The sequence below is a fragment of the Hyalella azteca genome, unplaced genomic scaffold, assembly GCF_000764305.2.
Source record: "Hyalella azteca isolate HAZT.00-mixed unplaced genomic scaffold, Hazt_2.0.2 contig12153, whole genome shotgun sequence".
NCBI classification, from domain to species: Eukaryota; Metazoa; Arthropoda; class Malacostraca; order Amphipoda; family Hyalellidae; genus Hyalella; species Hyalella azteca.
Window position 1 is genome coordinate 71,733 of NW_025942117.1, and position 63,756 is coordinate 135,488.

The 63,756-nt window shown below is 38.8% G+C and overlaps 4 protein-coding genes across 9 annotated transcripts in view; 3 read left to right on the forward strand and 1 right to left on the reverse strand.

Moving 5' to 3' along the window:
* LOC108681245 (replication factor C subunit 1) overlaps nucleotides 1-2,189 on the forward strand; it is a 20,285-nt gene extending 18,096 nt beyond the window's left edge. Inside the window, exons 15-18 of the mRNA XM_018170263.2 lie at nucleotides 126-271; nucleotides 726-936; nucleotides 1,253-1,423; nucleotides 1,695-2,189. Of these exons, the coding sequence (XP_018025752.1) occupies nucleotides 126-271; nucleotides 726-936; nucleotides 1,253-1,423; nucleotides 1,695-1,787 (621 nt within the window). The 3' untranslated portion in view covers nucleotides 1,788-2,189. The remainder of the gene's footprint in view (nucleotides 1-125; nucleotides 272-725; nucleotides 937-1,252; nucleotides 1,424-1,694) is intronic.
* Nucleotides 2,190-3,306: 1,117 nt separating this feature from the next.
* On the forward strand, nucleotides 3,307-7,642 carry LOC108681240 (protein ARV1). The gene is made up of 6 exons (XM_047883153.1): nucleotides 3,307-3,648; nucleotides 4,199-4,321; nucleotides 5,078-5,231; nucleotides 6,249-6,306; nucleotides 6,926-7,074; nucleotides 7,513-7,642. The coding sequence occupies exons 1-6, from the start codon at nucleotides 3,562-3,564 to the stop codon at nucleotides 7,614-7,616; spliced, it is 675 nt and encodes a 224-aa protein (XP_047739109.1). The 5' UTR covers nucleotides 3,307-3,561; the 3' UTR covers nucleotides 7,617-7,642.
* A 17,317-nt stretch (nucleotides 7,643-24,959) lies between these two features.
* On the forward strand, nucleotides 24,960-50,649 carry LOC108681242 (mucin-6). 6 transcript variants are annotated; one of them, XM_018170257.2, is made up of 3 exons: nucleotides 24,960-25,136; nucleotides 43,359-48,191; nucleotides 49,041-49,178. In XM_018170257.2, exons 1-3 carry the CDS (start codon nucleotides 25,129-25,131, stop codon nucleotides 49,099-49,101), a joined length of 4,902 nt encoding a protein of 1,633 aa, XP_018025746.1. In that variant the 5' UTR covers nucleotides 24,960-25,128; the 3' UTR covers nucleotides 49,102-49,178. The 6 variants fall into 6 exon arrangements, with proteins under 6 accessions (XP_018025746.1, XP_018025747.1, XP_047739108.1 ...); XM_018170258.2 differs by having other exon boundaries at nucleotides 49,044-49,178; XM_047883152.1 differs by having other exon boundaries at nucleotides 24,962-25,136; nucleotides 43,359-48,848.
* A 306-nt stretch (nucleotides 50,650-50,955) lies between these two features.
* On the reverse strand, nucleotides 50,956-59,618 carry LOC108681243 (pre-mRNA-splicing regulator WTAP). Its single transcript, XM_018170261.2, has 5 exons — nucleotides 59,106-59,618; nucleotides 58,526-58,653; nucleotides 57,146-57,309; nucleotides 54,512-54,666; nucleotides 50,956-53,594 (listed from the first exon to the last, which is right to left on the reverse strand). Exons 1-5 carry the CDS (start codon nucleotides 59,548-59,550, stop codon nucleotides 52,810-52,812), a joined length of 1,677 nt encoding a protein of 558 aa, XP_018025750.1. The 5' UTR covers nucleotides 59,551-59,618; the 3' UTR covers nucleotides 50,956-52,809.
* Between the last annotated feature and the right edge of the window lie 4,138 nt (nucleotides 59,619-63,756).

A 63,756-nucleotide genomic window follows, 5' to 3' on the forward strand; every position in this document is an offset into this window, starting at 1 on the left:
TTTAAAACTTTGATGTGGAACTAAATTCATCCATTTGTATGTTCTTCATTACGAGTTCGTTTACAAATGAAGTATTGCTCTAATGCGCGTAGAATTCATTTCCATTTGTGGTCTCTATTCTGCAGGCAATATTCAGCTGCGTGTTGCCTGGCGAGGCGATGTCCGGTCATCTGTCAGGGGAGATCCAGTTCCCCGCGTGGCTCGGCAACAACAGCAAGAAGAACAAAATGGACAGACTCTCACAGGAGCTGCTCTCGCACATGCGACTCAAGTGAGTGCAAGTGGCACACGGAACTGACTCCTTCTCAACTTTGATTGCTAAGATAGACAACTTACTTTGACGAATGATTTCTGTGTTTCATGCCTATTTAAATAAAAAAAAAATACTTCCGAAATTTTCCGAAAGCCTCTGAGGATCTTTAAACTCAACTTATTCTTTTAAGTCCTAAAAGAATAAGTTCTTTTGAACTTTTTGGGTTACCCCATGCTAATTGGCAGGTAATGAATTTTAGACACAGAAAGTCAATATTTTACGAAGCAGTTATTAATGATAAAACAAAATTAACAACAAACATAACAATTCTAATTTTTAAACTTTTCGACCCTGTTAGTTTGCAATTATTGCCTGCTAATTTGCTTTATTTTTTTTATTGGTACTGCAAGATGTAACTAAAGAATAAAAAATCTGTAATTGCGTATCGTCCAACTCTTACTTTATTCCATAGGATCTCAGGCAATAAGACGGACGTTGCCCTGGAGTACAGCCGCTCAGTGCTGGGTTTGGTTTTGCGCCCTCTGCTGACCGGCCTGGAGGGAGTCACCGAAGCGGTGGAAGCCATGAACGCTTATGGCCTGGCTAGAGAAGACTTGGATAGTGTCACTGAGGTCGCACAATGGTCTGGCAAGCAGGATCTCTTTTCGAAGATCGACAGTAAGGTCTGTAACAGGGTTCTAGCAGTTCATGGTTTATTTCTTTTGAACTCGGGAAATTTTGGCTGAGAATGAGTAAATTGTACTAAATAACTGAAAGTTGTTTAGATATTTTAAAATATTCAACAGCAATGTTGCTGAAATGATGTTTCTTCGAGCTTCATGCCATATCAGAATTCCATCGAGCGAGATATATGATGTTCTAGTATTTTTTAATCATTACCTACTGGCATCATTAAGGCTAAAAAATCATGCGTACACGATTGTCATTTTATGTATTTTATGTGTTGCACAATTTTTTCTAACTGCCGATGCGTTGAAGGTGAAAGCGGCGTTCACGCGCGCCCTGAACAAGACCGCTGTCGTCGCACGCCCGACGAGCAGAAAGAAGCGCAGCGCGCAGGAGGACGAGGCTTACGGCGATGACGATGAGGACCATGTCTCTGAAGACGAAGAAGATGACGATGACATCACCACCGATGCTCTCATCAAGGTGAATTATCGAGCAACCTATCGTTGACGCCGTTCAAACCCCGTAGAATTTTACGTTTTTAATGTAGAATTTTGATTGATATTGGTAGTTTGTCTGATTTTACATTATAACATTTTTAGGTTTATCGTTTGCGAATGTAAAGAAACAATATTTTATCATTTTAACTGTAAGGTGAGTGATTTGTTTCAGCCCCATATAAAGTAAGTGACCTGCTATGCATCATTAATGAGTACTACAGGGAAGAAATGATTCTTATAAATTACCTTTCCAGATCAAGAAGCCTGCCGCGGCAGCCTCATCTTCCAAGAAAGCTGCTGCTACCTCTTCTGCTTCTGGCAAAGGACGTGGCAAGGGGAAAAAATGAGCCAATTTTTCTTTAACTATCATGAACTTGTTATTCTGATTTGTGTCTTCCTGTATGGTACTAATCTGTGTTAGTTTCTGTGTGACCCTGACGGTGCCCATGTATTCTTAAATATCTGAGATGTTCTGACTATCTTTAGTTAACGATAACTCCACGCTGATGAATATTTGGACATTTTTGTGTTCAAATTATACCAGTTCCCTACTGAATGTTTTTGCAGTTTAAAACAATTGCGCTTTCCGAATTTCGCTTTATCCTTCTTCTCTTTGAGGATAATATTAAATTGTGGCGTTTTTGACTTAGGAATAATAATACAATTATGTATCGATATTTCTATAAAATCAATTATGTTTCCTTGTGCATAATTGTGGAACGATTGATCTGTACTGTATTTTGCATGAACGTTATTTGAGCTTCTGTTACCTACCTCGTATGTTCTTTTTCTTAAGTAGACAGCTTTTTGCCAACTTTACTCAATATAAACGAGAAAAGTTCAGTTACATTTAAGCCAAGCATATAGCGCTTGTTGTTCAACGGTGTTATTTTGTGCTTCCATGAGCCAAATGTTAATTTTTACACTGTGCTCCGAGGAGCCCTATGCAGTGCTCTCAAGTTAGTTCATATTTTCTGGAATGTTTTGAAACATACAAATATGTGCGGCGAGAAATCTTCGTATAATATTTCATTATCCTTCTATTGACTTCATAAGATTTTTGCATCCAGTATTCGAATGTATGAGAGCAACTAAAGGTGGTCCACTACTAACAGCGACTGGTATTCATCTGCATCCACAACCTAAAAATCGGGATTTTCAGCTTACCTGCTCTGAACCATCGTCTTCACTAAACCCAGAAGAACTAGTGGGTCATGTTGTCTAAATTACGACTCATTCTGGCTCACAGAAAGAGCAGAGAAAACGTGTATCACCGATGCTTACTTTTGTTGGGCCAAACTGGATGAAGATTACCCACGCAAGCTCTCTTAAACAGTGTATCGCTATTTGAATATGGTCCCACTTATTTATTTAAGTGTAGTGCTCTTTTTCAGCCTCAGGGGGGAATGGCGGGAGAAACACCGTCGTTCTGGGGAGTGGCTACGGCCCCCAGGCATCCCCAGTAGCTAATTACATCGCTTAAAAACTGCACCTTCCCTTTCAAAACTTCATTGTTGAAATTTCGTATCCCAAACTTTTTGCATGTAATTAGTGGAAAGACTGAAGCTACTAACCGAATTAAATGTCTAACAACGCAAATTGACAACGATTAACCCTCTACCGCCGTATGTCACTCTCCGGGAAAATAACTTTCAACTTGAGTTATACGTAAACTATTGAGTGTAGCAACTCGAGGACGTTGCACATTTTTAAGTTTACAATTTTCATCGTAAATTACGGTAACTTACTGAATTGTTAACGATGAATTACTGTTTTACTGTGAATTACTGTGTACTGTTTTGAATTGTTAACGATGAAATACTGTGAAATTTAAATATCCTTTCATTCTTCCCAATGTCAGAGCATCCAATAATCTTGTCGATTCATATCGTTTAAAAGCAATTTGGTGAATTAGAAACTTTTAAACCTATCATTGATCTGGATAATTGTTATGATACCTGAAATCAATAATCGATCTCAAAAAGTGCAAGCAATATTTTCCTTGCATCATTAAAACCTATCCTAAGCCCTCACAACAAAATATCTAAATGCGCCGAAAACGTTACTGCCCTTGGAATAACGTACGATTCTCTCCAAGTTCACATTAAACAACCTGACGCCATGGCTTACCGCTGCATCCAGTGCCTCACTGAGGCCCCCTCTCTTTACAAGATGGCTGCAGACCAGTACATCAAACTCACTGAATGCGTGAGTCTTGCGTATTTAATCCTGAAGGTTTATTTTTGGTGAAAATGAGCTCAAAACGAACTGATAATAGGCTGCAGATTGTATATTTGCTATGTTATAGTTATATTTAAAAATAATATCTAACTTTCCTACGTAGTTCATCTTCATAACGTAAAGAGTTTAAACAACTTGGAGGTAGACCACTGGTATGTGAACATTCTACCTCTACTCAAGGCAAGTCGTCTCGAAGAAAAAAAAAATCAATCCATTGGCTATTGCCGGTAAAATCTCAAGCTGTTATCCTCGTAAATCATGTTAAGAACAAGGTGAATTGTTTGACTAACCTTTCACGGCAGGACTCCAAGTCACGTAGCACGTCTTTAAACTATTTGGTTAGGTGTGAGTGCATTGCCCCTCCTGATAAAGGCGACTTGAGAAAGAATTGAGTGATTGGCCCAATTTTTGATAGATCAGTTTCTAAGCTGGATGCACGACAATCGCTGGCTCTCTAACCCGCCAGAAGCATTTTATTGCATTACACAACACAAGCCAGGTACTCATTTATCAACAGGTTAAGTGTGGCGGTGTGGTGGATCGCTATGTGGAGTGTGAGGCCAGCGTGGTGATGGTAGACATGTTGCTGCTCGACGACTCAGCCTACCGACACGCGCTGCATAACTCTGACTTCGCTACCGTGAGGCTGTCATGCTCATCGTTGCTAGGCAATCGAAGTAGAAATGAGACTATAAAGATTAGAAAAGAAAAACTTGTTGATGAAATTGAACATGAAACTAAAATTATTATTAGGTTGGAGAAAGGATGGTAGCAGAGAATTGTTGGTGAAGCCATCTAGGCTCCCGATCGATAAAATGCGAGATTGAGGATAGTTTTATGATCATATGAATGTGTCGAATGCTTGAGAAATACTGACACAGAGGGAAAGTTTTTTAATGTTTACCCATAGGAGCAGTAACCTGCTTAAAAGTATACAAGTAATGGTAGAAGTAAATTGGATATCATTCATGACCTGTATCCTATCGTTTGACCAGATTTTACTTCGATCTTTCTTTAAACGCTGGTTCTCTTCTTTTAGAACACTTTCACTCCTTATGGTCTCTCAGACCCTCTCGGTTGGTTCAATGAATTTCGAACATTTTTTTAATGTACGTAATCTGTAAAATGCGTATCTATTTAGTTTCATAATTCCAGCCTCCAAATACTGGATCCTACCTGCAGCTCTCATAACAAGTTCCTACATTTTTCGCCCTTGGAATACTGGGAGTCTTAATTCCTTATATAATGCATACCAGGATTTTATGCTGATTATAACACGTTATCAAGAAAGTCGCCTTTGATTATTTTTTTTTAGTTCTGCATGTATATAACTCAGAGAATACTTTTTACTTGATAATAATCTCCAATTAATTCAAGAGTCGTCTCTGTGACGTAGAGTGCCGGAGGCCTGCTGAAAGCCCTGGCCTGCGTGGCGCTGAGCGGTGGATACTACAACTGGGCAACCGTATGCCCACAATCACAGCCTGCGCGCTGCGACTCATACAGACAGGAGACCGTCTTCTACCTCATGTGTCTCCTCGCTGCCTCACGTACGATCTCGCAATCGCTGCTTGTTAATTTTAATTAGAACACTTAAGAAATAGGCCCATGGCCTGTTGCCGATTCTTGTACTTTTCGTGACTTGATTCACAAGGGATCCGGCCTTTGGAACCCGATATTTCCATAACTGACGATTGATTGAGATAGCTGCTGGACTTATTGCATGGTCCGTAAGTTGCTAGGCATTTCAATACTGAACATAAGGAATTTAAAAGCAAAGAAAACGCCAAGAAAATTCACCATATCGATATTGAAAACGTATCGGAGTCCAGCTCCATCATCAGTTCGACTAAACTAAAAATGAATAAAATCACTTTAAAAGTCAAAATTCAAAGACAGACATAAAACCTAAACAAGACCTAACATGTTATCGAAATAAACAGGACTAGTTATGAACAACTTAGTCCTAGGGGTACGACAAGAATATAAAATCCTAGCGATTTACTATTTCCAGATTATATGAGCTAAAGGCATTATTGAGACATGGTTTTCGTTTAAAGATATGTAGAGACTCCAAAATTCTCAAATCCGAGCAGCCAGAAGTGGAACCGAGTATCCTGAAATCACTCTCAGATACAGCCACGTCGCACTGTTCAGCATGGAGGCGCACGGAAGAATGAGGAGGCTTGGCGAGAGGCAAGTTAGAACGATAGCTCCTGCCACGGTGTTCAGAAACCCGGCGTTTTCTTTGCGTTTTCTTTGCTTTTAAATTCCTTGTGAACTTGCGATATAAGCAGACTAATGATATAAGTACTTAAATACTGAACATATGCTGCTGCAAAGCTAAGCTTCGTCTTGCCCGCTTATAACATGAATTTAATTTAATTTAACTCAATTGGAAATGTGTATCATTATGTCATAAACTGGGTGCATGAAGTTTATTCAATTTCATATTTTTGTCCAGCTTATTCTGCTCACAACGCATAGTGAATAGCTACAAATTTGGAGAACCTATCATCCAAATGGAAATTTAACTTGTTTAATCAATAATTTTTATCTCTCACCAGAGTTGTTGATACACATTCTGTTCATCTACTTCTACTGTCGCTGTCGCAACGCCATGAGGTGAGTACATGTACTTCCTAATCTTACCGTATCTACAGATACCGAATTCATTAATTATATTATGTTGATTTTTCATATATCCCCTTCTCTTAGTGAAAAGTGCTCTTAAATTATTTCAGTGGCTGAATTCACGGGTGAAGTTTTCCTTCTTTTTCGAACTTAGTCGCCCGTTAAAGAAAAGTGTTGTTAGATAATCCCAGTTTAATCGGCACAGAAATTGTACTTAGTAACCTAATTAGGTGCGTATCAGAATCACTATATTCGTCCTAAAATTCAGCCTTGATCGATCGTTTCTTTACTTGATATATCGTGACAGCCTGCTGTTCCGTCCCGTTCTATACTTTTTCTGATTCTATGAGATGAAATTTTCATTCAAATTTCCCACCCAGTTATTTATTTATGTATTTATTTTTTATTATAGTCTGAGTTTTCAAAACACTTGCATTTTTCATGTCAGATTTTCCCCTTTATTTACTTTCTTAATTGTTATATTGAAATGTCCCCCTGTGATAAACTTTTTTGAGTGTATATGCTGTATTATTTATGTGCAGCTTGCGTGATATCTTCATATTTTCTACATAAATAAGGACTGAAAATAAAATAATGTACGTCTCGGCAGCTTGAAGGATTGCAGTAGGTGTGCAGTGATCGGGCAGTTTAGCACAGCACTGCACGTGCCAGCGACAGTGTGGCAGTTGTCGCAGTGGCCGCTATACTGCGCCCTCGCTGCTCTCTACACTGCACTCACTGCTACACTCGCGCTCTCGGGTATTAAGTCGAATTTTTCAGTTACACATTAGCTTTAATAAATCTTCAACGGACTCACGGATTGTTTTCCTCATGCAACCTAATTCTAGATATCTTAGCACTTTACTTTCTCGTCCACCTTGTTTCTTAGTTTTTTTTTTTCAAGGGAACACATCTCAGTGAACGGGCAATTTTCGAAAAAAAAAGAAAGATTCAGCAATCGCAAATTAAGGCAATTCCGACATTGCATCCCTCTCTTCTCAGATCGATTTTCTGGGGAAATTTCAATATTTGATTATATTTCATCATTTTTTCAGATTGATCTTCAAAATCATTCACAGAAATTATCTAAATTACATTTGATAATCACAGAATCGAGTCTTCACTATAAGTACTTCTTAATCTTACCGTAATGAAGAAGTGTCGTACGTCGGTAAGATTTCGGTGCTGTCGTGGCAGGGCTGACCGGGCGCGGCAGAGCTGAGGCGGGCGCCGTGGTCGCCGCGTCTGCCCTCACCAGCGCCCTCGTGTCCAGCGCCGTGCTCGCCCTCGTCTGCTCGTGACGCCCTTCATACCGAGGGCGTCTCCCCTCACCTGCGCCGTGCTCGCCCTCGTCTGCTCGTGGCGCCCCTCATACCGAGGGCGTCTCCCCTCACCTGCGCCGTGCTCGCCCTCGTCTGCTCGTGGACGCCCCTCATACCGAGGGCGTCTCCCCTCACCTGCGCCGTGCTCGCCCTCGTCTGCTCGTGGCGCCCCTCATACCGAGGGCGTCTCCCCTCACCTGCGCCGTGCTCGCCCTCGTCTGCTCGTGGACGCCCCTCATACCGAGGGCGTCTCCCCTCACCTGCGCCTCGCCCTCGTCTGCTCGTGACGCCCCTCATACCGAGGGCGTCTGCCCTCACCTGCGCCGTGCTCACCCTCGTCCACTCTTGGACGCCCCTCATACCGAGGGCGTCTGCCCGCACCAGCGCCCTCGTGTCCAGCGCGGTGCTCGCCCATGGTTGGGTTGTTAAATTCATTGGTTGGATTGGTAAAATTACCTCTGAAAAAAATTCATGCATGGTTGGGTTGATGATATTACCTTTGAAAATTCATGCATGGTTGGGTTGGTGACATTACCTCTGCAACGAACCTAGCTGGAAAAAATTAGTGGCTCAAAGTTGCTCATGCACTATACGCTCCACTTTGATATCGCAGCTTCCATCCTCTTTCTCTCCTTTCCATCATCCGAATAAGATTGAGTACCAAAATATCTTGTGTAATTAATTTTATCGAATAACTAAATTCAATGACGTACATCGCGCTATTGTATATACGATGCTAGTTACTCAAAGAATGCAATGTTATCGAAGACAGGATAGTCCTTTTACAGGAATATCCGCCGGTCTGGTCTATTTCCAACCTTGTACAGCTAAAAATCTCCATGTCGGGACGATTGCCAGCCCTGCAATGGCAGCCAGGAAAGACAGAACGGATATTATTTACGTGCCACCTCGGCGGCTGCGCATAAAACGCCTCGATTTTCCTGCATAATGTGCCTCGCGCGTCGCGCTCCCTTTATGCCGTTGTAATATTCTTATTTCTGACCTCTTGAGATGTGCTTGTGTGAATTCATGATGTTTTCCTAACCTCATTTACAAAAGTGTCTCTGATCGGAACTATGGCTCATCGGTACAGTAAAATAGATGTATGTTTTGTGTCTATTGTTAGTGAAAATTTTTATGTTCACTGATCTCCTCAAATGATCGTATATGAAATCATGACATTTGGTTAGCACTCTTTACAAAAGTGTCTTTGATGGTGCTTATTCGATACGTAAATTTAGTAGGTATTTATGCGGTGTTCATCGTTTGAAAGAAAACTGATACGTATTCACAATTTTTGAAAGCGCTTTGCTACAAATTTATTCTATTATCTGCATCATCTTGAACTGTAATCTTTCATGTCATTTCAAGATTTGTATTGCAAGCTGTTACAGTATGATGAAAAATATTCAGCTTGTTCACTATAATTGTAAGCGTTACGTTTATCGTTCACATACTGACAAATCGGTATTGATTACTGGCTAGTGTGGAATTTATTCCTTTTCAATGTCGTTATTTTTTTGTACTCTATTCAAGTCTATTCCATCGAGGAAGAAACTTGCGGTCATGTTCTACTCACTATCCGGCTATTTAATCGAAATAAATGTTATTTTTTGTATACTTTAATGTTAATAAAATGTTCATGATCGGCTGTGAATGTGCTCATTTTTTTCACCGTTTTTTCTTTTCTTGTTCAGCTAAGCCATGGAACAGCTGCGAAGGCGGAAATTTTCACGACAAATGATGAGAAACTAAAAAATTGCACTGAGGCATATATTTCTGCCAAGTTCTCACTGGTGATTAGTTGCCCGTTTCTGGAGCTTCGAGCAAATTGTTTTGAGCCTAAGATAAGATCATGGTAGAGCGTTGAGAATATGAAACAACACAGAGAACAACTCGGCAACTCAAAGCAGCATCATAAAAACACGTGGTTGGCAGTAGACGAAAATGTTCCTATAATCATTGGTGGATAATGTTGATAATTGGCAGTGATGCAAATCTGCGACAGGGCTACGGGCCGGACGACTGTCACACGATCTTAACTAAATACGTTCCAGCTGATATCCAATGAACTCTCGCAGGTATTACTCATACTCAATTGCATTTATTTTTACACTACCTTCATGATCAGCAATAATAAACTGTTGAATATTACAATGATCTTCAAGACCCCATGTCTAATTAGTACTTTTTTCGTCTATGATCAATTATCAGAATTCGTTCGTGAGCTTCCTTATTTATCTTAAAAATCCTCAGAATTTATTAAATGAAAATTTATCATAAAGGTTTGTCCTTGGCCATTAAATATTTGACTCGTTTATTTCATCCAACATGTCATAGCTTTCTTCGATACTAGTGTTAAGGAGCACTAGCGATAAATAATTTGTTTATTCATTTATTTGCGTCTTGTTTTTCCAGCCTTAATTTTCGAGGGAACTTTACTATACTCAACTCAACTCAGTCGTATGTTTCTCCGTCCTTTTTCTGTATTTTTCTCCGTTCAAGAGATCTAGTTCGTGCATTTAATAATGGCTGGACAGAAAATAAAAAAGATAGTCGAAAAGCCCTCAACCGCCTCTAGAGAAAAATCCTTATCGAACCCGGTGGAAGTCTAGTAGCTTCTTCAAACTATCGCCAGTCATGAAAAGATCCGGTCAAATGACACGAGTTTAGATTCTATGAACAAGGCACGAAATGAAAAGAATCGGCGACAGGCCACATCAGGCCTACACTTCAGAGCCGACATCACTATGTTATGTTATGTATAATTGAATTCGCATTTTTTTGCATTTTCTAATTATAACCGCAGTTTTTGCTCAATGTAAACGCTGTCAAATCGGTAAGTTTTAATATGCTTCTCATGTTTCCTAACGCAATTCAAATCCTGAAACGTGTTATTCTTCATAACAGGTCCCGAAAGAGGATCGTCTTCTGTGCAGCAGTGACGGCGGCCGCATGCGTGGTGGCCTCCGTATGTCATGTCATCATCATTAAGCTCCGTAGCTTTGCTACGGATTCGGCAGCTAGTTTTTACAGTGATTCATATCCCGCTTTGATTTCTTCCGGCAATAATTATGAATACTCTAGAAAAAATATGGGAAATATGAAAATATGTACAAACCATATATTTTTAAACGACTTTAATAACGCGAGGTCCCTCACTAAAAAGCGAATTAAATACTTTCATGGAAGAATCTCGGGGCCTTTCAGCAAAAAATCTGACATTAGGAATAAAAAGTCGATTACCGTGCCATTTTTTCTTGAAAATTCACATAATGGATCTGAGAATCGCTCGTGCGCATCATTTTTCTCTGTAAACTCGTTTAACCAAAATAATGATATGTATGTTAATGAAGAAAAATGTTTAGTACCTCGTATCCAACGTTGGAAAGAAGGCGAACCAATTTCTTTATTCGATGTTTCGTTCTTTGATGTTTCGAACCACCCGTTGCCATTGTTTCTAATGTCGAAAACAAAACCTATAAAAGTACAATCAGAACAATCTAGTAAAAAACTTCACCATTTGTTTATATCTAAATTTATAGATCGGCTGAATGGTAATCATTCGGATATGAATTCATTCGGGAAGAATGAGGTCATTTCATCTCACGAGATTGGCCTTATTCGATCTTGGTTCAAGTCTCAGCTGCGTGAACTGCATCGCGATGTTGAGGACTTTGATCATCTTAAAATAATGAACTGCATGTCGGTTCGTCATCAGCGGACTGGTCGTAAACTGGTGCTGAACTTTGTAGGAGATTCGCAAGTTCGTAACTTAATGGAGGACATCGTGGCAAGAACCTCTGCGTACATGAAGTACGTTGCAATCGAGCCCCGAGGGTTCGATATATCGAAACACTTCTATGGGAGAAAGGTGAAACATAATGTAAGATTGTCTGGCGAACACATAGACTTGAATTTCTATTGGGTTACATCGTTGTCTCGGAAGAGAATGAAAACGTCTAAGAGGAATTATATCTGGAATGATCTTCGGAAACTTTCGGAACATGGCAATGCAATTCTCTTCGAAGATCAAATGCAACAAATAACGAAATCTAGTGAATTCAATCACTGTTCAGCAGACGGTGAGGAGAACAAAGAATTATTTTGTGTACAAACCAAAAAAATTGACACGCTATCTCCAAGTACTGTAGACAAATTCCATGATTATACAGACCAACTAAACGATTGCCGGATGAGTGAAGCAATTCAGAGTGGGCACGATTCAAACTCATTAGACATTGAAGAACTTCTTCATCTTTGGATCGACGCTTATACTGATGGGTCTGCTCCAGACATAGTTATCCTCGACACTGGTCTTTGGGCTCTAAAGTGCAATTCCGAAATTGACGCCATAGATGAAGTGATTCACTCTGTTAAAACCATCCGCCGTTTGCTGGTTAAATTGTCCAGCATAAGTCTTGTGATTTGGCGACCGAACGGGCCAGTTAAAGAATGGTTGGCTAGAGGTGCGGTCCCAAACGCTGCTCTAAATCTAATGAACCAAATTTGCTGGCTGATTCTTAGAGACTCGGGAGTTCAGTTCTGGGACACAGCGCTTCTTGCTCACATTTTAGAGGTCGCTCTTTGTCAGATGCGGCATAAATCGTTCGTTGAGAACCCTGTGCTGGATGATCATATTTGTGGTGACTACATGCACGCTAGTAAACGTATCACAGAGCCTCTCATGACGGACATGATACTGAGTTATGTATGCGACGCTATCTTAAACGGCTCGCTACCCCTTCCTTGCTGAACCTTATGCCTCAAAATGAGGTTGCGTGTGATCGTTTCAATGTAATATTTACTTATGCAATTTCTTACTGTTTTCAAATTTAATAATGCATTGGCTGATTTTTGAGACGTAGCAGCTTTAGAAGAATAATTGTGTTACTAGATGTTCACACCGTATATATTCCCCTTTACAAACACGTCGCTTTAACAGGAATTGGTGACTTTGTATTCATTTTACTAATAAATGTTGCAGTCACAGTCACTACCGCTGCAGTGTTGCATGATGTATTCACGTTGAGCTTCTATGTTACGAAGCCAACATTTTGTGTCCAATTCTGTTCGAGACTTTCATCTCTCATTATGTGCATTGCTCTCTCTCTGCTCCTCTGTTCTCCATTACAGAAATGACTGCGTTGTTATCTTACTAGTTACCGAGTTACGACGCTAAAGATATTAAAGAATATCGACCCCGAAAATTCGCTGCAATCGCTTGTTCTCTTGTCTCCGGAGAGGTCTGAACTAACGACCTTCTGTCGAGCGTGATTCGCTGGTCACGACACCGGCAGAAATAAAGGCGCGTTACTGGAGCCAATTCTCTTACGTCCGCCCCGACACTTCAACTCTTCGAGGTAATCTCCGACATGGGCGGGATGCGTCGCTTTCTTGGGAAAATGATACTGGACCAGCATGCACTGCACTTGTGTTGGTACCGTACGTAGTGCACTTGGTGGTTTTGTGTGCAACGCAGTCTGTGTATTCGTTTGGTATTTGTATAATTTAAAATCGATCTCAAATTCTAAACCTACTAAACGAAGGTTTTTTGCATTAGTAAAAATTGTTCAGCTCTTTCTTGTATTTATAATTCATATATGAATTTCTTATCATTTTGCCATAAAATTTGTTGAATTATTCAGCAATAGAAAAAAATTTAGTCAACCGTTGAAAACTATAACAAAATTTTAGTCAACCGTTGAAAACTATAAAATGTCATTTGTGCAGCCCATATAATTGGCCGTACATTATTTGCCTACGTTGCAATTTTACTGTTATTATCCAGCGGTTACAGTACCTGATCTATCTTTTTGTAATTCCCGTGCATAAACATGATTATCATAATTTTCGTAGTTAGCTTTTAGAATTTGAACTATTATGAAGTAAGATATCTATATTCTTACGTTTTCATTCACGATTACAATGGGATTTAATAATTTACTTACATATAATTGTGCCCGCAGTCTTGTACATACAACAAACAAATTTAGAAACCTCCCTAGTGAAATGTTTTTTTTTTTACTTCTTAAAATTTTATTGTATTTTTTTAGAACTTGTTGATTTATTCGTGTACTTTGTTCCTAACTGTTTAAAGTTAAATAATTAATTTGAGAAAAAAGAGAGATTCAGGTCACGGTTTCCTCGTGTTGTACAAAGCCTCGCTGGCCCGGCACAGCAACCTTGACTCATTCAAGCTCCTTCCCTTGGCAGAGACTTGAGGAACTTTTTCTGAGATCTGCACAGCAAATTACCTTAAACTTAATTGTCCTCATCCACTCGTGGCTTTTTCTGCGTGAGGAGATCAAAGTCGTGGGTCGGGAGCTACGACCTCGATCGAGCTGCACAATAATTAGCAGCTAACAAAACAATTGCTATTAAGACATGAGACTTGCAGAGGTTACTGAATAGAAAGACATGGGCGCGGCTTGCTGCGAGCTGTTGACTTGTACCGTCGTGACCATGTGTTGCAGGCAAAAATTGACTCCAGGCATCGTTGAAGTTCAGACATCATCGGAGTTCAGCCATCATCGGAGTTAAGTCGTCAAACAGTTCAGTCATCATCGGAGTTCACAGTTCAGTCATCATCGGAGTTCAGTCATCATCGGAGTTAAGTCGTCACACAGTTCACCCATCATCGGAGTTAAGTCGTCACACAGTTCACCCATCATCGGAGTTAAGTCGTCACACAGTTCAGTCATCATTGGAGTTATGTCGTCACACAGTTCAGTCATCATCGGAGTTCAGCCATCATCGGAGTTAAGTCGTCACACAGTTCAGTCATCATCGGAGTTCAGCCATCATCGGAGTTAAGTCGTCACACAGTTCAGTCATCATCGGAGTTCAGTCATCATTGGAGTCAGTCGTCATCGGAGTTCACAGTTCAGCCATTATCGAAATTCAGTCATCATTGAATTTCGATCATCTTCGAAGTTCAGACATCTTCGAAGTTCAGTCATCATCAGAGTTCATCCATCATCGGAGTTCATTCATCATCGGAGTTCATTCATCATCAAATTTCAGGCATCATCGGAGTTCAGTTATCATTTCAGTTAACATATTGATCTCGGCGCTGAAGTGTAGGTCTGATGTGGCCTGTCGGCGACAGGCCACATCCTAACACCTGTCCTAGGCCACGACAGGCCACATCCTAAACCTAAAACCAAAGCCATGGAGCCAAATTCACGTGCCAGATGAATCCTATAGCCCAATTCGACCAATGTAATCCTCTCAATAAAATGCTAAGGTCGAGTTACGTCATCGGCAACTTTTCCGCCCTCCCGACGCGACGCGTGAGGTTGAGTGGGTGGGTGTGAACGCAAGGGCAAAGAGCGATATATGCTTTTACTTTCAAGACGCATAGCCAATCCGGTGTGATGCTCCCACATCATCGTGTTCGTGTGCTTTCCTGAATTAAAATTCCTATAATCACCCACGAACGACTTTCTAACGGAGCTAACCTAAAGCTTAGAATGTGAGTGCTTGCTTACATAATCTCAACGTCTGAATATTGCTTCAGGTTCAGGTAACTCCAAGTATATGGTAAAAGCGTCCCGGGGATTAAATTCTATCTTCAAAAAATTTTTGAGGCTAAATAATCTAATTAATATAAATCGTTTACATTAGTGTAAATGTGCATGTTACTCCCCTCTCATAGATGAGGATTTTTTCAACGACCACAAAGCCTTATATTATTGCCGACATTTATGAAACACAATTTAAAAAAGCATGACCTTAGTAAGCAATGTATTCATATTTAAAAAAATTATAATTATCAATTGAATTAAAAGATAACAAACGTTAGTTTGTTATCTGTTTCAGGCGAAGTTTACAATCTAATGATGTTCAACAATGGTGTCGTGTTTCGGAAACTTTTGACTAACGTGCGTGTCCGGAATGAATGAGTCATGTGTATGGAATTTGATCGTATCAATGAGCATGCTAGATGGATGCGTGAGAGTTGAAAATTCAGGAACTAGTTGAGGTCGATGGATTTGCTTACTATAATCAAATTTTATGAGCAAAAACGATGCATTCTTGATATCACAGTAAAATGGAGCATGAGTAAGTCAATAAGTATTCCTTGTAGTGCTACAATCGTTCAAGACACGTCTACAATTGGTATAAAATTGGAGACCCAGTTTTCGAATTTTGTCTCGTTCGTTTCTCACTGCTGCGTGTGAGACGCATTGCGCATTACCTTCCATGCAGGTTCTAATAACAGGTCGCTTACGGCAAAAACTTGGCACTCTACGTTTATACTTATGAGCTGGTCGCCGATCGTTGATCTGATGCCCTAATTACATAACCGCGTGCAGTGTCGTCAACATCAGTTAACATCAGCACCGACGGCACCTTACACAGTTCCGCAATGCTCGTGTTTATTTTTCGACATTACAATTTTATTACCAGTAATCAGATTTGTAGTTTTCGCCACTCGTCATTTTGTGACGGTTTCGATCAGGCCGCTACTCTGTGAGGCTAAGTGTACCTATGTAAATAATATTTGATCTAGGTACTATTAAGAAGTGGTAATCGATATACTGTATCACCACTTCTTAACTTGACGGCAAAGCTATAACCTTTTAAGGTTTAACCATTGTATACAAAGCCCCATCAAACATCCTGAAAACATCATACATCATGATTAATTCAACAAGTAACTTTATTTAGAGCAGTATAAACGGTGTTAGTGTTTTTGTATTGGTTGGTTTGTAACGAGTTAAAAAAAGAATTGAGCTACAAGCAGATTTAATCAAATGCAAAAAAAAAAAAACATTGAAACCAGAATAAAAGCTTTGTAAAAAAATTCGTTCCGTAGCAAACGAAGATCCTGGTATAAAAAATTCATTATATTCGACAGGAGAAAATTGCAGAGTTGATGTGATAAAGAATACAAAAAACAGGTTTGAGGCACAGTTCGTACATCAGGTGGCATAAAGGCATTATACATTTTCTAATAAATTGATTGAAAATTTAATTGACTTTTACTTCAAAAGTTCCTCCGTTTATGAACAAAAATCTAATTTTCAAGGTAGGAACACTCCTTCAAAAGTACACATATTGCATCAGTTCATGAACCTGTGGTCCTGCTCGTACATTTTGTGCAAGTGCTTGCTAGTCTGTACTCGCAAGCTCGGGCGTATATTTCTCAAATTTCTCAAGTCTTTAAACCAATTATACAAAAAAAATATTAATTTTCTACACGGCGCCAGAAAGTGGTCAACTAGACAAGAAACTCCAACCACTTTCCCTGCTGTGGCTTACTTCAGAAATTAAAACTAGCTTCAGAAATTAAAAAGATTTGTATAATTGAAACGTATAAAACTGCTCACTAATGCGTGTATAACTATGAGAACTGTAGATCCTCGTGCATTTTAAAGATAAATAGTAACACCTTTAATACTTATAATGAATTGCACACAGCAAATTTTCTGAATAGCCTTTCATCGTGATCTCGTAATCAAACGCACTTAGGCTCATCATTGTGTGCGAGTTGCTCGTTCGTTCTCGAGGTGTCTGCAAGCAGCACGAAGTCTCCAGTCTTTGCTCGATGGATGCTGTAAAAGTAAAGTGACTTGCTGCTAACAGAGTTGCATCTTACGGCAAGACGCAAAGCCTTCGAGCTTTCTATCACTGGAAAAAACTTATAACTTTTTGTCCGTTTTTCATTGGCCTCCTTATGTTCATCAACCTCAGTCTTCCGGCCGCAGCCACGCGGTCTTCGATAGCCTTGTAGGAAAATAACTTAGACATTCCTGAATGACACAGTCCCGATATATTAAATGACCGATTCAAGAATCTTGTTTGAAAATTAAATTAATCCACTTTTTGCCTATCGGATATTAGTAACTACGTCCCAGAACCTGAGAATAGATGAGTTACCCAATACACTCGCCTTCAGAATACTAATAAATTACATAAATACCTACAAATACCGAATTTTGTGCATTAATTTTCCGCTATTTAGTTGTTTAGCTTTACTTCAGTGTGAATTTTATCTGCAAACGTCGCTGAACCGCAAAAGGGAAGGAAGGGCAGTCATTTTACTTTCGCTCCACAAGACGCATTCCAACGCTTCGAAAACGCCCTTAAATTGAAGCGAAGCAAATCCTTGTCATATATACAATTAATACAACGCAAATATATCTACTGTCAACCCACTTCAATTATAGAGTGAATAAAATAATAGCGCATACATAACCAAAAAAGGAATGCATAATTCGTTCCAATAATGTAGTTAACAGTTATAATATTCTGCCATATGTATATCAGACATCTCATTTGAATTAACAGTATATCGCGTCGTGATACTTTGACGACAAATGAAATCGATATGAGCGGTTTCTCTTCTCAGGCAGAACAACATAAAGAATTTGACTATATTCTGTAAAAAAGTTTTTACCTAAGTTATACTATTGGTAAAAGAGAATAGAGTAGAAGTAACTGCTCTTAACAAAGAACTCAAAGAATTTTATTAAAATCAAAAATAAAGCAACATATGCCTAACAATTTAGCACCTAGAAGTCATATACGAATTATCGATGCATCTTTATCAGAAATAATTGTTATCGTCATGGATGTTATCAATGCATCGTTATCACCAATAATAGTTATACCGTCATAGATTTTATCGATGCACCGCTTTCACTAATGATAAATATCATCATGAAAATTATCGATGCATCTTTATCACGAATAAAACAAATCATTAAAATTCCTAATTCGTGTTGACAAGTTGCTCCGTATAATTTAGCATGCGTCAATGTTAGCAAAAGTTATTGAAGAGCAAAAGGTCCACATGTAGCGGCCAAGTGAAAGCGAGCGCCCAGCGTTCTCAGAGAAAGCGACTTTTGGGCGAATGTGCGCCCTAGCGTTTAAACACGCCTCCCAAAACGCTCCACTTATTGTTCTCGCACACATAAATTTGCATTGCATTCAATTCACTGTGGTTTGTTGCATTGTATTTGCCTGCCTCACAACTAAAGTCAACAATTATCGAGTCAATAAAATTTAAAGGCATTAGGGCTTTGACGTATCGTCGAAATATCAAAATATATTGAAACATAATTTCCAAACTTTTACTTTCTCGTGGTTGGGGAGTTTAATATCAGCACTGCAAATTATTAAAATTCTATCCCTTTTTTGGCAGACACATTTTAGAAACTTTAACGCTTTCTGTGAGAAATTTGCTGCGTGCTCCTTCATTGATATTTATTCTACTAATGTCCTCTAGCAAGAATATTTCATTAAAACAATCACTTTTCTCTAGTTGACAATTACTTGAGCTGCAAAATGCAACATGACAGTTGAAGGCAACATATAAGCTCCGAAGCCAAGACTGAGGGTAACGAGGGACGACCAGATTATTCCTCGCCTCAAACAAAGGGGAACCAACAAAGCTCTGATCCTGTCATCACGACAGCTCTTGATGCTCGTGTATGCCAATACGTACCATGTGAAATAAAACTAAATATACCTATGATTATAAGAATTTATTTTACCCTCGGATAAAATGGGAGAAGCTTTGTAACTTTCTTCCTTGATGAATTCTATGGTGAATATTCGTGTAATATGTACTTCATGGTCGTTCAAATTTCAATGAAATAGATTGAGCGTTCCCATTTTCTCCGTGTGATAGAAATATGATGTAAATTTAGTTCTACGAATTGAGATTTACAACCAGATTAAAATGTAAGTAATAATCGATAACTTTTAAGCTTAATTTCCCGTGAAATTAAGATTAGACATAAAATCATCGTTTTAAACGGACACCACACACATGATGAATACATTTCACTGCTAACTGCACTTCGTATTGATCTTCACGCACCGCGTACGCTTCTTTCTTCCAGCGCAGAATGTTTCACTCTAAAAATTCCTCACATCCATGCTTACTCTCGCTAGCAGATTTTTCTCAGGAACTATGCGAAGAAAGCGAACGTTTGCTTTAAAACCTGTTTGTGATACATCGTTTCTCACCCCAGTGACTCTGATTTACGCATTCCACATCGATTGAATGTGTTAGTTTAAGATAGAGCAACTTTTTTAGTGTTTTTCGAAGAATTTCAGGTATGATTTTTGCATTATGACTTCCGTGCTTCGGAACGGAAAATGTGGCATGCGCATTAAATTCCACATTCCGCATTTTCTGTCGAATTTAAAAACGCATCTCAGAAGTGATGGAAGTTCAAAAATTTTTGCCGAAGCTTTTGGTTTTATCGAAATAATATCATGCAAAAACAGCAGAAAAATATTTATGATTGAATTTGCTTGAAATAAATTCATAAGAAAATTATTAAAAATTAGCAGAAAAATTAGTAGCATGTATTAATAACGTGTGTAAATATAGTGAAAGAATTCAGGAATGCATTAATAATGTATGAAAATTCACGGAAATCATAATAAGAGAAGGAAGATGTTTTAAAAAATACTTTCGGAAAATACTTTGGAAGATGCCTAAAAAACCCCACATGTTAAATGCAATAAATGAATATTGTGAAACTAATATAATAAAATAGAAATAATAATTATATAATTAATTTCATACGCTAAGATTTTCACGGGAAATTCAATTAAAATGCGCCAAACAAGAATAGATATCAATCAGAAACTGCATACCAAAACAAAAAAGCTTGCCGGTCCTGTTCCGAGTTTCATTAAAAGATTCAAGGAAAAAGCAGAGAGATCAAGTGACAGCGTCCGGCTTAGAGGTCGCGGACTGCGGCAGCTCAATTGCCGAGCCACTCCGCAGGGCCTAGCGACCTTGTCATTCGTCATTCAGTTTCGCGATTTAGACCCTCACAATTAGCTTACAGGCCACATTCAGTACTCACAATCAACTCAACTAATGTATAATGAATGCATTCCTTACTCCTGGTTGAATATTTAATAGCTTTTATTATCCACCATAACTTGGCGTAGCTCTCAATTATAACTGTTACTGGTATTCTCATTTACTTGCTAAATTAAGAATGGAAAAAAAGATAAATCAAAAAATCAAGAGGGAAAATCCTTATGCGCAAATATCATTTTTTCCTGCTGATAGGGATGATTGATAAATTAATGTTACGAACGTAGCTCGCGAATCGGCCGGTCGCCGGCGTGACTGCGAAAGTTTCCCTCTCGCCACCGGAACGAACAACGAACGGTCAGTTGGAAAGCGTTTATTTCCGTTTCCAATGTTTTATGATTAATAACATTGAGAATATAAATTAATGAATCAGAGCAAGAAACCTCAATAAGACGACGTCGTGTAAATGTTTTATTAATATTCCGTGGGAAGCAATGAAGCTTTTTCTACACGTGAGATAACTTGCTTATAATTAAGCGCGGGATAACGCATTACTTTACAAATAATGAGTATATAACTACAAATTAACAATGATAATAAAATAACATATAATATACAGCATCGATAACAACCTTATAACAATACGAGGGATGATAACCTTATTACTACACTTGATAGTACACGCTTGTTGCTTTCATAATTTTTAACTTTATGATTTTCCTTGTTAAATCGGCTCAAAGAGGCAATTTGTGAGACTTGATGAAGAATTAATACTATATCTTCTTTATTATTCTTTGATTTCTAATGAAATAGGTTATCTAATCCATTTAGAATGCAACTCAAGCCAGGCCACAATAAATTTAAAACATTCGACTGAATATTTCTTAACTCACCAAAGCAACATTTTCGCTCATTATACGTCAGAATATATGTTTAATTGCGTTACATAAGGCAATATAACGTTTATGATTTCAAACATTTATTTCAGTGATATCAATGAAAAACGAATGTACAGTGATAATTATCGCTATCGAAAATCCGGCTTATTTGTACACTATAGTTAATTCTGTTAAAGTTAAATTGAAGAACCTGCAGAAATGAATTTGATTGAAATTTGACTATTAATTTATGGACTTGAAATATCTAGTTCAATATTCATCATGCAGTGAGAGCACAGCAATAATCATTCGTAAATCTCATTATCCTGTTGCAGACCAAATTCCAAATCATATTGGCTGCCACTGCATCCGAAAATTTGCTTGGATGTTGAATATCTGCGCACGCCCAAGCCTTTGGTATTTTTTCTTTCCCGAAAAGTCGTACTAATTCCTCGCATTCATTGTACTCTCTGAGGTACACAGGAGTTGGTGTATCCCAAATCCAAACCCCAGACCCACGAAGTACGACCCATCCAATCTGTGCCATGAGGTCGAGAGCGTTGTTGGGTAGAGGTTTTCTCGCTAAATATTTTTTCAAAATTGTCTGGGTTCTCAGCAATATGAGGGAATTTTTAGACAGGCGCTCAAAAATCGGCCTGAATTCAGTAAAATCGTTAATGATTTTAGACAATGAGTGTAGTTGAGACCTGAATGTAAGACTCCACATTCCTTCGTCAAAGTAAATCAAGTCAGGTACATCATTTGCTGATCTTTCATAGAACCAATTCTGAAGCACTTCTCTGGCACCTTGCTGCGTGGAATCAGCCAGATTCTTAGCTACGGATTTCCCAAGTTCTACAGCCCAATGTAGACGCATTTCCAAACCTTTTCCGAGCACAGGAAACGAAAATTTTAGTTTGTCATCCAAAAATTGTGTGTTGAGATCTACTCCAGATCCTCCAGCAGCCGTAAGATTTAAATGAACTCGAAGGTTCATCACAATTTGCTCCATCAAACTTCGCACCAACGAATCGCCTACAAAAGCCATACGCAGATTTCGTCCTGTTAGCTTGAGTCTGGTTTCCAAACAATTAGCAATTTCTTTGGCTTCGTAGACGTGTACTTTACAGGGCACGTAAGGTAAAGAAATGTTCAATTTATTCACAGTTTGATTAAAGTTATTTGTGTAAAATCTCTCGATATAATAAGAAAGTTTATGTAAAGAGTCCGTCATGGAAACTGGTTCACCATTTCTCGCTTTTTTTAAGTTCTCAACAATTTGGTTTTGATCACTAGTGAGTTTCGGTTCTAACAAATGACTGCAGCCATCTATAGTAAAAAGTGATCTGCACTTGCAATCCTTATCAGTTAGCGATGATAGCTGCCTTATATGTTCACTACCGGCGTCTGTAGGAAGTCTCTGTCGTCTGTAAATGAATATAAACACGAGAAGCACGACCAGAGCTAAAGTTTGTATAGCTCCACTTGAAATTTTCCTGCAAAAAATAACTCCTATTAGAAAACTTTGTTTTGAACACTGTAGAGAAATCGACTGTTATTCTCAGAAGATAAACACTTCAATTACTTTCGAGTGTACAGAGTAAAAGAAAGGAATTATGAAAAAGAATTAATCAAAAATTTCAGGCGACATAGTTCATATTTACAAATTTCTAAACCGAGCTCTCACCGTAACATATTTCAGGGAACCATGCGTGAGGGTTTATCGCAGACTTTCACGATGCCCACATCTCAGCGTTTTTTAACTAAAATTGTTTGGTGCAATTCAGTTATTCATTCAAATTAATCGATAAAATTCTTTATGTTTGAATCATTTCTCTAATGAAGATTTACGACAATATAAATCGAGATTTAAAACATGGATGTAAGACTGAAAGGGAAGCAAACCATTGACGATGCTGCCGCGCCACGTCTCTGGGACGAGCCTGAAACACTGCATCGAGGAAAACCATTCGAGCGGCAGGAAAACCGGGCAATAATTAGTGTAAAAAACTCAAACTAATTTGTTTTTTATTCTCTGTTGTTAAAGGCTGACTGTACATACGTATGTCTACACTAGAGCTGGAATTTTTATTTCTTCGTGTATCAGTACGGGTACTCGGGAAGTTAGTTCTAAAAATAATCAATTTGCTCAAGTTTCAGATAATAGGTTCCACTCAAATTTATGTCATCAAGTGAAAGAGGTTGTGCGGTACAACGGTGACCATATTCCCAACAATACGGCAATCTTATTGTCGCTCCAAGCTCTCCCGTATTTCAAACAACGACCAAATCTTAGTACATTAGAGAACTGGTAAGCAATTTATGGACTTCAGGGCGTCGGTAAAGCGTCTTAGCGTTATGTCAGAACTAACCCTTCTTCAACAACAATAATTACGAAAACGGCGCATTTCTCAATTTCGCTATCTCCTTGCAGTTCACTTTCGCGGCTAGGGCGGCAACTCTTCTTCCATGCACCCGGAAACGGACGATGTAACAACACAACTTTGGTAACGAAGACGCCGCGCTGTGGCTTGCCGTTACCGCGACCCCTTTGTCAACTACTCCGATCTACTGACCCCACGCAAACGCTTGTGTTGTGCCGGTGGCAGTTACATAGCACCATGAATATTTTAGCTTAGGTTCGAAATAAATGACTTAATTAGTTAAATCTATATCACTATATGATCTACCTGGAAATCAGTAAATTCCCATTAGTAGTTACTTGTGTTCTAATTAATGGCTACTGACGCAGATTAATAGAATATGACAAGTGTAGGAACTAAAAGTCTACTTCGAATCTACTATGGTTTAAAACAAAGCGAAATATTCCTTCAAAAATGACTAAAGCTGCTTTTAATGATGACAATGTTACCTGTATTGTCGATCTTATGACCTCAACGACCTTATTAATTCTGTGTCTTATATTACCTCAATCTATTCATCTTCATTATCCTAAGTTAAAGATCTAATCAACAACACAATATTTAACAAAATTTCTGATAATTTATACACCGGAACATCGCTTACCATCACGGTTATCCCTGCACGCGTTAAGGCCACGCATGCTCCCGCTCTCTTGTGGTCAAAAGACACTTTTGGTCCACCGCGCACACCGGCCCGCTGTGGTCGCCGCGCAGAGAAGGGGGCACCCGCATCTGCACTCTCACTGCCGCTGCGGCAGCGAGCAAGTGAGGGTGTGCCAGGCTCTGCTCTGGTCGATTTGAGGACGTTCGGTTACAAGCGTTTCATGTGATGCTTCTCATTAGACATTGCCCTGTGTTCTTACAAAGCAATCTATTATTATATACTTTATGCTAAATTATTGTGAATAGTTTGCATTGATACACTTTTAGGATGAGTTGGAAATCCTCAAAATGAATATTTATCCAATTGTATTTATCTGTAAATGCCCAAACAAATATGCCCTGATATATTTTTCATTAATAAAACTGATTTCATATCAATTAAAATGAAAAAAAATCAAGTGAATATTTTCGGTTTTTACCTTTAATTTTTAATTAGGTAATTTTGTTTACCAATATTTCATGCTAGTTCGCATGTGAAATGTCACTTCCTAATTTTGAACTAGTTGAATTCCCAACTTGCTCCTGACTTCTTTTCAACTTCTTCCAACTCTAATTTATATTTTTTTAAGGGAACTAAACCCACAAGCATATTTGTGATATAGGTCACAAAGCGACAGCCATAGCGAGCAGAAGTGATCATCTCGTGCATTTAGTTGCTTCTGGACTTTGACTTTTTGGTTTGTCTTGAGACGAGGAAATGTCAGAGTGCTGAGTGCCAAAACTCCAGCGACATGAAGTGGTAAGTAAAATATTCTAAATGATTCATATTGTCAATCCAATTTGGACATTCAAATCAGTTAGATATTCAATGAGTTGGAAAACACTTTAATATTCTCGAATAATAGGATAAATATCTATTAAGTTCTCACACACTTGAGGTATCTTTCTCAGTGCAAATCAAGGGTCACTGTCAGCGTATTATTTCTAATGTAAATATCACAACGTGATACGTGATCACATAAAAATTATCTTTGATTATGAATTTACTTATGTAAGTTGTGTGTGAGCTTCACTTGTCTGCTGGTGCGAAAACCATGCGAATTCATCGCAAAGTGCGCCCGAAAAGCGGTCAGTGTTGCTTGCTTGCTTTGTATCCATGATACGGCGGTGCGTGAGGTACGGCATGGAACGCTGACGCGAGTAAAGGCTGCTTTCGGCTCATGAAAGAGCGAGGTCACTTGGAAAATAAGCGACTATTATGTTAAATAATCTAAATTGGGTGTAGCTAAAGATTTAGTCAAGTTCCGAATTTGGGCTTAAAAAGAAAAATATATTTTATATAAATAATTCAATAAAAGAATATTATAGTAATGAAAAGAATAAATTTTCTTTTCGTTACTATAATTCGATGTTAAACCAAGATGCCCACGAGTTTCAATTCTAAAATTCAGAGTAGTTTAAAAATATATTATTTTGTTTATCGACGTAGTTTTACGCGAATTGTAATGGGCAGTAAACTTATTAAACTTCATGAATAAAAATTTCCCGAATCATGCAAAGAGAACTTGCTTCACCAAATTCAAGGTTGATCCAGCTGCGATAAATACCAGTTATATATATCATCTCTGGCGCCAACTACCTCAAGGTGTGTCCATTTTCAGCCTTGGAAACCTGATGTAATTCTGTTTACGGAGTTGGGTGGAGTCCGATACTGACCGCGTACATTAAGCAACAAACGATTCTCAACTTAATTCGGCAATCACCTTCAGTTAAGTGTTACCGATGATAGATCCCTCCGACAACGGTGTATCAATTACGTGATTATTATCGGAGACACTGATTGCCGACCGTCATTATTGCACGCAACGGCTCGCTGCTCGATGTCTCCTGCCAAAGTCAAGCAAATTTTGCACTGTCAACCGATTTATCATCGATTTTATAACTTATACGCTATTATTTTTCAGGAAGTGCAATATTTGCAGTTCACATAGTAAATTTATTCGATTTTGACCCCGTAATTTCGACCCCTCGATAACAATTCGCACGCATCAAATGACGCGCGCTGTTCTCTACTAGCGGTTTGTCCCAATATAATATCTCACGTTTTTTGTTTTAAATTTCAATGTTGGCAATCGAGTTCGTTGTCAATCGAGTGTATTCTGAACAACTGACTCGATGAGGAGTCGGTGGCAGCTAGGCAGCGGCGTGACTGAGAAGGCTTTACATCAGTGCCACTATTAGGTGGTGGAGCGAGAGTGGTTAGGTTGCTTCACGCCCATTGTATGCAGCGAGCATCACTTCATCTCAAGCGACAAGTTCGCTAGTGACTGACGTGCTCTTGACTTCTATTCCCACTCACACAGATGGGACCTTAAACTCCAGCTTTCCTTTGTCGTCGAAAAAGATTCAGCAAGATATACTCTTCGAAGACTTATATTCTCTCAGTGACGCCTTCAAGGTGTTTCGATATCGTTTTCCTGAACTGCTCAATGCCAAATAGTAGAGAGAAATAAAATTGCTAAAATACGATAGTGTTCACACTCATTAACTGAAATGAAGTGTGTTTGGAGTTTCCACTTAACAGAATTTATTTGAATTTCAGAGATAATTTCACCGCGATGTTGAAGACCTATACCTTTTGGAAGACAATGCATATGTTTCTAAGCTAAATTTTTTTCAATTGAAGCTCTACGAACGTCCAATAGTTCGTGAATATCAAGACCCGACACAATAATTCGATTTCAAAATCTGTTGCAAGCACAGCGACGTGCCGCAACGCATCAGTTCCGCTCAGGGGCGGAAAATGCGGCTAAATAAACACGTAGGAAGGCGTCAGTCACGAGACTGCGTCATATTTGTAATTTACTACATCTTAGTTATTGTTACAGACCATTAAGCCTTATTTATATACACGATTTCTGACGAAATCGAGAACACATTTTCTTCGCAATTTTGTCTGCATTGATGCCACACAATTCCAATAGCTCTAACTTTTTACTAAGCCAGTGTAACATGACGGAGAAATGTTAAAAAATTCCCCTATTAAAATACTTTGTGCATCATTATATTCTTGATATTCAATTCAAATCGAATATATTCGCTCTCACCATTAAATTTTTTGTTTCCAGCTACATACTCCAATATCTGATTTTTACTTTATGCTGGCATTCATAATTATTTTTATTCTTACTCATTTTTCGGACTGCGTCCGAAAAATACTTACTCACTGCGTCCTCCCCATTGTTCCTTAACTCAAAATCCAATGGCACATCCAAAATCCAAGGAATTTTCACAATATTACAAGAACGTTCAAGTAATGCACCAATAACTCGGAATTTGGTAATTTTCAGAATCTATTTACCTCGTAAATTAATGTTTAAGTAAATTTCGTGAAGTTTAATTGTGCATTGTGTTGCTGAAATTTATTTGCTAGCGGATCATTGTTCAATCGAAACGCCTTTGAATTTTTGATCAAGTCACGTCCATAAAGTAAGATGCGTCATTTCATTATCCACAAGATCTCATAACGTGAGTAACTTGATCGTGCTCGGTCTCTGCTTTATACTCTTCATTGTTATGCAGAAATTGCAAAGCATCGAACAAAGAAGAGTTACTCCATACATCGCGTCCTAGCGAATCACGTTAGTGAAAAAGTGAATATTACAAAATTGTAATATTCACAAAATTGCCGTTGTAGAAACCTAAGCTTTATTTGACGTTTTACGGTGATGAAAAGTGCAGTCTTCTTCGTTAGCGACGGCATCATGTGCGGCGGTGGATGATGTAATATGTCGCAATGTTTTGTGGCGATGCTGGAAAATTCGTTACAAGAACAACTTTCTGTGAATCCTTCTGAATAAGGTTAGTATCGCACAAAATTATATCACAATAATGTCTTCCCGAAATTCCTGCACATATTTCCCGCATTACTTTATCAAATAAAATAGTTTAGATAAATCGTGCCAAAAATAATTTTCAAAATGAAAAAGTATGCTATGAAAGGATACATTTTTTCAACCCAGAATCAACAACATTTAATAATAGCGTGTATCGGTCTTTTTTCATTTGAGGTCACTCACCCCTTCCCTATTTGAAAACGATTTTAACACACATGGGCGTGATTATTAAATTCCAAGTACGTTGTTTCACAACGTCCAAGATCTTTCCGCTCTCTTGAAGAATTACCGTTCCATTTGTAACCTGTTTTGAAGAAAGACGTAACATTTTTCATCGATACCGCTTCGAGTATAGCGGAGAATTGAGCAAGCTCCATGCTTTCATAGCACTTTAGTCAGCCCATAGCTTGCGTTGCAACACATCGCTTCCGACGAGCGATGAAACACTCACGTGTACTCGGAAGAACCTCGATCAGGTGGCAGTTCTCAGTCTTCTCACTATAATCTATGGCTATAGTGAGAGGAAACATTTTTTTTTGAAACACAGTACGTAACATTTTCAGGTATTCCCGTGAACCGCAAAGGCATGAGAGAATTTTCAAGAATTTAGCCTGAGACATAAACCAAGAGTGAGCGAGAATTGGTGTAACCACTGACGAGGCATATAGTGGAAGAGCAAGCGAACCTCATTAACATTTCTCGAAACACTGAAGCATATTCAGCTATTTCCGTGAACCGAAAGGACCTAAGTGAACCTCCAAGTCTTTAGTCCGAGACCGAAACCAAGAGTAAGGGGTGTGACTAGGCAAAGCGTTTCAGCTTTGGACGGACGGCTACACAGTGCAAACAATAGCGACACGCATTCTTTGCACTCAATTCGTCGCGCTTGAAAAAGCGTGAAATGAACGAGTTCCGTCAGTGGCGTGACGTGCTCACGATCAACGGCCGACTCAAGGTCAGCCACTCAGGTTCTGAACCATCAATGTTAATGAGTGCTTGTAAAGAATTCAACGCCTGAAATTCAGGATACCATCATATTTAGTATTGAATTTAAATAATTTTCTTTATCGCATTATTGATAACAGTTGATAGTAAGTTGTTGCCGAGGCGATTTATTGCACACGTGTTTTCAACTAATTGACTGAATTGTTGTAAACTGGTATTGAAACACATTTTTTTTAGTTTAAAGTCAAAATATTTGAAAAGTCATTTACATTCAGATGTTTGGAACAGGTTCCCTAGTTGTAACACCGATAGTTCATTTACGATGACATTCATTACTACATTTATTTTAACAAAATTTAAAAATAAATTAAAGCTTACATACGTTATCACAATTAACGCTCAAGTGACAGCGCTGACAAGATGAACGTTTGAGAAACTCCCGTTATGTTGATCCCCGGGACGCAAAAATAGAAGAGAAACATCTAGTTCCAAGCAAATATTTGAACAAAATTATTCCAAAATCTATTAAAATTATTATTTTTTCCTTAAAGCAACGCCTTAAGTCGATTGTAGTCCTTCAACTGACATTCCAGGTGCAAGGAACATGCTCGATTAATCATCATTAATCCTGTTATTATTCTACAGATCTCCTCTCTTTCTTCCTGATCACGGGAATTAATGACGTGGAGAATGTTATGACGAACAACATCGGCGAAGTAGAATTTCTTGGGAGGTCACGGCTCAAATCAGTTGCAAGGAAACACATTACAATACAACAAGTAATGATTCGCTTTCCCCTTAGGTTCCCTTATAAACCCCTTTTAAGGAAAGAAACTACAATATGCTGCTTCAATTTTTGGATTATTTTCCTCATTTACACCTCAATTTAGACCTCATAACAAACAACGGTTTATAAACACAACGCATTCCTTCACCACTCGCGAATTGTATAAACTTTTTTATAATAGTAAAATTGATCGAACGATCTTAAACAGCCCCTGGGACATGACATAAACCACTCATGGATCGGGCTATCATTTCCGTCGTTTGAATTTCCTTGTTTGGCAAGAATCAAAATATTCGCGATAAACATCTATAAGTGAAAGGCTTCTGCATTACGTCAGCGTCTAAACTCCGTGTTTAGCTTTACATGGCGACGTATTTCCTATTTATAGGTTTACACAGCATCGTCTTTTGGTTGACACGGTGCCATCTTTCGGTTCACACTGCATCTTATTTCATACGGAGTCGTATTTAGGATCACACGGCGCCGTACGTATTCAAGTTAACACGCAACCTTACATGTATTTAGGTTCACACGTCACCTAATCTAGGTTCACACGACATCGCATTTAGGTTCTCACGAGGTTGCTCTTGGCCATCACGACAGCACTTCACGGCCACTGCATCACATCAACCTCGCTCCTGCTAATTCACTTGCATAATTGTCAAGTAGAAATCTTAATTTAGCTTCTGTCTTCTCTCTTGAAATGCGATAAAGCACAAGGTTTAGGTCAATAATTACAGTGCAAAGGCTCAGGAGATTTCTCCGACACAGTGATGGTAATATTTGGTGACAATTTTAAATAAATACATCACTCGCTTTGAGTGTGTTTGTTCGAAGGTAGAAAGTCGTTGAAAAGTTACAGAGGAATGCATCTTCAGGAATGTAAGGGTAATTTTAAAACCTTGATGTTATCTCATGAATGGTATTACAAAACATGCATCAATTTATTGCACTCCCTCCGAAGAATTTGGCTGCATGAGATCTTATATAAAAGTTGCCGTGTGGTGATCAGTAATACATTTTCTAGGGGCTTTATGAAGACAGCCGATGAATAGCCTTATAAGTCGCGGTTTTTTAAACTGAATTTGTTCGAGATGTTACAGAAGCATAAGGAACTTCTACGCTCAGTGGAGAACAATCCTTCGCAGAGAGCCTACTTCTCAGGCTCAATTTAATATGATATTAAAGGTGTGTATTCATATTATTTGCTTATGACAATAAGGAATTTTGAAATGACAGGAGGAAAATTTATAACACTTTTATGCTAATTTCCACTTAACTGAAGCAAAAATACTTATGTTCATCCGACTAAAGTCACGCCGGTTTCCTCAAGGTGTTTCCTGCTAAATTAATCAATTTTTAAACCAGATGTATGATATCGACAAAGTGAGGGTCATAATAAATGTTTTCTACCTAGAAACAGGAATAGAACACCTAGAAAATTTCTGTAGAACATAAACCTTACCTCGGACAGAAATATAGACACAGAAGTGTTTGTGCCGTCCACCTTTGTGCCGTGTCTGTACGTAAAGCGAATGGACCGTGTCGGGAAACGCGTTACTAACTGTAACGTTCTTCGCTTTCGCGAGCTGCCGTCGCTCTATGGTTGCGACTCGCGGGAGCAGTCACGGAAAAAATGTATTTTGTACTAACAGAATATAGGAGTCTAGAGTAGAAATAGCTAACTGCATTTTTCCGTTTTTGTTACTATAGGCTGATTTTTAATGAGGTCTTAAAATGCTGCTGTTGATATGGAGGCGATACAAAAAGAAAATACAAAATACATATATGACTATCGAACAAACTTAAAAATAACACACATTTTATGCATAGGTTCTTGAGTGAATCTAAAATTGTATTTTCAAGTGCAAATAATGCGTACAGTCTTCAGCAAGACCAATCGCTACTTGCAGGAAGCGTGTATCGCCTCCCATTAAAAGTTTCAGAAGATCGTTTAATCATTCTTAACCTTGCAACGGTATTTCTGATACAAAGATTAAAGGAAACTTCAAGGAAATACATGTATTTTTTAAAGAAATGATGAACAGTGATGCAGAGCTGCGTGGCCGTGTGATGGATCGTGACCTTCAGAAGATGGGAACGCCTTCGAACCAATGGCACATTTTCGCGGAGATATCTACGTTATTTCTTAATTGTTGATCAATCATTTACCATTAATTCCCTTGATATTGATGATATATAACAGGAGCTGTTAGTGCAACAGCACTTGATCATCCACTTATAATCTGAAATTTGCAGCTTTCAATTAGTTTAGCTGTCGAATCATTGACAAATAATTAATTGCAGAAAGCATTTGAGGATATCAGCGCACGACAAGGGTGGTTGGATTCTCTGGGAAACTCCAAGCCGCATAGCAAATCATATAGACTGTACGCTTCACTGAAACGTAGGTATAAATCTTTGAAACTATTCATGACTAATGTTCCACTCGCAGTTATTTATTGTGTTAAGTATTACCAAGATAAGGATTTGAATTTTAGAAATTTTACAAAATCGACACTTGCAATCATCAAAAACACGAGCTTTATTAGTTTCTACGATCTTCATTTTACCAATGGAGGTTATGGAAAGATCTTTACTTCCAAAAAATACAGTCAAAGCAAAATATTTTTCATTTTAATAAAATAATTCTACATCTTAGTGCCATTGTTCCAACCCTCAGATGAATCAGTTAAGCAATGCAGGAGGACAAATAATATATTAAATCATCGACTAAATATAGTGCGTGTGAGATAATGTCGTATATTATATACGGCTGAAGGCTCCACCGCGTCCATATCGTCAGGTGTAGTCAGGGCGTCCACCGCTGGTAACGCCTCTGAAAGTGAGAGTGTAACCAACCTCCTGCACATGCTACACTCCCATGAACTCCAGTTCAATGTAGGAATGCAAATTTGTAAGTTCTCGTGTATTTCCTTTTCACTCCCAAATCGCATCAATTTATTGTTTTTAGCGCATTTTCTCATTTATGGAAAAAAGGCGCTATTGTGCTCGTCATGTATGTCTGTCTGTCCGTGACTTCACGGAGGAGCGGACGAGAAAATGCGCTCTCTGTCACTTACTGCAGTGAGTACTGATCGAATTTTTTTTATATTTCAAGTTAATAAAGTTACCTGAAAACCGTGCTGGAAGCTAGGGCGTGCAAAAAAAATTATCTACTTTGCCGGTACTTGCATAAGTGGGGATAGATTGTTGGTAAAGAGACTGGGTCAACTTTCAACACCGAGAGTAGCCACGTTAGTTTTAAAAGAAACCCTTAAAGAAACATAAAATTCTCTTACACAAGTCTGGGGCTGCGACACGGCTCCGTCGCAACACTTCAGACGAATGCCATATGCCGGGAGTTGGATCACAAGCCCCCGTGGCAGTTGACGTGACCACAAGCTGGACGTCCAAGGCCGGACGTTCTACAGCCCCGCGGTTCGTGATCATGTTTTTGGTTGCTGCAGCTTAAACTGTACGAATTAGGATCAGTCACTTTTTGGGAACTAATTGGGATCGGTCGCATTACTACTTTTTCGAAAAAATAATTCGAACGTATGCCAATGTGAGTCATGGTTAAAAATTAAAGTGGTCATAACTTTCACTGTATATGGGATGAAAATATTCTTATCATAAGCTGCAGTTACATTGTTTGATGAATAAGGCCATATTATAATCACTGTAGTTATGTTGGTGCCTTGATACTTACTACGTCGATACTTCCTCCGTTTATACTAAACTTCGAACAAAACGACGAACGAACTGCCACGTAAGAAAACGTACTAATTCGACCACATCTAGAACTCTATAACTTGAATGGAATAAGATTTGCGTTATAAAACCATGAATTAAACCGTTATTTCTCATCAATAGACGCAATAACCTCAAATTATAGTTTGATGACTCAGGCAAAGGGGTTCAGCGGTGGTGAACACTTCGACGTTCTGCCTGTCCTTTTACGGCTGTCGTTGCTCCGGATAAATGCGCCGTGGAGACTTCTTAGCCAAACAGTTTTACTTTCACTAGCAGGGGCTTGCTTGCGTAGAAATGATTCACAATTTTTTCTTCTTCATAATGGCAACAATGGCCGGTTGTTGATGGCTAACCTTTCGAGAAGTAATGAAATAGTGTTCCTTACAAGTGACGATATCGAAATGCTGCAAGAACTCATTTAGATAACATGGTGCGCCAGAAGAATGGAATGTCATGCTCAGATTAGAGAGACTGATACAAAAGCAGTTAAATTCCAAATAACTCCCAAATATCGCAGCATGTAGAAGTAATATGATTTTTCTCGTTGGTTGTGATTTTTTGGCATTCAATTTCTCTAAACCATCGGATTCAAATATTAATGACACCGAACATGATGAACATGGTACCAATTTACAATAGTTTCTGCGTTGTGCCATGCGCCAAATTATACGCGGGAAAGAAATACACAAAGCCATTTATTCCGTCGCAGGAGCAGCGAAACGCCTGGTCTCGCAAGGGTCATTAACATTGCCTTCTTGTCGCCTCATTAAAGAGATGAACCGTCGCCTACGGCGCCCTGAACTTGTCAGCGATTATTGTGTCCCAGGCGAAGCTTCGGTCGTCGCCTCTTGGTGACGCTGCCTTGAGCAGGCGTCCATATGTTGGGGCCTGAGGCTACCTGATTAGTTTTTTGTCTGTAAAAACATTTATCATCACCAATGCCGTTCGCATCCAATTGACTGGTAACACTAGTAACCATCAGTAGACAAAGGGTAAACTATTTGTCGACTGATACATTAACCGTTGTCAATGCTATTTGTCCCAATTACCCATTACTATATACAGTAATGGCCTAATGGGTTAAACCATAGCTTCTACCTGCCGTCTCAGCAATTGCCTGAACCATAGTTCGCGGTTTGTAGACGACAAGGCATTTGTTATTTAAGTGTGGCATTATTGGTCGCTTTGTTGTGGTTTCTATATGTTACGTGGAATATTATAGCCCCATTGAATATTTGACTGAAATAATATAATAGAAGCTGGATTTCGCAAGACTGTTCCGGGGAAGGTGCACCAGAACGCGGCGGCGATATATAGGCAGGTCATCAAACTTCCCAGAAAGAAAGTTAAGGTCATCCGAAAGTGAAAGTGGAAGAATGGAGCTCAAGTCTGAGCAGTTAGGGAGACTCAATCATGACATCACCCCCAGTATAACCTCAGCCATTTCCGGGGGAACAACAACGATTCAATTTCTTTGCATAGGAATTGTGAGTTGGTTAAGAAGATCCATGGTTCTGTACGTAGTCATCCATTTCCGTCCTGGCAGCTCACCTGGCCTAGTATACTGAGCACATTTATCTTCATTTTTCACCTGTTGAATAGTGTTTCTTTTTTGTTTTTAAAGTTAATTTGAAGCTTTGATGATGATGGAGATCGTCTCCGAAAGATTTTCAACCCAAATAGGTAGAATTTACTAGACGTTTCTTTGACTTTGAATTCTTGGTTAGCTTGTGATTCAAGAAAACTAATGATAGCAGTAGCATTAATTATGCTACTGCTATATTTAGCAGTAGTAGCTAATTAGCTACTGCTAATTATGCTACTGCTACTACTGATAGCAGTAGCATTAATTATGCTACTGCTATATTTAGCAGTAGTAGCTAATTAGCTACTGCTAATTATGCTACTGCTACTACTGATAGCAGTAGCATTAATTATGATATTAACAATATTCTCAAGTGTTCAGCCTAGCAACTTCGTACTCTTGGCATTTGGTCATATCAATATACAAATAATAGGAACATCGACCACTCTGTTTCAAACCAAATATATATATATATATATATACAAAATGTATCACAAAAATAAACTCATTGATTTCATGAAGCAATTTCGAGCGCTTCACAGTCCATGCGTTACTGAACCATTAACCTAAACTACCGTATATCAAATCTACCTTAAAGCACCTTCTGCGAATATTACCTGCAATATCCGTTGAAAACATGATGGCTGATTGTTTATGCATGTTCAGCTCATGACAAGCCTGGTATAATATAAAAGACAGGAATATATGCCTCCAGAGAAATCAGTCGCTGGTATAGAAAAAATAAGTTTGATGTAGAGTTGTACAGCGAGAAAGCGGAGCCCGAAGCAAGACTCCGTTGAACAGCGAAGGAAGTAGAAAAATTCTTCGCTTTCACTAACTGGCGAATTGCAATCAAAGTGAAGTGAGTCGTTAGCCACGATCGAATTGCTCCTTGATGGTCACGTCGGAAAGAAATTCCGGAAAGAGGGCCCATTAAAATATATTATTTTCAATATACGCAGACCATTTGATTTAATCATGACGGCCATATTGGAGTTGACTATTTATATTAAATGTATTCAGATTTAACCTTGGGAACAATAGATTGATATAATTTTTTAGATCATAATTTTTTATGAATAGGTAGATATTTTTTCAAATCGAATATCAGAAGCCTCATCCTAAAAAAAATTAAAACAAGATCCTGCCAGTGAACAAGTAGCATGCAGAAAAAGCCATGAAAATATGATCATCCTGCTTGTTCAGTTCGAAAAATGCTGGTTAAATTATGACGTTTGCATAGTCCGAGCACCACGTCTTCCATCCGGAAAATGATTACCAATGCGTGCGTTATATGAATACGCAAGAGAATGCTCATCGAGTTATGCAAGACAAGAAAGGCAGATTTGCATCGAGCGAGCGATTCTAAGCACGAGCTTCATGGAAAACGACGCCGCAACATATCTCCTCTGATTTGCTTTCTCTAAGCAAACTCAAATATTTACATGCACTTCTCTTAGTCAGTGAGTTTTTTCGCCTTAGTATAAAAGAACGCAGGCTGTTTGTCGCTCATTTTGAGGATAGATGAAAAAAACACATAAATCTCAAAGCCATCACCCGATTCCCATTCTGGTATAAAAATTTGTAAATTAAAGACTTCCACCCCAGCTTCAATCAATTCTGTAAATACGATTATCATCTGCAATCGCGAGTAGTGCAGTCCCTCTTGATCTGGCAATCGTTTCAAGCACCACATCTGAATGCTATAAAAATAATTCATTTCGATATCAAAACAATGTCACCGTAGGATAAAATCTCGCTTCACATGCTCCCAGCTCAGCGACCGAGCAATTTCGTAGGTTTTTTTTTGCACCTAAATTTCATTGTAGAAATTTTGCTCCGGAACCGGGCAGCCCTGCCAGTTTTTGCTGGATCTTTGGCTCTCGTGCTACTGCTAAGCCAGGGGCCGGCCCCTCATGCTGCTGTAAAGCCAGAGGCCGGACCCTCATGCTGCTGTAAAGCCAGAGGCCGGACCCTCATGCTGCTGTAAAGCCAGAGGCCGGACCTTCGTGCTACTGTAAAGCCAGGGGCCGGAATCTCATGCTGCTGTAAAGCCAGAGGCCGGACCCTCGTGCTACTGTAAAGCCAGAGGCCGCGGCCCCTCATGCTGCTGTAAACCCAGAGGCCGGACCCTCGTGCTACTGTAAAGCCAGAAGCCGGACCCTCATGCTGCTGTAAAGCCAGAGGCCGCGGACCCTCCTTGCTGCTGTAAAGCCAGAGGCCGGACCTTCGTGCTACTGTAAAGCCAGAGGCTGGGACCTCATGCTGCTGTAAAGCCAGAGGCCGCGGACCCTCATAAAGCCAGAGGCCGGACCCTCATGCTGCTGTAAAGCCAGAGGCCGGACCCTCATGCTGCTGTAAAGCCAGAGGCCGGACCCTCATGCTGCTGTAAAGCCAGAGGCTGGATTCTCGTGCTGTTGTGAAGCCAGAAACTTGGGCCCATGGACCCAACATCCATGATTTAGTTAGCTTTTTTGCTTTCTTCATGGACGACTTATGACGACTCTAATGAAGAGAAATTATGAAGCTCCAGAAGTTTTATGGTACAATTCGAGAAATTATTCTGCGTTCAAAAGAAGGAGCGCATGCTAATTTTCGTGCAACGGTCATTTTATTTTAAGAAAAGGGCGGAACGTGAAAGGATTATCGATCAAATCAAGTTCCTGAAATCAAACAACAAGTTGACTATTCTCATTTTCCTAAAAAGCATCACGTACGCAAATAAATAAGTGAAAGCATACACATTTTTTGCACTAAATGCACATGTTTGCGGGCATTCAATGAACTGCGTGTGACCAGAACGCATCTGGTCTCCGCACAAACATCCCTTCGGGCCACGCGTCTCTGCGTCAATAATTTGGAGCTGGCATCGAGTTTTCTCCAGATGCCGAAAAGTGAAAACTGGTCTAGGTTCCGTCTCCAGGTGCGATGAAGATGTCGGATCTTTTCCTATTTCTTTCGTTAACAACACACCAGAAAAAATTGAAGTGCTCTGTATGAAGGGTATGAGTTCGACGACACAAAGAAAGAAAGTGACGCGTGCTTTACTCTTGGCGGCAAGACGGGTTTACCTCTGGTAATGCTTGTATTTGCAGTTGCATGATACATTTATTCAAAAACTTTAAAGTTTTGCAGGAATGTTGTCACTCTACTACATCATCCAAATTTGTGTGCAACGTTCATGATGTGTAATGTGCTCATGTAGATAATTCGTTATCAAAATGGATTAGGCCTCATTTTTGGTGTCTAAATGCGCATTTTTGTCATTGCAATGAAGTGAATGAATAAAAATCGAATATAAAAATAAAAAATGTCAACCGTGCTCCATGAAATCGTCAATTTTTTCGGTTTTTCAACATTTTTAATATGAAAAATTTTTTGCACTCACGATGCAATTATTGAATTCTGCTGGTAAATAATACTCATGAAACTCACACCAACGCGCTACACAAAGTCTTGAATCAAGTCCTCCAATGTTAAATAAAAATTTTTCTTATGAAGAAAATCTTATCAATCTTGAATCAAGTCTTTCGAGTTTAAATGAACTATTTCGATTGTTTAACCGAGATTTTCAAATGTTTAATAGAGTCAATCATGTGCTCAATCGAGCCTTTCATGTATTTAACCATGTATGTATGTCCAGTCTTAAATCGAGTCTCGAGGGTACTAAATCGAGTTTTTTTAGTATTTCCAGTCTTAAATCGTGCCATTAAAGAATTAAATCGATTTTTTAATCTTATACGTTTGGATAAAATTTTCAAATCTTCAGGCATACATCATTGCAGATTAATCACAGAGCGCTGCCTTAGCGAGGCATATTAATTAACGACACCCATGCGATAAGTTCTCACCGCAAGCCAATAATGATACACGGGAAGATTGGTAAGCCAATAATTATAATTAATGCAATGAAGTAACCAAGTAGCGTTGCGTGAATCGGTCATCGTGATCCTGCACTGTTAGAAAAAACGGTCCCACTGGCGTTATAGTGGCCGAGCGCCCCGTGAAAATAAACTATTTCGCCGTTTTCATCAGTTGTTTTACATATTTCTAGTGTTAAATTAGAATAAAAACGGTGACACGGTGTTTCTTTTCACGTGCCGACCGGCCACTGAAACGCCGGTAATACCGTTTAACGGTAATTTTTCTAACAGTGTGATTGTTAAAGATAATCAATTAGCTGGAACAGTATACCTGTGAGCTAATCTGCAACATGATAATCATGTACCTAATGTATCTGCGGGTAATTGCGATGTATCTACGATCAGATAATTATACAGCATATAATTAATGTATCATCGATACATAATCATACATCAATTAACAAATGAAACTGACCTGGGTAAAGACATGATTCTGTATGAATCTGGTCACAGAAAAGCTTTGAGTAAAATGTACAAATATTTTATTATTACATTCTTTATAAAAATTCAAGCTTCCTGAGACGTGAAGATACATGGTTTTGCATTGAAATTGTGGCCGCTTTTCTATAGGGCGGGATATAGTTTCAGTTCCTCGCGTTTCCCAAGCAATGAATATGAAAGCGAAGTTTGAGAAAATTAAATGCAGAAACCGATAACCGATACTATGCGTCGCTCTCCTTAAGGCCTTTAATATTTTCTACTGTCAACTTTCTAACCGTAAAATGTATAGTGAATTGAAGTGTCAATCGGTTTATAGAGTTCCAACGATGCATCGTCCGATCGATTTTCTCCTGAGAATTGAAACGTTCTTGAGTCAAGCGAAATTTTAGATAAATGAACAAATATTTTTCTTAAATATTTACCAAGCAGGTCAAAACGAACAACATACCAATTTTCAGGTGGATCTATTTTATAACAAATAACTATTTTATAAATATATGTTTACATTGATGCATTGCTGCATAAAAAATTAATGATTTAGAGGTCATTCTGACTTATATCGTCGCTCTTAGGAACGCTTTTCTATATCACACACGCGATGATGCCGCGTTCACGGCAAACATGCGCGTCACGCGGAAATAATTCATTGCGTTACTGGTGACCGCGTCCAGCGAAAGCAGCGTTACGCGGCGTGTCTGCCAGTGACATTTACGGGCTGGACTTTTGCTTGCCGTACCACGCGAGACTGAATATGACCTATGCCGTTTTGAAATCAATGGGAAATTTATATGAGACTGACTATGCAATAGATATTCAGGTTACAATTTTGGGAAAGTTTGTAAAATATGGAAGCTGTATTGATATTTTGCCAGAAATAAAAAAAAATTGAATAAGGAATATTATACCTGAAGTCTATCATGCCTAAGGGTACGCACACAGTGGAAGCAGGTTTGCCCGCGCGGGCAACCTGCTCCAACCTGCACACAAGAATGAACATAGGATAATAATGTAAGTGTTCACAGTGAAAACCTGTACGAATAGGCTTCTGTATTCTACGGTTTCAGGCGCCAGCCTGAGCAGGTAACCAGCACGCTGGCAACCTGCTTTCACTGTGTGCGTACCCTTATGTATGATAAGCTCACTATTATGCATCAAGTCTATCACACAGAATGCATGATAACCTCACTATTATACATGAAGTCTATCACACGGTTTATATCATAACCTGACGAAAAATAAATAAAAAAACTGCGTTCTTACACATCCTTGCGACAACATTTATTCTCGCTTCGAGTCACCGACATGTGGAACAGCCTTCCTGATAGCATCGTTGACGCTCTGAGTATGAAAGCCTTCAAGAACAGACTAGACGAAGCTATGCAGGAGCATATGTTCAGTCTTAAAATGCCTAGCAAATTACGGACCAGGCAATAAGTCCAACAGCTATCTCAATCAATCGTCAGCTATGGAAAGATCGGGTTCCAAAGGCCGGATCCCTTGTGAATCAAGTCACGAAAAGTTCAAGAATCGGCAACAGGCCATGGGCCTATTCTTCAGTGACGACACTCTATTCTATTCTATACATGAAGTCGTAGACAAGGCAATGAAGACTTAAAATCTGTCTACCGATGTCGTGCGCATGGATAATAATGGCCATACAATTATCAAATTAGGAACTGAGCTTCCTCAATTTTGCAACAGTTTATCAAACTTTTCAATAAGCTTATCACGCGTTCTTCCAAGAAAAACAAGCAAGAATTTTTCACGATTCTGAAGGCCAATAATAATTACTTGCATCCGGTTTATATCGGTCAATCTGAGGCAGGAGTTGTGCTAGTGAGACCCTCTATACCGTCCACCTCACAGTGCATAATATCGACCTCACAAAAACTGATCAGATGACTTCAGCCACCAACTCCTGAAGCGGTCAGCGCGGCCGCGAAGAAAGCTAACTCGATTTCTCTACGCCCAGATCACATCGCCAAAAAAAATTATATACAGGCATATGTGTCATCAAAATATTATTATCTACAGTTCACTAATTGGAGAATCTGAGGACCGATGCTAACTGTTGTCATTTATGGACATTATTCAATTCAGATAGCTCTCCCTTCGACTTTTATATAGGCTATAAAAGATTGAATTTGGTGGAACACTTTCGAGGTTTCTAATGCTTTCTTTTAGGCTTCAAAAGCTCGATTGTTGCGGTATTCCGGCCTATACGTCGGCTAAATGGCTCGTTCAGTGTCTGCGGTCGCACCTGCCATTCCTTTCATTCCCTGCGAGGCATGGTATTAGCGCATCATAAGCTCGCAATGCCGTAAGAATTGCAGCCAGGAAATTGCGGAAAGCGAGTGCATTTGTGTGTGCTTTCAGATCTAGTCTGACTCTGAGCTTCTGAGGTTAAAGCGGAGCTACGGAACCGAAGGGTCTCAAGAGGGTTTGATGACTTGTTTATATCAGTTTTATAGGAGGTAGCCAATGGCATAAAAAGATTATACTACCGTGATAAAAATATGACCTTATCACTGTAAGTTTGACGAAGCCTTGCTTCGTGAAGTAGTGCTGTGTATAACTATTATTGTTAAGCTTATTTACTCGGTTCGCTAGGTTATTTCGGTGATCAGAAATATGTTCAACAAATCTTCCCTCAGTATGCCCTTGACATTTGCAGCTCCATTATTTACGGTTCAACCAAAAAATGACTGTTTTACTGACAAATTTAATTAAATAACATATAAAACTTGATTTAAGCTAAACCAAAATTCATAAACAAATTAAGTTCAAAGCGAGGTTCAAGAAGGCGCGCAGTAATAACACTTCCGCCAATTCAGCCATGAGCGGTATGCAGTGAGCAAACAAACACTCAAAGTATGTGCATAAATCTTTCGTAACAAAGCGCGGTAGTTAATAAAAGTACGTACGCTCGCCTGCCTTCTGTCTATCCAAGTCACGAGCTAACGTTGCCGAAAGAACCAGCAGCTACCGTGTATAGGCGTTGTCTTCCTGCACGAGGCGCCGTAAAAATTACGATTGGGCTGACCTGGGAATTCTCGGGCTAAAGTAAATTTTGATAATGCATGTGAATTGTTCTCTTTCATTTACGGTACAATAAAGAATGCTCTTAAGTCGCATATGAAGGTCGTAAAATGCCAAGTTCACATCCCAGCCAAGACACACTTAACGATAAAAAACATAAACTCCCTAAATCCTGCAGTCCCAGAACTGCTTCGCATAGCTAAAGAGAACGCGTGCCTACGCGATAGGCTGGCCTTTAATTACAAAATAGCAAAGAAGGAGGCATACATACAGGAGTCTATTGTGCTGTATCACGTCATTGCATCATGTCGAACTCATACATGCTCATGTTTCACTTGTCATACTTAGGCGACACTGCAAAGTTTGCCAAAGTGAAAGTCCGCAGAGAAATTTAAGAAAAATGAGCGAAATTATCGTGAATTGCCAGCATTCTCATGTTGATATTTGCTGCGCCCGCGTTATCCAATTCTATATGTTGTAAAGCTTAAATATCGTTGAAAGCGTCAAAAAATGGTTAAAACATCAAAAAATATTGCCCGTGCGTTATTGTTTCGTCATATATTTTTCGAATTTCTATCTTTTCATACAATTTTTTCTTTTCGATTCTCTTCAATTGAGCTATTATTAACGAATATTTTCATTTTTGCAGGTTATGTGCGTTGCTGCTGCTTGGGGCTGCGGCGTCGACGAGTTCGGCAAATCAGAGCCCCGTCGTGGACTGGCAGTTTGCCCCTCCATGGCAACCTCTGCACGCACCTTGTCTCTCGTGCAGACAAGGCAGTCGTGCCATCGAAGATGACCAGCAAACAAGTGCCAGCACCAAGCATGTGGCCAAGTTAAACACAATTACCTTCGAGAATCTGAAGCCCGGCGTTCCAACTCGTCTTACTCCCGATGGTTCAACAACCATTGTCAAGATGGCAATGGAAAAGTTCCAGACGTCGGATAATTCAAGTGTACAGTTAGTGTACATTCCTCAGCGTGGGCTCTCAAACATTGCTGATGAACATTCGAATAAGATGATCGCGTCTGAATCTAGTCCTGCACCAGCAACCGATTTCGCACCAGCTGTTTTGAATGCGCCATCCTCTGCTAAACAAAAGAGGGACCATCGAATTCAAGGAGGATCAACGGGAAATATAAAGTCGTTCCCGATGACATTGGTTGCGGCTGAAGGGAAAGAAGCGGCTGCCCGAGAGCAGCTGCAGCTGTTGGAAGCAGCTCTGAGCTCTCCAGAAGCTACCAGGTCGAAGAATGGAGAATTACCTAGGGTGTTTATTGCACCCTCCAACATTCCTCCGCCACCAGGATATGTGAAAATTCCTTTGGTGCCTCAAAAACAAACTCAAAAATCCAATAATAAACTGCCATCTACATTTTTAACTCACAGCAATCCCAGGCCTCTGCCTCCTGGCTTTGTCAGGTTGTCGTTGCCGTCCTCCGTGTCTCATTTGTCGAACGAAATTCCCCTCGTGAAACCTGAGAAGCTGCCGTCTCCTTCATCGGTAAATCCTGTTTCTGGTTCATCAACAGCCAAACAAACGAGTCGAGAAAACGTAGTAAGGAATCACTCTACTCCTCCCCCGCCACTATTTGAAGCAAGAGGTAACTCAATAAAAGATACCACAAGACATGTCATAGGTAAAGATATTTTTGACAGCCAGCAAGACTTCTCTTTTCCGCAAACCAGGGGAAACCGGAACGAAATCGAAACAGAAAATTTCTCCCAACCAGAACTTATTTTACAAAACGTAGGTCGACCAGAAATACGCAACGAAAGGACGCCTCTCCCTGCAATACATCAGCAACAAACCGACCACTTTAATTTACCACAACATAGCAGACCAGATCATAGACTTAAAGAAACTGACGGGGGCCATGCAATCTCTCGAGAAAATTCGTTCAGGGAAACAGTAAACAACAAAAAGGAAGCTCAAGAATTATCTGAAAGACCACGACCCCAGCCTCATACTTTAGCTGTACCCAGTCAGGGCCAACAACCAGATTTTTCCGATCCGCGATTCATTGTAAGAACTAATTTGAGTCCAGGGAACTTTGAACATCAACTTCGACTTCAAAATTTCAATCAAAATGTACCACGATCTCAACCAAGCATTTCACAATCTCCAAAGAATTTCCAACAAATTGGTAGGCCCGTAAGCACTGGTGTGTTCAATCAGCCACAACCAATCGGAGGTAATCTCTTCCCAAATAACGGAGTGTTCGTTCACCCACATCCAAGTGGAGGTAACTCGTTCATTAACCACGCTGGATTAAGTCAGCCACAACCGAGTAGAGTTAACCACTTCACCAATAGTGGTGGGTTCAATCAACCGCAACCGAAACCAATTACTAAAGAGAGGCCATTAAAAGAAAACACAGTTCGAGAGTCGTCAGAACGCTCAAGACCATTGCCTGTCGCACATGGTTTCTCTACGACCGAGGATGGACCCCGATCTTTCGTCAATCAGAATATTGCTCATCCTGGAATCCAAAGCCACGAAAGTTTCCAATCGAGCTCTGCTGTTCGTACCAATAAAGGGGATAACTCACGCCTTGCGTCATCCAAAAAAGCATTCCAGCCTCTTCCCAATGCGGTTAGTAATCAAGAAATCCACGCTCTCATTGAAAACAGCGGGCGCGGCAGCGAAGTTGCGTCATCTACATTTTCTTCGTTCCCTTCAAACAGCAAAGAAAGAAATGTTCAGTTACCCGGAACAGAATCTGTAGATCTCAAACTTATACCTGCCAAAGGAATTCGAGTTACATCTAGAGGTGAACCGAAACCGTTGGAACAACCTAGGTCAGGGTCTGTTGCAACTACGGAATCTAATAACTTCGTCTCGCCTCAAACTTTTTCACATTCATCTACCACAGCTGCTCCTCAATTGCAGCGTGGCATCCACATTCCTGCACTAAATATTCTTTCAAATATTGGAACACCAGCTACCGTTTCATTCCGGGACAGAAAACCAGATCTAAATGGAGTACAGAGTATTCCTCCGCCACATGATCCGCGATTCGATGAAATGATAAAGAAGCAGGAACAGGGAAGTGCCCGGTCGAGAGAAAAAGACCTATCTGGTAGACCAGAAACAAATCATAATGTTAACCCAGTAAATTCCATTGCAACCCAATTCGTAGATGCTGGACCGCCAGTCGTTCGTCTGCAATCAAATGTTAGAGTGAATACTCATGACAGAGAACAACATAGGCAACCTTCGAATGAAGCGCATGATGATAGAATTCCAATTCGCGTTACTTCTTTCCCTCAATCTGCTCCACCATCACCACAAGCACCCTTCTCTCCGCATAACCATTTCCGAGGAAATCACGCTTTCCATCAAACTACAGCTGCTCCAAGAATTACAACTTTTTCACCTAAAAATCGCTTCCGCGTTCCAACGTCGACATTTTCCTCTGTAGCAACACCCTTCCCTTTCCTCGGCACCTCAACGTTTGACCTTCCAAGATCCCTTCCATTCACTACATCAATTCCAAGCAGTAGTCCATTCATAACGACTACGCAATCATCCGTTATCGATGAAAATAGATTTGTGAATGAAAATACAGAAGCGTTCTTTGATTCAACCGATAGTCCATTTATTTCTGGCGCCGGCCAAGCCTTTTCAAGTGATTCACCATCTTTTTTCACCACCATTAGGCCAGATGGAAGTGTTCCGTCGTTTACAGGATCTCCCGATATCCCTTCATTCTTTGAATCAACAACTTCACCTCCGTTTTCTCCTAATAGAGCTTTCCCGTCTAGCAGCACAGTTAGGCCTCTCGGATTTACAAGCGATAGAGCCTCATCAGAAGTGAGAACTGTTGGCCCCTTCAAGATCCAACCATTCTTCAATTCTTTTGCTGTACCTCATTCAATTCCGAACTCGCTAGAATCTCAGCAACAAAGCGTGTCATCCCAGCAGCAGTTTGAGATAGCACGGAATGAGGCGAGACGCCCGTTCCTTTCATCTAGCACAGCTTCTCCGCCTGCGTTGCACGAGCCTTTCAGAAATTCCCAACAAACGCACGATAATCTTCATTTGGCTTCACCCATCACTGATAATAGACATACCGGTCAGATTTCAGCTCTCCCAGCGATTTCAAATCAGGGATTGCGTGGACGATTCCAGGGTAATAATGGGAGATTGCCCCAGCAACCACCGCCCTTTAATCAGCTAGAGCCCTTCAACGACGGACATTTCCTAAGGCCTCAACCTGATAATGTTTCACCAACTCCAGAGAAAATTGATGTTCCTCAAGGAGATTTTGTTAACGAAAAAAATGAAGGCGAAGAAATTCAGCATGAAAATCCTAACGATAAAGAAGTGGAGGATTCAGTTGTCATTCTAAAAGAGAATACATTCAAACCAAATTTCGGGGTAGTAGGTACAAAATCAAATGGAAGATCGACCACGAATTCTATTACTCAATTTGCATCGACGACGCCAGCTTTGATTTCAGACCACGAGAATGAAAGTTCATTAGGATTTGTCGACAAAACAGAAGAAACAACGATCTTCCCTCCGTTCAATGTTGTTCGAAAAAGGCAGAGATTGAACAAAGGAACGGATGAAGTGAAGGAAAAACATGAAGAGCCTGCAAAGAAAACACATCCTCTAGTGTTCACTCGCAAATTGCGACAAAGATTTAGGCCGACACAAAATGCTGATCAAGCATCATCCGGCAGCAAACCGACCGTGGTGAGTAGAATTACAACGACTTCAACAACTCCACCTGCAAATGCTCGCAGTAGACTGAATATTTCGAACAGGATAAGAGGTCGCAACCGACCAACATCAACAACTACTGAAAGTGTTCTGTCCGAGCAGTTAACTCCTGCAGATGAAATACAAGAAACGGGGCTTTCGTTAGCGGAAGCTGGTCTGGTGATGAAAACTATATCAGACGGTGCTCAACAGGATGATGAAAGTCCCAAACTACGAAAGCGGTTGCCTCAAGGCCAGCGGCGCAAGAGACCTGGTGGTCGAAGAGTACCAGAGTGGGTCAAAGAACGAAGGAGGAGACTGAGGAACAATTTGACCACAGAACCACCAGTGATTCAAGAAACCTCCCTAGATGACCCTCCTGCAGACTTTATCGAAAATAATGATTTCCCGTTAGCAGAGTCTGCTAGAGTTACATTCACGCAACCAAGAGAAAATTTACCGCAGTCCAATGAAGAAGAGGCGACTGATCGTTCACCTGCAACTGAAAATTTGGAAGGGGATGTAACGGAACATTACAGAGAAGATGATACAGTCACAGAAGAAAATTTGGACGAACAGACAACTGAAACGGTTTTCAGCGATGCCATTGACAACGCTCATGAAATTTCGGAGGGAATAAGCACCTCTTCCACAACCACTTCTGCTCCTTCCATTTCCTCAGCTGAATTCGGACTTCGAAATGATTCTGGAATTCAAGAAAAAGCCCGACCACAAATCGATAGAAGGATAGTGCCTCTTCACACTCGAACGTACGTACAACAGGGTAAAAGCCAAATCAATGACTTTGACTCTGAAAAACTGACGATTCTCGAAACCTCTAAGTATCAAGGACGATTCCCATCATTCAATCTTCCTGCTGCGATTAAACCTCCAACTCGAAGCTTTCTTTCTAGAGGCCAGCAGTACTTCAAAGCCCCCTCGATCCGTGACAGAGTTTCCTTCCTAGACCGGGGTGCTAGAGACCGTGAGTCTGACAGAAACGCAGATAAACAAGAGCAAGACGAAATCGCACATGATAAATCTGAGCCCCAGGGCAAACTAATGGATGGGAAAGGTGAAACGGGGCGTAAAATTATTGCTTTAGGTGATGAAAACGATCCAACAGATCTTCCAAAATCGAAAGATGGTAATGTCAGTGTGTTTGACTTAGGTCCTAATGTTGAGTTCATTTCTACCCGCGTTTCTTCCGTAGCACCTACGACTGATATTCAGACTTCTGAATTTGACGACTCTCCTGTACAAGACGAATCTGAAACTGGAAAGAAAGATTATCGAAAAGACAAGAAACCTAAAACTTTTCCCGACAACGCTTACGACGTAGACTTAGGAGTGGGTGCGATATTTGATAGCCAGAAAGTTGAAGCACCAGATGAGGAGATGATCATTGGCATACATCAGTCAGGTAGGTGAGCAGGATGCAGCAAAAATAATTACCGAATTAATCAAAAGTTAGTAGCTGTATTTAAATTATTTCCCAGTTACAGTACAAACATATTATTTTTGGCCCATTATCTGTGAGTTGTTCTGCACAGTAGTAGAAATTAAATTCAACAAAAAGTCTTAAAGTTCCCACAATGATGCATAAAATCTGTTTTCAACAGAAGAAGCAGGTTTGAGCAACGAAGGCCAAGGCCCTCGGACGTCCTCCAATCCAAGTGAGAGCGACGACGAAGAAGTAGGAGGTGCGGTGGCTGAGTCCAGGACACACATCGTCTACGCTCAAGCTCCATCCGAAGTTGCCGAGATATACGAAAAACTTGATACCCCCTCAGCTGGCGATCAAAATTATGATGTCGAACCAGTAACACAAATTTCAAACGACTCCGCGATAAACACGGACTCTTTCATTAGTAGCGCGCAACCATTCCGGACGGTTGAGGAAGGCTTCAAGAAAGCAGAAGAGACTCAAACTCCAGTTAGAGATGTGTCTTTAGAAAGCACTCTTCCCGTAATTGAAGCACCACAAAAAAGCTCCACGATGTCCACTTTTGAAGAGATTGAATCGCTACTGCGTTCCCGCCCTGTCAGCAACGAAGAGGAACACAAAATTTCCAAAGGCGATAATCCCAGAGCAGACCTGGCAGGTAAAGAAGGAACAGTAATTGGGCAATCTACAGTTTTAGAGATTAGAAGTTCTGAGCCAAAAGTTTGCTTTTCAAACGGCCGATGTATCCCAGCCAAAGGTTCCAACAGGAGATGAAGCCTCGAAAAGAAAATTCAACTTACGGTACAGTTCTAGAATATACTATAATTTATGATTGTTTGATCGCTATCGGTTAGAAGAGTTAAGGGTAATGTTAAAAAGCATTTATATTCAGTGAGCTTATTTTAACTGAACTGAAATGAGATTACTGTAAGTGTTACTGCTAACCACGCATTAAAAAAAGAATCAGAGGCAAAACTGCTATATTTCTTAAACAAACATAGTTCATGCTCATAGTTCAACAGATTCCCTAACTGGGACCAGATTAAAAATCTAATTCGTCCACTTCATGAATACGTAGTAAAGTACGTTATATTTTTAAATGTATTTTCCCAAATACAATGCTTGTACATATATTGAATATGATAAGTCCTTACCAAGTATTTTTATTTCTAGCGCTAGAGATACGTTTTCAATTGATAAAGTTAATCGTTATGCGAGTTCAGCGGCGTCACGGGGCCTCTTTTTGTGATCGTTTCTTTAAAGATTTTTTTTTATAAAAAATGCCGGCAAATTCAATTAAATGTGGCCAGAATATAAGTTTGAATAAATAAACATAAAACCAGTCATTATCAACATAAATGTGATCATAAATCTAGAGGCTTAGCCTCCCTTGCCCTTGAAACCTAGTGGCGCCCCAGGGTGCCTCAACCAGGGGCCACAACCTTTTCGATATTCATATTGTCCATTGTTTATTAATGAGCCGGCGTATGTACTGGGCTACTAGCTCATAATTGTTAAAATATTTTGTTAATTGAACGGTTTGCTCGAAATCCTGAAGTAATCCGAGGCTTGGGTTACTATGGTGGGTCTAATTTAATTCCATAATCGTGTCATACTCTGTACATTATGTCAATAGAACTCGACAATCGTCACAGCATAATTAATTTCTATTGCTATTGCTTGGACGGATTTAACGTTGCGACTTAGATTTCAGCGCCCCTTGACACAAAATTGTAACCAGTTTCTTGTTTCCGCAACATATTAAACAATCCTGAAAATGACTGTTGTTTTAGTGCCCTCAACATTGCTAGTGACTGGACGGTGCATTCAGACTCCTAGGTGTTTAGAACGAGAGTCGTATTTGGATTTTGTTCCGACAAATCAGAGAAAATGTTTAACGCAATTAAAATAGTTCTTCGATCAAATGAAATCTTGATTTTTATATGTTACCAGTCAGTGAAATATTTTGCATTGGTTGATAACAAACTGACTTGAATTGACAATTGGTGCTTCACAACCCATTTTCGTGTTTCATTAATCAAGAGGTCGTGATCTTAGATCATTAGTTGGAAAATAAAACTTCTGAGACCATTCTCTCTATCATCACATTGCATTTGAGTCATCTTTGTACACGTAACGCTTAAGCCTAGAAAAGAATCAGTACGAATTCTCACCGAGATGTGACATAAAAAATTATAAACCAGCCTTGTTAGGCAGCTTCGGTCATCGGCACCCGCGCCTCGGGACATACAAATTATTTGAGCAGGTGAATGCACCAGTGAGAAAATAACAAGTTATCAGTTGCACTTTCTTCAATATGTTCTTCACTAAGGGTTTGTGGATTACATCTTAGTTTAAAATAATTTCACTTGGATATTGATGCACATGATCATAAACACAAAAACGATAGATTATTGATGGCCTTCAAGATTTCAGACAGTGAATGATGGCGATTGTGTGCAAGATGCCCATCGAATGTATAACCAAACTGTCATCACAAATGGTTAAAAAATTACCGAAAACTTCAAGAAGGGCAGGCCCAAGTTCAAGTGTAGTGGCAATCACTTCTAGAAATACGACATAATACAGACAAGCATGTACAACAGCACAATATATAATAAATTTGTGAATTGATCCGAATCTCTCAGTTGCTGTAGAAAGAAATTAGAGATGAAGACAACAAATGTTTTACGTAATCAAATGAAAGAAGGTGATTCATGTTTTCTTGTGCTAGGGCTCGGCCGATCTGATCAATCAACTCTACTTGTGCATTATTTAGCCAGATGATTTATTAATTCATCCCCCATTGTCTTGAAAAACTGTTCAAATACGAGTTAATAAAAGGAGAACGAGCCCAGTGTTAATATAGAAAACACGAATTAATAAAGACGTCCGATCAAAGTAGTACTAATTAAGCAGCAATGTACAATGTACACCTGTTATCCTCAAACAGATGCAATTTACTCTTTAACTTGAAACATCGAGAGGAGATGAAGACTTCAAGAAATGTTGGTAGGAGATGACAACTCGAGACAAAAAAAAATTTTTTTCGTTCTTCAGTGGCGCATGAGATCATCCAATGTTTTTTGTCTTTACACGATACGAAATTACAGGACGGAAGATCAAATACTGGGAAAACATACTCTAGTCCTACCAGCCGTCTATCACGACACAAGCATGTACAAGACTTTATACGCTTTCATTTTCCAAGAATATTATTTTACCGACTGCCCCTGGCTAAGACAAAACGGGATTCCAGCATTTCAGAAGACTTTATTTTTCTTTAAACGCACATGTTTGTAACACCTTGAAGTACAGGTAAAATTGTAGTCTTATTGACCAACCACAATCAGCGTATGACGAAAACGAAAAACAGATCTTGGAGTTGGTCAAAAGTTAATCAATAACGACACTTTTTCTATAAATGGATGACGATTTAGTACAAAAAAATTCTTTTTCAGACCCACCTGAAATTCACAAGAATTTTAATGGAAATATAATTTAGACATATAAAATATTGCAGTTAAAACAATTGAAGCTAAAGAAATTTTTCACATATTCGACGGTCTTAATGGCAAATAAAGACTAGAGTAGCCACAGATACAATCAGAACTCCAAACATACTATTACTTACGCAAGAGTCACGGCTGACCAAAAGTATATGGAGAATACCTAGCAGTTAACCAGTGAGATATTAAAACAAATTATCCCTAGCCAATTGAATAATTAAACAAAATATCAATCGTCTGTTAAGAGTTAAATGCAGGAGATGGAGAAACAGAACAGCGAACACAACCAAGTTTCTACATCTTCAGTTAGTGTCAGAAGCCGACCAAATCATTCTTACTCCGTTGTTACATTAGAGAAGTTTCTTATCCATACCAAATTTTGATCATGAATTTACGAGATAATGTGATATATACTAACTAATGTCATGGTCTTCACTCTGGCAAGCCATTAGGCTTTGATTCGCTCGAGCGATCTTCATCTCCAAGCATCGTAATCTTAGTTCTTTTACACATGGGCTCATTTACTGGTTCGCAATTGCTTGTACTATCGAGGGACTCAGTATCTGTATTCGGTCTAGTTCTCTTTTGCCCATTAGAAATTTGGCCATCAACAGCCACCAGCACTTCATCATGCGGTATTATCATTGATTCAACATCAGACAACACATCGTCAAGGCCCCGTTTCTCCGGGCTCGGTACACGAGCATCACTTGGAATTAGACACTCAACTTTGACACTTGACTCTTTTTTAACTAAATCTTCATGTAGGCTTGTCTTTACTGCACTTTCTCTTGAAGTAGGAATTTCTGTATAGCTCTCCATAATGTCGGGAATTATTTCGGGATCGAGAGTTTCTTTTATAGGGCTCATCGGGACTTTGCTTTCAAGGTTCATATTTGCTGATAACTCAGCTACAGCAGCAGGCGTTTCATTCATGACGGAAGCTGACGACGCAGCAGTATTGGATGAGGTTGCAACTCTTTGAGGAGACAATGGCGTTGCTGATGAACTTGCTGCAGGATGCTGCATTGGAGGGGTTGCGGATAGAGCTACTACAGGACTGTTGCATGTGCTGTTGTTGTTGATGCTGGTCGTTTGCGCAGCTTGGAGTTGCTGTAGCTGCTGCTTCGTAGAACGCAGCTGCTGTTGGAGGTAAAGGATGGTGCCTTGCATGCCTTCCGTCTCCTCCTCCACCTCCATGAGGAATTCGTCCAGCTCTGGGCACAAATGATGATATTAATAACTAATTTCTTTCTAATGATTTCTCCACCAGGGCTTGACAGAAAAAAATATAACTCAGTATATATATATATATATACTCACTGCAGTGAGTGACAGAGAGCGCATTTTCTCGTCGACGAAAACTTGAGGTCATGGACAGACGGACGGACCGACAGACAGACAGACGGACGGACCGACAGACAGACGGACGGACGGACATGGCGAGCACAATAGTGCATTTTTTCCATAAATGAGAAAAAGCGCTAAAAAGCATCACCAACAATTTTCCAAACAGAATAAGAGAATATTCCGAATATTCAGAAGAAATTATGATTGAATAACTAACTTTCAATTCATTTTTTTTAATTTCGCTCTTTTCAGTCATTGGTCCATCTACTTCAACAGCTCATAAGGTAAACAACTACCAGTGAAATTACAGCAACGAACTTCAAAATTGTGCATTTAAAAATTGTTTTGCAATAAACATTTCTAATTAAATTTCTGGCTGGAATATGCATTGTTAAATATGAGCTCTAAACATTATAGATGAATGATTGCAACTTCATTCGCTCACTTACATAGCATGAACTCCTGATTAAAATGCAGAGAAAAAACACATCCCTATGAATATTTCTGAATCTCTTACTTTCATTCAGCCATTTGTCACTATTAGAGTTCCTGGCTAGAATAAAGAATACCAGAGCCATCCTCGCAATGATATTGTGGTCAACTGATCAATCTATTTCAGAATTAATATTGTGCTTAACTGATCAGTCCATCCAAGCAATATTATGGAGGTTACCTTACTAAATGATTGGAACTTCTTATCTGCCCAATAATCACCTTTCCTAAGCAAAAACAAACATTATCTATCAGGTCCATCCAAGCAATAATATCATGGTTAACTCATCACCTGATTGTGACTTTTTGAGTTCTTCGGTGCACTCTCTCTGCATTGTGATGTCGCCCTCCAACTTGGCTACCTTGCCAGAGCTGATGGCACGTCCCAGCTCCTCGTTCTCTTTGATAAGCAGTCTGCATTTAGCCATCAGCTGCTTGCCTGTGTTGCTGCAACAACATACACAATACAGTAATCAAATTGTCCAGGTGCCAGTATGTCAGTTTTGAAATATCATAATTTAAGGACATTACGGAAATTACATTACAAGAAGTTAGCTATCACTGTGAAAACACATTGCAGACACATGGAAAAAGAATAGAAGGGTAGAATAAAGATTAAAGTTACTGATTGCAATACAGATTTATGAAAACTACAGCTAACAAACTGATGCAACCGATTTCAAAAAATTAATTTTCACCAGATTGGAAGCAGTAGTCCAAGGCAATGCCTATTCTATTTAGTAATGACGACATGTTGAGAAATTGTGCAGATTAATTTACAATTGATTACAAGTAGCCATTTGGTGAAAAACCTCATGCCAAGTGAAATTTGTTTCTTCAGCTACAACATAGGAGCTAAACTTAAATCCTGATAAATAATTGCAGGTAATATCAACATTGTGACTTAAAATGCACTCTGAATAAATAAAGCCAATTTTGCTTCACTACAGTGAATAAATTGATTAAAAAGCAAGCACCACAAAGCAAGGAAAATTATATTCAATATCATACTTTTCCGAAGAGTGAAATCATAGGAATAAATAGAACATAATTTATCAACACAGCCTTCTTCAAGTCACTTGCCAGTAAACTTCTCTTTTTTTTTATTCACATGAGTGCTCTGAAGAACTCGAGTGCATTGAAAATATTTTCAATGCAATTTGCAACAATAATGGTTCCAATAAATAAATCAAATAAACTCAAGTCTTGCTGTCTTGATTTTCTTCCAACATATCTTTGAATATGTATATAACTCATAAAATCTTCCCTTATCACTGAATTTATCTTAGAGGAATTGAACATCATAAAATTGGAACACACAATGAACACATTTTAAAATTATATCACAGCTTTTAATGTTTCTTCTGAAGATATTTAGATGGAATTTTTTTGGCAGGAAACCATTTTCAATTTTCAGTAATGTGAGATTTTAATTTTAAATAATGGTTTTCACTTGTCACATGAGATGTAATGCACCAATTTTTAATAATGATGTAGGGAAAATTGTAAAGCTCAAACACATGTAACTACACCACCATGACAAAAAAGACTGAAAAATCTTGACCACCAACTTTTCATCAGGTAGTTAATGAAATGAAGTCATGAACATGTTGGGCTCCTTCTTCCAGATATTATAATGCACATTCCAATTAGTAACTAGATATCTTCTTTTTGGAGATTATGTCTCCATTATCAAAGCACTTTGGTCATGGCATATGATGTAGCCATTGGTAATAAATAAAGTTAATACAACAAATGTCACTGCAGTTATAGATATTTTATGACTCCATTCTGTGAACATCAATAAGTGTTCACAGTCTATGTATGTTTTTTTAAATTTGGCACTTGCACTCATATCAACTTGACATTAAATATTTCCTTTGCAATGAAAGCAAACAAGAAAAATTGCAGAATGACAGTGTTCATTCCAAGGTCTTTTTCAGATAACCATTTCAGAACAAAATATAGCCTTCTAGCTTCTGAAATCCATAAATAAATTGGATATCATTACCACATTTCTGGACCAATAAAATATAATTGTTTACATATATAGGTAATTTGAATTTTTAACAAATTTGCACTAAAAGGCATTAAAATGATATCAACTCAGCAAGCCAATCACAAGATATCTGTTTCAATACCACCTTCAATGAAAAATTATAACTGGTAACAGCATTCCATATATAATTGATTCACTACATTATAAACAAGAAATGGACCATATTCTGAAAATGCTATATCTTTTTATTGAAATGCATTAAATTAACACAAATATACCTAATGATTTCCACAAAACTCGTTACTGTTTGTGTTTGAGTAATAATTTGGTTACAAGCTAAATAGAGAACTTGATAATGAATTCAATTAGACCCTAATGTGTTGACAAAGCATACGTAACATTCAATTTTGAACACTTCTAAAAAGTTTCTGATGATGAACACTGCAGACTTCATTAAATTTGCTTACATTGGTCATGTGTGAGAGGGAATGTGCCTCTTCAGAATATTAACATAGATTTTCACAGCATGATATTTTCTTGAAAAAGTTATCTAACAGAGAACACATCACAATATATTTTTACTATTCAATAAATGAGGAAAAAATCATTAACACTCGGTAGATAAATAGATACTAATTTCACTTGCAATATTTAGAAATGGCTTCAAACACAAGCACTTGAAATCACTTTAGAACACTAGCAGGACTCTCGTATCAACAGCAGAATTAGATGAGAACCATTACTTTATGACCATATAGTAACTTTTAACTGAATCAAACAGTATATTTATACTTTCTATCAAGCACCATTAGGTATTCTTTCACTAGGTTTCACCAATTACACTGTAATAATGTTGCTTATATGAGAAAAATATTCACCATTATAGCTTCATTAAAAGTAGAGTATTCACAGGAAAGAGAGTCGCACCTATCAGGGGTGAATTTCCAGGCTGCAAGTTCATTCTGGGCCTCCTCCGTCTTGCTACGGGCTGCCTCAAGGTCACGTTTTAGGCGCTCAATGCAGAGGTTGACTGCAGGATCAAGCAAGGACCCACGGGCGATGCTGTAACTCTTGGATGATGCAACACTCCCCTACACAAATGAACAAAAATCTAGCCAAAGCAAACAAAACTGCAAAAGAATAATATTTTTAGTTTAAATGCTCTCAATTACACATCTTGTTACACTTGCATTTTAGTAGCAGCATCACTTCATTGGATTTTGTATCACTTGGACATGAACTCAAAGTTAAGTATTTTTTTCAATGTTTCCAGAAGACACAAATTTCTTTTGTGGAAACCAATTGATTCAGAGGATAATTTATGAACAGAAGTCATGAAGAGCTGACAAGAACTTTGTAGAGAGTAATGCCAACAGCTTATATAACTTGGGTATCAAGGCCAACTGCAAAATAAACACTTATATAGTGTACAACAAAAAAAAAATTGAGCAAAAAATTTAGTTTAAAGAGATTGAAAGGTAATCAACACATATTTCACTCAGTGGACACTGTAAATAATTTATTGCACTTTAAATTAACTTGCACTTGTAATGAGATAAAAATCAAACAAATTTCCTGGAAAACCACTTGGTGCACCATCACTTCAGCTCCTATTACATAGAATCACCCGCAGTCACTAATCACTAAATGGCAATTTAAAACAAATACAAATAAGAGACAAGCAGAGTTTTGTAATAATTGGCCACATGACTACAGCAGCATCATATATATATATATACAAGGTACAAGATAAGTCCATGGAAGAGCATTCAATAAATTATCATAGCAGAATGCAATAGAAATATTGAAATCTAGTATCAGTAGGTAAATTTATAGAATACTACAAAAATATAACTACATATATAATGAATTGAACAATGAAGGTTGATATATAATGCATGTAAACCTCCATTAATAATAAAAACTAAGTAATCCAATATTGAAATAGATTCAATAGAACTTCCCAGAACAAGTACCAAATCCTGAAAGTTTCACAAGCTACTGGACATGCTCAAAATTGACTCTAATAGTACATTGCACAGATTTCATGTGTTTGTATATGTAAGTAAAAAGTATTTTTCTTTACCAATACAATGAGGAGCGCACATCCTAGTTCTTGGAGGTGCATGTTTATCATATTTTTATTATTAAAGTTTTCACAATTAAATAGTCATAGTATCTCAATAGAGATCTTCCAGAAATTATCCTATTTTGATAAAATGAAGGTGATAATGCAACTATTCATCATATCAACAATTTTATGTGTATGAAAGTTTCTATTTATGAAAAAAAAAATGATCTACTCACAGCCATCTCTTGAAGCTCATGCTCTTTAGTTGACAGTCTCATGATATGATACGCTTCCTTCCTCTGTGCCTCTGCAAGCTGACTCTTTAAACGTTCAGCAGCCTCTCTCAAGTCACCTTCATCAGCATCTTCATAAACACATTGCATCAGGTTCAAAAGAAAAAATTGATTTAATGGGTCAATTTTCAATACAAGACAAACATACAAAAACAATTATAGGATTATATTATTATTATTATATTATTATTATATTATATTATTATTATTATTATCATTTTAAAAAATGACAGTATGTGTGTCATGATATACATCCATGATCAAGTGGAATGTCATTCATATTCTCAACAAACTCAACTGCTGTATACAAGCTTCCTGAATGAAATAGTCCATCTGGTAATAAAACATTGAAGAATGTAATATCAGGAAAAAAACAAAGAAATTAAACTCTCTTCACAGGGGGTGACCAATGTTCCATTTATGGAAGTCTAACTGGAAATGAAAGTTCTGGATAAAATCAGAATATTACTATGACAATCATATTCACAAAACTACTACCAGAATACAGTTAAACAAAACTAACCTGTAGAAGAACTAGGAGCATTTTTTATACTAAGTTTTGCCTGAAGTTTTTGAGCTGCAATGTAGAGCTGCTGGCAATGTTCCCACATTTGTTCGGGTGACAGGATCATAAACTCTTCTTTAGTCAGGGCTGTTACGGCATTATGTTTATCATCAACAGGCTCCTCAACACATTTTGGCAAATGTTTAGAAACACTATCCTCACCATTTGTCTTACTCTTTAAATCAATAACATTGCTTTCTCTTGATACATTATTTACATTCATAGCACCATCACTTGGGTCATTAGTTCTGTCAGGAGCAACAGATTCTGTTCTGCAGTGTTCACTGGTATTGCTTTGAAGTTGACTTGAATTTTTAGCATCACTGATAGTGGCTGAATTACTTTTTGAATTGCCTTCTTTCATACTGTGGGAGGTAGCAGCACTGCAACCATGTACATCCATTACTCCTACTTTAGTTAAAATCCAGTCAGTGGAGTTTTTCAATCACTCAAACAGTATCATTACAAAATCTGAAATATGCAAAATGTTCATGATGTCCAGAATTCATAGCATGTAGGAGCATATCAAATAATGGCACACATGGAAGCTGGAGGCTATATGGAATAAATATCCATTTACATAGATTTTAAGAAGTTATTTGGATAGACATGAAGAAAAAATTTATACAGCAACAATATTTACAAATCCTTAGAACCTTATTGTGATATGTGAGAAATTTTTAATCTTCTGGATACAAGACATTACCAACAACTGGGGTGACTTCGGCTGCCAGGGTGACTTCGGCTGCCAGGGTGACTTCGGCCGCGTTTTTGATTTTGTCTTGCAAATGAAAGCAGGGTCATAAACGATGGCCAAAGTCACTCTGGCGTTTATGACCTCGTTTACGACCCTGGCGTTTATGACTTTGGCACTTACAACCCCATTTTTGTTTGCAAAACAAAATAAAAAATGCGGCCGAAGTCGCCCCAGCAGCCAAACTCACCCCAGTTGACGGTTCATTTTTAGTAATATTATTGTAATTATTATTGGAAGGTTGATGATTTGAGCTCAACTCAGAGAATAATACATTAAATAGTTCAACTACTGTGAACTACAAGCCTTCATAGATAGTATGTGTATAAATAGATTGTGGCTATAGATATTGTAAGAGGGCACTGTGAGCTGGCTAAGAGACCAGGCCCTACTGCCCTAAGACCTGAACTGCCTTGCCTGAGGAGTTTAAAAGGGTCACATGATTATGCCTGAGATGTGTGCAAAGTTTGGCACCTGAGACTTTTGTCTTAGCAGAGAAGAAATTGCCTTGAATATATGTCCTATTTTGCCCATACCCAAGAGGAGAGTCAATTCTGTGGGAGCTTTGACTTTGATTTTGAATGAGACTCTGATTTTTGACGAGTTGAGGGTTTTTTCAGATTTCTTTGAAAAAGGCTAAATGATGGCTACATTTTTTCACCAGCATCTTGTAGAAACCTCTGGTGAAGTCTTTTCAACTAAATAATAATTTTTGTGGAATGTTTATATGAAGTATTTATAAAGTTTTGTCATTTTTTTGGACAACTATATCATTTTAGGGTATCATATATAATACATACATCAGGGGAATGGTTTATGACTAAATAGATTTTGTGGAAATCATAAAAAAACTGCTCGTGGAGAGATTTTTTGAAGAAGTTGCCACGAGCAACATGAGTGCAAATTAGGGTTTTGCATTGTTTGAAACCATCAGCAAGTCATTGACATGAGTTTAGGCTTTAGGGACATCTAAAGTGCCAAAATTGGCATTGTAACTGGTAACATGGCAGAACATTAAATTTTGAAAAACTTTTTACACCAGAAAGTTCCCTTTTAATGCATTCTCTTTGGCCATATTCTAGTTTAAATTCCTTTACACTTAACATAGCCCAAGTATTAACATGAACAAAATAATTAAATTGTGGCTGCATGGCACCTGCTAACAAGGAGTTATTGCACTTCTATGCACCCTGGGGCCTAGTCTGGAAAAGTCCTATTTTTGTCTGAAATATCGCTGCTCTAATATCATATAATTTCAGTAGGTATGAAATCTCGCGGCTTGAATGTCATAAATTTTTGTTTGATTAAAAAATCGCGGTTTGCACTTTGCAAACATGTCATTTCATAAAATTTTCAACTTCCGCAATCCGCATTGCTTTACCGTTTCCGCCAAAAATATCTTGCAGAAAAAATATAAACATCGTAATGTAAACAAATAAACAAAACGTTTGTTGAAGATCGCGCATAGTTGCGGTCATGTCAAAGCAAATCACGGCTCATAGAAATGGAATCACGGCTGGCAAATCCATAGAACCACGGCTCAAAAAATTCAGTCGCGGCTCACCAAGTAGATATATTCCATGCCTGTCGCCAAGTAGATATATTCCATACTAGCCTGGGGCCAGGGCTTGCCGAGTTGGCAACGATTCTAAGTCCTGCTCCCAAAGAAGTTTTTTCAAATATCTCACAAATTTAGAGTTTTGAAGAGAAATGTGTCTCAAAGGACATCGATTGTTTTTTGGTTTACAAGTTCTTAAGTGACTTTTTTCTTCTATCAAAGTCAGTAAAAATTGACACATCTAAAGAACTCACTGAGATCTTTCATTTGAGATGCTTAAACCGATATGCCAATTAGGATGAAGATTTTTGTTTCCAACATGCCTAGTCATTTTTTATTCTGAACTTCTAACTCAACAAGTTGCAGGGACAGCAGAATGAAATAAGAACAGGATTAGGTATACCTACCTAAAGGTCTTGCCTATACTAATTGTAAATTCAGTAAATCCTCTAGATATTGCTTTGGATACACGAGACTGTAGAGAATAATTTAAATTTGATTTTGATATGACAATGACATTAACAGATGCTTTGAATATTCTGTGTTGATGAATTTTGGAAAGCTTTCTGATGCATATTTTTTCCAAATTTTGGAACATGGGTCCGATTGGGTCCTACAAAAAATCATTTTTGATGAAAATATAAGCCCTAGCCCAATTTGCCTTAAATCAGAGCCAGCTTGTCCTACTTGAAAGTTGAAGAAAACACAGTAAAATATATCATCCTAATTCCTATTTGCACATTTCATGTTAACGGGCGCCATTTTCCAGAGTGCCGGTAAGATGTCATCCTAAAACTTTGTTATATATTACAATTCATCATTAACTTAACATTAAATCAAAACAGATAATTTGAATGTACCATTCAACAACATAACAATGTTTCTGCATGAACATTCACCATAAGTAAATATGTGAAAGGCTGAGAGAACACTAACGAGAACGAACGAGTCAACGCGCAGACCTGGATGAAAGCGATATGTTGCAGACGAACAATATTTTGTTCGTACTGAATCAACCTTGTGTTTTGATGTTCAAGAGCTCCTCATAAATAAAAAACTTTTATGTACATCATTTATTTTCCAAATTTTATTAATTTCTTCAGTAATCTGTATCTATAGTCTAATTTATTTATAAGATACTAAATCGTAGAGCGATTCGTTATAAACATTGCTGATTCAAAACTAAAACATTTTTTATTCCTTTAAATCAATCAAAATTGATTCTCATATGTATAATAAGCACTCATAAATTCTTTAATGAAAAATTGTACACAACAATTTTATTAAGGATGACATATTGATCTTGGGTGATTATGCGATATATAGTATTGGAACAAAACAAACCTGATTTAGCTGTCTAAAGTATACACTGCGAGACTTCTGCACCCGGCCGTGCGCGCCGCTTACATGTGAGTGTACGTATGCTTCTGACAGAGATCGGGCTGGTGGGCGCATTTGTCGCCACAAGTCTTAACCCGGCTATAAAAAAATTGTGAGTGTATGCGTCTAAACATTAGATGGTGGCAGAATAGACAGCTCAGGCCCTCTTGGACCAGTGGATGGAGATCAAAGTGTACCAGACAGTGTCAGAAAGAAGCATGTCCGTGTTGTTGAGAATGCAACTCTCCTGAGTCAGGGTAAGGGACTCACTATTCTTATAAAACCAATTGGCTCTAACTCAAGCACATTTCTTAGAAACCCTGTCAAGTTAGCCCGCGGTTTGAGAGACTCTCCATTTGGTAAATTTTCTGAATTTAAAGTACGTACTAACACGAGAAGAAACCTAATGGCAGTTGAGTTCAGAACCATCTCAAATTCCAACCTTAGTTCTCTCCTTGAAGTATCTAAAATAGGAATATGGCAAGTCAAGTGCACTCAACCTGGTTTTGACTCTACTATAAGTGGAGTGATTGGACCAATTCACCCATCAGTAGAAGTTTCTGAGCTACTAGAGACAGCCAAGTCAGGTACTGTGAAGATCGCAGGGATGGTATGTCTTTCAAGCCACCATCAAGGAGTTAGAGCAGAGTCATCCGCAGTGAAGGTGATTTTTGAGGGGCGGCAGTTGCCCAAGGAGGTTTACATTGATTACCTCAGGTACCCAGTGAGACCATTTGTTTTGGCAACGCTCAGGTGTTTCCGATGCCAGGATGTTGGACACGTGGCAGGTGGGTGCAATGGTCCAAGAAAATGTTTATTGTGCGCTGGACCCCATGACAAGTCGGAGTGTCCTCATAGTACTGGCTCCAAGCGTACTTGTGCAAACTGTGGTGGGCCACACTCAGCCAGTGCAAAAG

Bases quoted from the DNA above. Each gene is read 5' to 3' on its own strand.
- LOC108681243 (XM_018170261.2), bottom strand. From the start codon at position 59,550: ATGGATGTACATGGTTGCAGTGCTGCTACCTCCCACAGTATGAAAGAA. The intron at 57,310-58,525 runs GTGAGTAGATCA...TCATTTGTGTAG, and splicing joins ATGAGCTTCAAGAGATGGCT to GGGAGTGTTGCATCATCCAA. The intron at 53,595-54,511 runs GTGATGAGTTAA...ATTTGTGCCCAG, and splicing joins ACTCAAAAAGTCACAATCAG to AGCTGGACGAATTCCTCATG.
- LOC108681240 (XM_047883153.1), top strand. From the start codon at position 3,562: ATGGCTTACCGCTGCATCCAGTGCCTCACTGAGGCCCCCTCTCTTTAC. The intron at 3,649-4,198 runs GTGAGTCTTGCG...ATTTATCAACAG, and splicing joins ACATCAAACTCACTGAATGC to GTTAAGTGTGGCGGTGTGGT. The intron at 5,232-6,248 runs GTACGATCTCGC...ATCTCTCACCAG, and splicing joins GTGTCTCCTCGCTGCCTCAC to AGTTGTTGATACACATTCTG.
- LOC108681242 (XM_018170254.2), top strand. The intron at 48,845-49,040 runs GTAGGTGAGCAG...ATCTGTTTTCAA, and splicing joins CATTGGCATACATCAGTCAG to CAGAAGAAGCAGGTTTGAGC.